Source organism: Marmota monax, unplaced genomic scaffold, assembly GCF_021218885.2.
Source record: "Marmota monax isolate L192 unplaced genomic scaffold, Marmota_monax_Labrador192_F-V1.1 WCK01_AAM20220418_F8-fsc00022, whole genome shotgun sequence".
Lineage (NCBI taxonomy): Eukaryota > Metazoa > Chordata > Mammalia > Rodentia > Sciuridae > Marmota > Marmota monax.
In genome coordinates, this window is record NW_026695215.1 from 8,035,920 (window position 1) to 8,108,008 (window position 72,089).

Genomic DNA, 72,089 nt, shown 5'->3' on the forward strand with positions numbered 1-72,089 from the left:
GAAAAGAATGCCATGAATACCTATGAGATTATCCTCAGACTGTGAAAGTTTTTATGCTGGGGAATGTTGAAGACATGTGGTTTTTTCCTACTTGACTTGCTTGCCAGAGTTCTTTTCACTAGCATTTAGATGAGAGTCATAAACATGAGGGCAGATTTGATGTTTGACTCATGATAACTCACTTTAATGTCAAGTTTTGAACACTTTAAGACTTTCCAGGGTATAACAAATGCAGGCAAAAGAGAATTAAATAGATGTTCACTTCATTCCTGAACAGACCTTGGTCAGGCACAGGATGGATCTGACCTTCATGGGGAAGTTGGTCTTTCCATCCAAAGCCTGCTGTGCCCCCACTGTATACAATGAGTAAAACTGCACATCTGTGATTTGAATGTGGCCTTTCTATACATTTTCCTAAGCAACCCTTGGTGTTTGGGGGTGGTCCTTGAAGTATGAACTGTGCAGCTTTGTGTAGAAGTCAGTTCATACTAATTAAAGACCTGTTCTTGAAAGAGCAGGAAAGGAAAAGAAATCCGTCACCTAGTTCAGTGATTTCCCAGCTACAACCTGGCGCACTTTTATGCATATTATATGCTGTCTTCTATGTCAATGTGTCAGTATTTCTGATTATGAAAGTTAATTACCTTCACTAATTAAAAATTTTAAGTAAGGCCTTTCACTTTACAGCTTTATTTCTTACACTATGTGTAAAAAATTAAGGAACAAAAGATAGTAAATACACTCAAGTCATAATGTGTGATCCCTGCCCCCACATCGGCTGCCAAAAACATTTGGTGCTTTTACATCTTTTCTCACTTAAAAAAACTTTGAATTTTATCTATTTTTTTAAAAATATTTATTTTAGTTTTAGGTGGACACAATACCTTTATTTTTATGTGGTGCTGAGGATCGAACCCAGTGCCTCACGCGTGCTAGGCAAGTGCGCTACCACTTGAGCCACAACCCCAGCCACAAATTTTATCTCTTCTAATACTCTTTATTTGGAGTGCACATTGCATGGCCACAAAAACAAGGTGGTATTTAACTGAAGACTTAGGTTTCTGTTCATCTCAATCAGGGACCTAGAAGCCCCAAAGTCAGAAGTTGCTTATGCCTCAGCGCCATCCAGAGAGGTCTTTGTACCCATACCACCTGCCACATGGAGACACTTCAATTTTTGGTAAATGCTTCACATATTTGGAAATGGTAGCAACTCACTCTCCACCAGTCCAAATAACTGTTGACTCTTCAGAAGTCACTTGTCATTCAATACTGTAAAGTTTAGATAAATTCTCAGGTTCTGAAGCTTTTCAGGTAGCCAGCCTCCATGGTGGCCCATAGTCTCCAGGTATCTAAACCTGGTTGTTGACTCATCCACACGGAGTAGGAATGATCTCAGTAGCCAAAATAAACAAAGAAGGGTGACTGAAGATTAGGTCACAGAAGTCACTGCAGCTGAGGCACAGTGTTGCACACCTGTAATCCCAGCAATTTGGGAGGCTTAGGGAGGAGGATCACAAGTTGGAGGCTAGCCTGGGCAATTTATTGAGACTCTCAACAACTTAGTGAAAACATGTCTGAAAATAAAAAGGGCTGGGGATGTGGCTCAGTGGTAAAGCACCCCTGGGTTCAATCCTCAGTAACAACAACAAAAAAGGCACTGCAACTTGTGGTTCATTAAACCTCAAATTTCTTCCTGTCATATTCTTTCCTGAATTATGCTGCTTACTCATTTTATGTTTAAAGGCCATTTTGGATCCTCTCCATTGAGTATGTCCTCTGCATCCCAGAAACATCTGTAAACTTAATAATTGATTTAACACTTCTATTCTGAGTTAAAAAAAAGAAACAACTGGAAGGTACTGGTCCAGCACAGATTCTGACAGCCTGAGCGATTACTGAGTGTGTTCGGAACAGACAGATTTTAAGATTACAGTATTCTCCCTGGACACCCCCTGGGGATGCACTGTGGATGACAAACGAGATAAATTTGATCTCACCTTCCTCCGTCTGTCAGACCCATCACCACCACTGGAGAACATTAGCTTTAAATATCTTCGATAATACTTTTAAATGCATTTACCCATGCCAAGCTTTACACTATTTTTTGAGACTGGCAAATTCTATAAATTATAAAATTCTCAAATTGATTTTTTTTTTTTTATGAGAGTGAGGTAGGGGAAATACTTAAACAACCAAGATATGGCAGTAAGTCTTTATTTTCATACAGGATGCTACCGCAGGTTACCATCAGAGAACACACTGCGATTTTCAGATATACAGAACTGAACAAAAGCTTCAGCATGCTGCCTTCACGGTGCATGGAAAACTGTGAACTATTCAGACAATAGGACTAGGAGATGAGGCGGGCTGATGCCACCTGTCGATGTGTTCATGAGTCACAGGGCAGTGTTATTAAAGGCTGCCTTTACCTGAAAGCACAAGTATCACTCTAGCAGCCTCTGGACAGTTGCAAAATGCACATCTAGTGCAAGGTGTGACAAGCAAGCAAGGGGCAGATGCCACATCCCATTCTGGAGGGAGAGGGGTGTGGAGCCTGGTTCTGCACACTTGAGATGAACAGCCATCTCAATGTCAATAGTGGGCCTCCCCTACCACGTATGTTGGCAGTTGCCATATTGCGAATTTCTGAAATGTTAGCTAAGTAAGTCTAGGGTTACAAAGCAGAACACTGTCCATAACAGAATGACAACTTCACAATTTTTGCCTAGTTCTCACCTGTCGTCCTGCAAGAAGCCCTTGTCTGATGAGTTTTAGTGAAAGCCTTAACAACTATAACAGACTTCTCAGCCCACTCTAGATGCTAAGTGTCAGAAACAGGTGGCTGTGAAGTGGCTGTGTCCACAGGAGGATGGCCACGCTGCTACTGGAGGTAAGTGTCCAGCTTCCTCTTGATGTTGTCAAAGGAATCTGCTCCTAGGTAATCAGCCTGGCCCTGTTCCCACCGCTCCTTCCGCTCCTCTGAGGATACAAAGGGCTGAGGTGTAGCTGGGCTCTCTCCGAGGGACATATGTGATACGGCTCCTGAGACATGTTCCTAAAAGAGAGAGCACAGAGAGTCCTTGAGAGCCGAAGTCAGATGATTTTCAAGAATGCAATAAAGTGAAGTATGCGAGAAAAGCCAGGATGAATTATCATGCATTATAGCAAAAACTGAAAAGCATTACGTGAAACAAACAAAAAAGACACAAAGATACAAGGGTCGTATGGTTGTTTTTCCTAACGAAATGAAAACTTCTTGACTCAGTGAAAACATTGGGAGAACAAAGGAATTAGTTTAAGTTCTGCATACCTTTCTACAGAAGCCACAAGAGAAGGCCAGTGTATAGACCAAGTCTGAGAGCTGCAAACAGTTCATTAGAAAGCGTAAGAGGGGTGGACAAAGGAACACGTCTCATGATCAGTCCTCAATCTGTGGGCTCGGAAAGGTTGAGAACTTAAACAAAAATGATACCTAGTGATATGTTTCTGAGGAACCTGCCCAGAGAGCCACATCAGGTACACAGGTTGTCACTTGTAAGCACAGCTGAATGGCTTGGGACTATGTACCACATTTTTCTGCCTGCTCAAGCTTTCATCTGGATTACCAAGTAACATCTATTCCTGTAGTTTCTGTTAGTCTGTCTGGTTTTGAACAACTCTTTCAATTCCTGTCTTCACCTTCCCTTGGTTCATAATTCTCAGTCCTTGGGTTGCAGAAAGAACAGTGTCGAGGCAGCACACGGGGCCAGTCTACTCTATGTGAGGCTTGGCTGATTCACATTCCATATGGGAGACAACGTCTTCAGGTGTGCCCTACAAGATTGCCAATGCCATCCTGCAAAGAGCACTCGAGTGGGGAGGCACTGGAAATCTCAGCAGAGAGAAAAAGAAGGTGAATGAATAAGAATAGTCACAACTATTAACAAAGAAAATGGTGGAACAAATTTTGAACACCTGTTTTGTTGCTCTCTACATACGGAAGCATAAGGGTCGGTGTATGTACTTAAGTACACTAGAGCTTCAAAGGGTTTGGGAAAACACACGTCGGGTAGCTGGGCCAACACAGGGATCACACTTGATCCTGCCTTTGCCTCACTTGGAACAGCAGTGACGAAGAGAGGCTGTTCCGGAGTACTCTGCCCAATTCCAAGGACCTTCCCCAGGAAAAAGGGCCTTGAGGTCTAGTCAAGTGTACTGGATCGAATTTATAGTGCCTTACCATTTAAATTATGCTTTCCCATCCTCTGCCCTAACAATGCTACACTTCATTCTGGGCAATAGAGGTACACCTTAAGAAGGTCCATCTCAAATTTCTGTGAGGATAACTGTCTTTCAGATCTGGATTTGAGTTCCAGTCCTGCTACTATAGTCTGTTAATTAAGACAAGTTAGGTAACTACCTACTTTAAGCCTTAAGTTACTTTAAGAAGGAGATTTTAGCAATAATAGTACTTACTGACAGTCTAGTTCTAAGGGTTAAAGAAATACAGCTAACTTTACTAAGCACTTACTATGAACCAGACACTGTTCCAACTACAGTACAAGTGTTATTCTATGATCCATACAGAATACTCAGAGAAAGTGTTAGTTATTTCTCCCTTTCTCATTTCTACATTTTGGCACAAATAATAGCGACATGAGTAAAAGCTAAGCTACTGTAGAAAAGAATCTCTCATAATATTATAATCTCTTTAGTCAGGTAATTAACAGATTACCTGATTGTAATTTACCCATTGGTTCTAATTTTTATGACTTTATATGTAACATCTTAATTTCTCATCTTTTTTGGGGGGGGAGGTGAAGGGTAACAAGGATTAAACTCAGGAGCACTCGACCACTGAGCCACATCCCAGCCCTATTTTGTATTTTATTTAGAGACAGGGTCTCACTCAGTTGCTTAGTGCCTTGCCATTGCTGAAGCTGGCTTTGAACTCTTGATTCTCTGTCTCAGCCTCCTAAACTGCTGCGATTATAGGTGTGCACCACCACACTCGGCCTCTAATTTCTCATCTTATTTCAATTCGTCCAAAGGACAAATCTTAAAGGAAGACCTTTAAAATCAGAAAACACGCTAAAGAAGGCTGCTATTGTAGATGGGAACGTGTTCTCTCCTTCCTACAAAGGGATTCTTTTTCAGGGGCTTATATACTAGGAGTACAAACAGGAAATCAAAACAGCCTGAGAAAAGTATTTATTGTATGTTCATACTATTGTGATTTTTCACTGAAATCTGAGCAGATGGCAAATATAAAATATAATAATATCTGAAGTTTTTAAACCACTAGATGAGGCATTCTCTTCTTTCACAGTTCTGGGGATCAAATCGGGGCCCCACACATGCCAGACAAGCCTCTACCACCCCCAGGGCCTGGTGTTCTCTATAAATTTACTCCATTAGGCATGATCTTCGAGTCTTTTTATGAATAATGGGTTAATAATTTTATAGTTACAACATATACATGTGTGTTTATTTAAAAAAAAAAAAAAAAAAAGAAAACTAAAAACCTTTCTAATGAAATTTTCCACAATCTACCATCATCATGTTGCATGATGATGGTCATTGCTTTCTTTCCAAAAAACCTTATCTCTGTGTTTAAAATGCAACTAAATATTCCCAAACTCTACTGTTGGGCCTCATTTTTATGAGTGCAGCACTAAAGTACATGAAAGGAAAAAAAGAGAACCTACCACATGTAGGTATGAGCAGGTGTCTTTGACAAGGCCATATTGCTGAAGCAGAGGTAAGACGTTGGTGGTGAAGATGTCCCACCAAAGGTGGAGAAACTCTGGATGAGTCATGGTGGGATCGTGGGACTCACTTTTAACACTTTTTGTTTGGGCGTCGTAAGTGTAATTCCACGGCTTGACTTGTCCCAGGAAATGCACCACCTTGGCACTTGCACCAAACCTGCCAGTAAACACAGTGGTCAGTGGATTCTGAGTACTAACAAGAAGACAATCGGCATGTTGTGCTGCAGCTGTGTCAGGGCCCCTTCCATCCTATAGGAGCGGCTGGAAAAGAACTGACCTCGCTGCAAAACTTCAAGGCAGATGCTGTTAAGAGCATTCAATCGTGTGTTAAAGATAACACACAAAAATGGCACAGCAGCAGAGAGTCAGTGCCACAACGGAAGCACAGGTTCATGGCACACAGGGAAAGCACAGCGATGCAGAACAGGTTTGGTATCACCCAGTGAAGCTGGGAATACCCCACTACTAGGCGCTAAGCTCCTAGGTGTATACCCTCCAGTTGCCGGTACGTGTGCAACAGGAGACATAATCGAGTGGGCCACAGCCACAGCAGCAGCACCATTTGAAACAGTCAAACCGGAAAAGGCCTTGTCCATGGGTCAGATTAGGCTGTTGCTCAACCAACCCATGCTCTTCCCAGCCTGCACAGCCAGGGCCACCTGACTCTAGATGGACATGGTCCTCTGGCGTGAACCCACCAGTGGAATGTGAGCAGAAGGCAGCATGGCCTAGGGGAGCCTGGCTGGGGTCTGCACCCCCTCTCTGGGAAATGACAGCTTCTCCCTGTGGAACGCTCCGTGCAGCCTGCATCGAACAGGCCAGTTTTAAGAATGTGTTGAAAAAATCAAGTCAAACAATTAAATACATTTGCTTCCAGTTATTGCTTCCAGTTACATAAAGGCAAAATAAAAAATGTACTGTTTAAGATTAGAAAACACTAATCCATATATATTTGATGATATTGGTTACCTGCGGAAGGGAGGGGAAGCTATAATTAGGAAGGGCTGAAAAGGGGTTTGCAAGGTGTTGGTTGTGTTCTGTTTCTTTTTTCTTTTTCTTTGTTTTAGAGAGAGAGAGAGAGAATTTTTTAATATTTATTTTTCAGTTTTTGGTGGACACAACATCTTTATTTTATTTTTATGTGGTGCTGGGGATCGAACCCAGTGCCCCGCGCATGCCAGGCAAGCGCGCTACCGCTTGAGTCACATCCCCAGCCCTGTTTCTTTTTTAAAATTAAAAATTATTTTAACTGATACATAAAACATTAAAAATATACATATTAATGAGGTAACTGATTTTCTGATACATTTATACACCATGTAATAGTTACATCAAGTTGTGTATCTCCCCAAACATTTTTTCAGTTCTTTATGGTACAAAATTTGAAATTCCTTCCAGCTTTCTGAAATATATACTATATTATTGTTACCTATGATCACCCTATTGTGTTATTCCATTTCTTAACTTGGGTGGTGGGTATTTTAAAACACTACACCTTTTTTTTTTTTGATGTACATTCTTTTGTATACATACCATATTTTCACAATAAATTATATCCTGAAAAGAGTAGGAGTTAAGAGCTGTCTGGTATTAGCTAGGAGGAAACCGATGCATATAAAAACAAAACAACAATAAAGATGACTGCAACACTATGGAAATCAGTATGGTGGTTCCACAAGAAAAGTAGGAATGGACCAGCATATGACCCGGCATATCCCTCCTTGGTGTTTATCCATAAGAACTAAAGTCAGCATACTACAGTGATATATGCATACCCATGTTTATAGCAGCACAATTCACAGAGGCCAAGTTACTGATCCAGCCTGGGGGCCTATCAAAAGATGTGTGGGTAAGTAAAATGTGGTATATATACACAGTGGAATTTTATTCATCCTTAAAGAATGAAATTGTGTCATTTGCAGAAAAATGAATGAACATCATCATGTTAAGCAAAATAGGCCAGACTCAGAAGTTGAGGGCCACACAAGGAAGCTAGAGAGAAGAAAGGGATCTCAGAAAAATAGAAAGAACAGGAGAGGAGGGAGGTCAGGTGCGGGGAGGAGGGAAGAGGAAGTAAAGGGGAAGCACTGGGGGAAGAAATTGGCCAAGCTCTGTTATGTCATGTATGAATGTCACGGTGAATCCCACCTACCAGGCACAATTGTTATGCAATAATGACTTCTAAAAATTAGAAAAAAAGAAAAAAATGATTAAAATTTTTAAAAAGATGACTATGTGCCAAAGGGGAAGCAGGAGCAGCGAGTGCTGAGAACTCAAGAGGGTGGGAGGGCACCCAGCCAGCCTGCAGGGGTGCTGACAGCAGGGGCGACTCAGTTCCAAGGCTGGGACAGCTAATGACAGTAAGGGAATTCAAGGCATGAAGGTGGCCAGCATCAGGTACAACACTGCTGTGAGCATGACCGAGAGGAAGCTCCAGGTAGGAAAGAAAGGCAATGCAGGGCAGATGCCTGGGCAGCGGGCATCCAAGTTAGAGTCCCGCAGATCCACCCCAGAGGGAGCCAATGGGTCTGACCATGAGATCAAGCCAGAGCAGACTCTGCTCAGGGGATGGTCCTCACTCTTAAAGCTTTTTTTTTTTTTTTCCCTCAAATATTGGGGACCTGCTAAATGGCTACCATCTAAGAGTTTGCTATGTTTGGGCCCCAACTTCTTTAATGACGTCATTAGGAATGATAATATCCCTACAAGATAGACCTTATTAACGTGGTAGTTGAAGCTCAGAGAGACTAAGTCTCTCAGGGCCATTCAGCTATTAAGTTTGCCAGAGGTGGGATCTATCTAGTGGTTTTGCTTCTAAGGCCTGAGCGCTACCATGCGGCCACTCCAGAGATCCGTGAGAAAAAGAAAGTCTACCTGTAAAGATCCTCCTTTTTTTATGTGGTTTCTTCTGAAAGTGAAAGGAACACTTGATAGAGACCTCTAACCCCCTACATGCTGAGTTGTATCCTTAAAGGGTCAGGAATCATCATACCCACTTTTGAGCACAGAGCAACTGTCAGTAAACAGGCGACTGTCACACCTAAGTCACTATGCTCCACATGTGTCCAGGATGCTTTTGTCCACACAGGGAAAAATAAGTAACAGCAGCACAAGTGAGGAAGCCGGCCAGGACTCCAAGGGCCCTGTTGACGCCTGGGACTGGGAATTCCCAGGCAAGGACTGCAGGTGGGATTTTCAGAGGACTCTTTGTGCAGGAAGGAGGGACCAGACGATGCCAGGGAAAGACGGGCAGGATTCAGATAACCCCTTCAACACACGTTCAATGAAGCAAGGGAACCCACCCAGAGGTCTGCACCTTGTGTGCTGGGGGTTGGAGGTGGACAGGCACTGCCCCATCTTAGCAGCACAAACCCTTCCACTTGAACAGTGCACAGGGACAGACAGGTCTCTGGCCCTTCCTTTGCTCCCCTCTCCTGACTCAACTTCCCTGCCCAGGGCCATGTACTTACTTTCTCCTCCTGTTAATCAACTCTCAGCCTCAACCTGTCCTGATGTTGACACTCACATTAGCCTGTACCTAACATAAACGTCATGCACTTTGTACCATGGAAGCAGTGCTAGCTAAAATAAAGGAAAACTTGAACATCTTGTGGACTCTTCCTCTCAAAGGGCTCTCCTGACAGTTCACGAACGTCCAGCAGTAGTGAGAGCAACGGCTCACATATGTGAACACTCGTAAGTGGCAGGCGCTGGTTAGCACGTGCATGGGTTACCTCATTTAATGTCCAAAACAACTATGTGAGGAAACCAAGGCACGAGGTTGAATAAGGGTCTAGGAGCTCATGGCTGGTGAGTGACAGGGCTTGGATTCCACTGAGGCTCTGGGCTGCTGTGAGATCGATCCTCCCAGGATTGTAAGGGTACTGACAGTGACGTCTGTTAGTCTATCGTAGTCACTCCCCACTCACAGTCGGTGAGTTTTAAAGTGGAAAAGGGATATTCCAAGCACAGGTGAGGGCCCAGCAACAAAAGTCACCAACAAGAAAGAGTTTCAAAGCACACAACTGACCACCGACAGTCTGGAGAAGGCCTGTTCTTGGGACGCGGTCTGCACAGTCTAGGGGGAAAAGGGAGGGCGGCTCCTAAGGGGCCAGTGTGGGCAGTGTCTGAGTCCTCCCGAGCTGCTCTCCAGCACTGCGGTCCATAAAGTGGTGGTTCAGAGCTCACGAAGAAAAAGGGCATGAAGGTCCACTGCACCTGCCCACTGAGAAGGCCAGGTCCTCTGTGGTGGGAAGGAGCACACCCTCAGCCTCTGCTCTGTCTGTGCCCCACTCCATCCTGTGGCTCAGCACCTCCGGGTGACTGGCTTAGGAGCCTCCCAACCTCCCTGGATTCAAGCTGATTAGATAGATACCTCCCGTGTGGCCCAAGGCCTTCCTCTTGAATGCCAACAGGAATGCCTTTTGGGGACAGACCACATCCTACATCTCTCTGTGCTTGGAACTTGGGCTCCACCTTCATGAATCCAGGCTTTCCAGGGTCTCTTTAATGCTAAGTCCCTGTTTCCTTCTATGGCCAGGAGAAGGACCCTTGTTCCTCAAGATGTATTCTTTACCTCTTGTACCCTAACAGGAATAACTGCATCTGCTGGAAGACCTGTCACCGACAGAGCAGCCTTCATGTTAAGGAATTCCTTGAAGAGCCTTTTGGAGGTAGAAACAGATTTTGGGGGCTCCAAGTGTGGATGAACTGCCCATTCTGCCCTAAGGCAAGACATTCCTTGGGTGCAATAAAGGTGGGGCCAAGAATAAAGGGACAGAGAGGGGAGTAGGACTCTAAAGTGTGAAGATGCCCCCAGCAGTGACCTTGATTCTGCAACAAATCAAAACAAATATCTTATGCGAGTAGCATACAAGAGAAGCAGCTCACAGGGATGCAGGGGTGGGAGGCACAGAGAGCAGGAGCAGGAGGATGTGGAGGGAAAGAGAAATCATGCAGAGGTTTCGGATGACACCGGACAAGCTGTGGTCAGCCCTATTTCTGTCCAGGAAGGAAAGGGAATGGTTTTGGATGCTTTAGGTATTTAGATCACTGCAGCTGCCACTCACCTAACATCTGTGGGAAGGGACAGCAGCAGGAGCCCTAGGAGGAGGCGAGGACTGTGGGAGAAGCACTGGTCTTGGGGAGCCACGGTGCTCGTGTATGGTCTGGGCCAGCCAGGGCCCCTTGAGGTGGCAGGAAGGCCAAGAGAGAGTGGACTCAGGTGGCTGCTCAGTGGGGAACAGTTTGAGGCTCACACAGGATGACAGGGGGAGGCCAAGGCAGGCTGGGCATTTTGAAGCAAGGAGGTCCTCCAGCGCATCCATGGAAACCAACAGGGTGTCCTGGGCTTGGGCTGGGCCCACTCCCACCCCCTTGCATGAGGGTTTTGGAGGGATGGCTGCAACCAGGCTCTAACCCAAGGCAACGCAGCATCAATCACACAGCAGAGGAGCCCCGAGGGCTTGTGCGACAGGCTCTCAGGACCACACACCATACACACAAAAAAAACGAATCAAAGTCTCAAATGCTGGGGCTTTTTTTTTTTTTTTTTTTTTAAACCTAGAGTTTCAATTAATCTAGATGTGAGTCTCGAGTCACTCTTTTTCAGTCTGAATTATGTTCCCTGAGGAATGTTTTCATCATTTTCTGTCACCTCCATCAGTTCACCCCTGGGTCACTGATGAAAATCTGAAATAATCAAACCAAAATGATATCTGTGGGAGCAAGGTCGTAGGGTAAAGGGGAAATTATTTCTTGCTTAAAATAATAATAAAAAAAATTATAGGGGGCTGGGGATGTGGCTCAAGCGGTAGCGCACTCGCCTGGCATGTGTGCGGCCCGGGTTCAATCCTCAGCACCACATACAAAGATGTTGTGTCCACCAAAAACTAAAATAAATAAATAAATATTAAAAAATCCTCTCCCTCGCTCTCCCTCTCTAAAAAAAAAAAATGTAGGGACTAGGGATGTGCAGCTCCTTGGAAGAGCGACTTCCCAGCACTACTAATACCCATATTTGAACCAGCTCCATAAAAATATATATATATTATAATTATTTAATTAATATATAATTAATATATATTTAATATATATTATTGTCCAGTGTCATCCGAAACCTCTGCATGATTAATATATATTAATTAGCATAGATGCAAATTTTGGGGTACATCTCACAAAAGAGTAACCTGAGATGTTTTTCTAGAGTTGCATCTTCCCCACCAAAGGCAACATAGTCAGGTTATCAGAATTTAAAGGGCTCAGCTAAAAGCACAACAGCAGATGAATAGGAAAGGGAAATGTTGATATCAGAAGACGAAGCTTAACTGACCTCCACCCGGAACAAGGGTAACCAGAAGACTCACTGACTCACTCCCTGATTTATCCACCACTTTATCAGCCAGCCAAATGAAAAAAAAAAAAAAAGTTGGGTACACATCACAATGGTCTCTAAGCTACTGAGAGCCATTCATTCTGACCCAGCGAGGGGGATTCGTCTCAGCTTGTGTCCATCTCTTAAAATAAATGTTCTAATTTTAACTTGATAAAATCTCTCCAGAGTCATCCAGATCACAAGACCGAGTTTGAACCCAAGCCAGCAATAATACTGCTTATGTTAGCCGTTAAAGTAATCCCTGTGACCTGGTGTTACCAAAAGACCAGATAGAATTTTCATGACTACTTTAGTCACGGAGAAATGGAGCTGGTGACATGTGGCAGTGGCTACAGAGCTGTTGAGAAGGAAACAGGAATCAATCCACAAGAGACCCCACGCAGCAGCAACTCGCGTTTTCCCTAAGCCTTTTTGTATGCGATGATGAATTAGAGACAAGACAGGGAAGGAGCACGGTCTGTGCAACATGTCTCTGGAAAACATGGTGACCCTGCCAAGTATCCTCTCACCCACAATGATGACTCATGTCCTCTTTCTTGTGCACCTTCTCAGACTCACCCACACACTGGGGGACAGCCCTTCCCCCTCAGCCCACTAGCCACCTCTGCCCTCTCACCAAAGCATTCCTTCTTACCCCAAGGTTACACCAGGAGCCACAAACTCACATGTGCAAGGGTGGATCATGCTGGGGAGGGTGGTGGGTGAGTTGGGGCTGCAGAGAGCCCAGGGGCCACCCCAGAATACAGCTGCCTCCCAGCTGTAAACAACAGTGGCCATCAGGGACACATCCAACCCGTCCTTGCCCTGCAAGCCAATCCTCTATATGGGGCCCCAAAAATCAGAACAATGTCAGCACTCAAACTTGGACTTCAATAACCTTAGATCAGGATCTGGTCCACGACACTGACTACCAGGTTGGGCTCCCTTTACCAACTAGGCGAGGGAAAGATGCACACAGCCAGGACCTGGGGGACTCCTGGGTGGGCATGTCCTTCCACTGCTGGCTGACTGCTCTTTCATTCACTGAACCAAAACTTGCAACACCTAGCAGCATCTGCACACACCACACTCTGCTTTCCTTCCTTCCTGTTTCCCAGGCCAAATGTCCTGGCCCCTGACCTCCCCTTACCTACTCAAGAACATCACTCTAGTGTCCCCCGCTGCATGCACGATCCCATCCACATAAAAACAGGCAGCAATGCTGCTGTCTGCAAAATGACCACTACCACCCTCTGGACCCCGTGTTCCCACCCAGTGGCTGGCCATCACCTTCTCCTGATCCCCACTCATACAGGTGCCTCAGAAGACCTGTTGGCATTCACTGTCTCCATCCCCTTGGGTGGGCTAAATCAGGCTTCCTCCTCTGCCACTGCACCAGAAGTACCGCCAGAGTCACCACTGATCTCCACATTCCATGTCCAGTGCCATTTCTCTATTGTCCCCTTATCTGAGAAGGGGTGCCTTCTCCTTGAAACATTTTCTTTGTGTGGCTTCTGTGCCCCCACACTTCCCAGGGTCTCCCTTCACCTTGTCCCTTCTCCCCCTACTGTCCTGCCTTGGGGCTCCATCTTAGGACTCTTCTCCATGGGTGATTATTGCCTTGGTTGCACTATCATCTCTCCACTTCCTCTCTCCCAGCTGGCTTTTATCTACTCACCTGTTCCACCCTCCACAGCACCCAGCTTCCTGCATCCAAAGCCCCTACACTCTGCACATCTCTCCCTAATCCCTGCCCCCCTGCCTCCCTCACCTCCCTCCCATTTCAGGAGACGAAACTCCTTTCCATTGTTCGGGCACAGACCCCCCCCAACAGCCACATGTGACACAGCCCACCGCATGCTTGATTTTTTTTCAAAAGAAGTTAGAAACCTGGGTTTCGTGAAATTTTAAGCATTGATCATTGAATTAAAAATAAAAAAGAAAATTTTGCATAGTAGAAACATGTCTGTCTGTGGCACAAATACAGCATGCAGCCCACAGGCCTGCGGCCTCTGAGGACGGTCTGCCTCCTGCTCCCTCCTGCCAGTCACTGAAGTGGTACTGCTAAGCTAACTGCACTTCTTCTGCCCAGGAGCTCGGGAGCTCCTGGAGCTCTTTTTTACCTGACGTCAGAGCAGCATCTAAAGGCTGGGGTGGGGCTTGGGGTGTACTCGGGGACTGAGTGAAGCTGGCCTAGAAGGCTCAAGGCCCTGGGATTCAATCCACAGGACAGATAAAAAGGAGAAAAAAAAAAAAAACAAGTAATGGCTGTTGATGAAATTTAGGTCAGCAGAACAGGTAGCAGAGGACAGATCTTCTGAAAAACGAAACATTTGGAGATGAAGTTAGCAGCGACCAGAGGGCCCATTCAGAAGTGGGCACACAGGCACCTCTAACACCCAGACAAGAGGAACGGGCACCCATACAGCGGCTGGCCCCCTCCTCCAGAATCGACCCGAGGCAGGCCGAGCCCTATGGGCCAGGGAACACTGCTCGCCTGAGCAGGTGTGTCTTGTTCATCTCAGGGCCTGCGGTGAGCCATGCTCCAGGTCTGCCCGATGGCAAAATGGCCAGCAGGTCAACAAAAGGCTGGAAAAGAAGAGTGGCCCACACTATAGGAGCCTCAGGCCTGGGGGCCAGGAGGTAGGAATATAAAAAGAAATGAACGTACAAAGGTTACAGGTTCACAGAAAATGGTCCTGGGGAGAGCAGGAGTCCAGGGCCAGGGGACAGGAGGAACCATCGCCTGGTGGGGGGCTCCCAGGAGCCGTAAAACCTGAGGTTTGATTTCTATCAGGGAAGTACTGATTTAAAATATGTGTGATGAGGTCTTTGTTAATAAGACTCATTCTTGAAAAAGGAATGTATGTGAATAGCTTCAAAAAAGTTAAAAAAAAATAATTGTAAGAATTTAAAGATTTTTCAGTAGACCAGGTTTGGGGTCATATTTAAACTCAAGCCATAGCGTAAAGTGTCCACATGAAATGTATTTTGTAAATCTGGCTGTTAGTCAATCCATTTGACCATTTGTTTCTGTACCGGTTTGAAGCAACACCAGAAAATTCTGCATTTTTTCTTGAGGCATATTTTATGGAGCATGATATAACCTAAAAATCTGTTAGAGGATATAACAGAAAGCTAAACGGCACCAAATTTTAAAAAGACAAATGAGATTTTAAAAAGACAAATGAGATTTTTTTTTTTTAAGCACTATTCACAAACTAAATTCTATGGTACGTCAATAAAGCAGACCCTCCAGTTGGAGAAATGTAACAAAACAAAAAAACCACTAATATTCATTAAAAGTCAACTATATCCCAAACACCATCCATGGCACTTTTAATAATAGTATTTCATTAAGAAACATATATATAACTTGTTTTCCAATGCATACACTACAAATTAACTTAATAATGACTAAACCAAACATTTTAGCTCTCAAATTAGTCTATGTTAAAGATGATCTTCTATTACACAGAAAAATTACTTGCTAAATTTGTTTTTCAGAAGCTATATTCAAAGTGTAAAACTATCAAGTCTGTTTCCTTTGTGCTTTCTTCTGTGCATATGATATGTAGAGAAAGACATTAGATATGAACCACTTCAAGGCTCAAATTCATGTCCAGTTTGATTCAATCAGGCTGTTCTTTAGCTGAAACTTCACATAATAGCACACTGTTCAAGGGCTGCACTGTTCTAAGATAGCTAAGACCCAACATTCTGGGATGTCTAGATATGCCTTGGTGACCTAATGGTGCATAGCCATTTGGAGACCTGAGACAGATTCTCCAGCTATTCTGCCACCAAGCCCAAGTTACTCCAAACCACTCCCTGGTCTCCATTCCACCTGCACCACCGTGGCAACCTAGGGAAGTCCGCTTATGACAGAGTGACCTCATCCTGGAGTCTGCTGTGGCAGTCATTCTGGACCCAGTAGTGGGGCCTTGCAGCCACAGGTTCTTTGAGGACCAGCTATGGAAGCTGTCACTCAGCATGGGCTACTTCAGCAAAAGGACTTAGATGACCGAACCTAAAACATAAAAGCTACTTCCTACATCTCTTCATTCCTTCCTCAAGGGTAAGGAAATACAAGGAAAAAAGCCCCTGAAGATAGTTCTCTGCAAGAAAAGCAAAAATGTGTTGTGGCAGAGAGAAGGGAAAAGGAGTTCTCTGGTCTGCGTTCAATACTCCTTAACAGGTGGCAGTGGGCCAGGGAGGCATCATTTGGAGCAGTCTTGTCACAGGTGTGTAGAGTGAATGTCCCCAGGGCCCTGCGCAGAAGCCGCACTGCTCCTGTCCGCCAGCTGACGTCTGGCCAACGCACATTGACGCTCCCCATTTCCACAGCGTCACACTCCGTGCTAATGGCAATAAACCAAGATTTCCAAAATTAGAGCTCATTCATTGAGCCAGACACAAGAAACCATCCAGCCATTCTGGTAATTTAGACCTGAAACTTTTCCTGGAAAATTAATTTACAGGATATAAAACAACTGGGTTCTTAAGAGAAGGGAGTCAACATCATAGCAGACGTCAATCTCCCTGCCCCAAAGTAAACTCCTTTCCACCTGCTCTGATTCTCCCATGTTAATGGTTTAGTCAAACTAAACCACAGGGAAACAGTTACCCATTAAACACTCGGCTCTCTCTGACTGGGCACTCAGGCCAACTGGGAGATGTCAGACTTGCCTCCCCAATGTCTCATCCCAAGACACTTGCTCACCGGGCAATGGTCCCACTATCAAACACTCTCACCTCTTTGCTTGCTAAGCTAAATTTAGTCAATTAAGCTATAAGCAACTGCCCTGCTATTGACAAATTCTACTCTGGAGGGCTAGGCTGACATGGTTTGTACAGAAACGTTATTCAAAATGGCAGCATTAGGTATGAGGCAATAAGGATTAAAATAATTCAGGCCCACCATCCCAGGCAAGGCAGATTTGTATTTTCCGAGGTCAAGGACTCAGAAGTGAAAATATCAGGGAGCCCTGTTTGGTCTGCTGTACTCGGGTGCAGATGGTAGGTTCTGGAGCTTGCCTGCATCCCTGCAGATGGGAGGGGGACTGGGAGGCTATAATAAGTCAGAAGCAGATGCCAAGGAGCAGGGAGGACAGAACACAAGGTGGTATGATCCTTGTCACCCTTATCTGGGGGACGCTGACAGAGTGTGCCCTGAAAAAGAACAGAAAAGGAAACACTCCCACAAATAGCCAGACTCTCTCATTACTGCAGCACAAGGAGGATGGAAGGCTCTGGGTCTGCAACCTGGAGAGTGAAAGGCCCTTTGTTTTCCGGCTCACTAAAGGAATGTCCCTGCGCCACAGGGATGGCAGAGACCAGCCCAACTCCAACTGAGGGCTTCAGTGCTCAGGATCAGCCTGACAGCTAGGCCCCTGTTCAAGAAATCTGAATCTTCAAGTTCTACACCAATGAGTCAGAGGCTAGAGGGCAGGAGAGAGTGAGGTAGTCAGGACTGCACCAGGGACCGTGCCACACGAGGACGTTACCAAAACAGCAGATGTCCAGTGAGCACTCGATGTGCACTGATGCACTGTTCCTCTTTTTTTTTTTAATATTTATTTTTTTGTAGTTGTACACAATAATTTTATTTATTTTTATGTGGTGCTGAGGATCGAACCAAGGGCTTTGCATGTGCGAGGCAAACGCTCTACTGCTGAGCCATAACCCCAGCCCCACACACTGTTCCTCTTGACAGCCAAAGAGGCAGACACCATTTTCCTCCTAGTTCAGCATGTGGGGGACTGAGACATGGCGGGTAAATGGCAGAGCAGGACACAGCCCCCGCCCTGGCTTTAGGAATGGGTCTGAACTCTGTGCTGGCTCTCAACCAACATGACAAGAAGCTCCCACTTCCTGAGCTCCAGGGGCAGGCCAGGTGCTCCCCTGGCTGAGTGGCATGCTTACCTCTCAGGAAGACCCTGAGGCGGAGGCTGCTGCCCATCCAGCCCTGGTCACCATCTACCAAGTGGCTGTACCAGGCTCCAATCCCTCACTCCAAATTACGGCCCATGGAGCTCCTGTTTCCAGGCTCCCCACACCCATCTGGAGGCACAATTCACACTCTCAGGGAGAAGGAGACCCACACTTGGCAGTGCCTGCAGGCAGGAGGCTTGTGCCTGGGCTGTGGACCTCACATTCTGCATTCCAGACCAGCATGAGGCGTCACCTAAGGTTGGGCACCCAGTGTCCATAGGAACCCTGTCCCCCAGGCAGCTCAGGAACCCCAGTTTACTCCAATCACAGTGCAATCGATGACATCAAACCTCTCCCATCCGTTTCTCACAAGAGAAAAACTTCCCCCAGGTCCCCAACAGGGATTTCCCTCAAAAAGATAATGAAGCGCCCAAAGAACCTTCACCCCAGTCCCCCACCCTCCCTGTCCCACAGCAGTGAAGCAACCCGCACTTACGCTTTAAATGCTGGGAGGTAGGAGTATACAGAAGTGCTACTTAGGTTATAAATAAATGGCAGATGTTTTCTGATATCTGTTGTTGCCCAGCTGCTAAAAAATGTGTTCAGTAAGCCCTGGTCCCCGCCTGAAAGAAAAAAAAACAAAAAGGAAAGAATTATGGTTCTCAGGCTTCTAAGACACTTCAATAATTTTATAGCCATATATAACTGGCCCTTAAAAACATGCACTAAGTCCATTTTACAATAATAAACTCCATGTCACAATATTTTCTTGATTTGAGTCTTTAATTCGGGAAATACTTAAGGAGTAGCAGCTACTGCGTGCCAAGTGCTACACCAGGCACTACAGAGTCAACAGTGAACAGAAACAGGGTCATCATCCTCAGGACAGTCTGGGGTGGTGGATGCTGATGGCAGCTAGTTGAGAGTCAGGGCCACCATCACAGGTGAGGACGGCATGAAGGAATGCATGTATGCCACAGCACCAGGTTGGGGGGTGGGGGGTGGAAGCTCGGGAAGGCTTCCAAGAGCAAGCTGGGTCTCACTGAGGGCTGCAGTCCACATGACTGCTGCAGGTGTTGGTGTTACAGGCACAATAATCAGTGCACGCCACAGACCTGGGGGCGCTGTGGGAAGTTGGGGAAGGTGGCCCAAGTGTGGACCGCAGAGTGAGGAATGTGTTCACAGCATGGAGGAATCTGAGACAAGCACATCAGAATCAGACTTCAGACCTTACTATTCCCAGGTGAAGATTTTAGACTTTCTCAAGAGCAGTGGGACAGAAAAAGAAGTAAAAAGCAAACGAGAGCCACCCAGGGTACTGCCATCATCTTCGAGGGATGCCCCCCTTCCCCGCCAGCTCACTGACAAGGCACCAAGGTCACATCATCCCTGCACTGACCAAGTCTCTGGGCACATGCTGCTGGCCAGTCGTCATGTGGCCAAGGCCAGCTTCACTTGTGCAAGAGAGCGACTCCCCAGCCTCTGGGGCTCCTGGACTTTCCACCTTCTCGGAAAGCAAGGACCGCACCCAACCACTCAAAAGGAAAACAATAAAAATCTCAGCAGCTGAGCGTCTGACCTACATCATAAACACTTAGTAACCAAACAGGTCACCAAACCACCTTTTGGCACCACCCCCCATGTGGCCCACGCGCTTTCTACTCTATAGACTCGTGAGATTCCAGAAGACACACTGGAACCAGAGTCTCCCTGCAGCAGAACAGTGGTGCCTGTGCTCCCTCCCTCCTGCTCTGCTGTGCACCCAGCTCCAGGGCTCCATCGACATACAGCAAACCCAACATGCTGCAATACTGTTCCATTGCTTCTGGTTTTGAAGGAGGCTTCAAAACTCTGGAGGTTTATTTTTCAGAGGTCAGAAGTAAGATCAGAGCTTTAGGCTTAAAATCCAGATGTGCCTTATCCGCCCTCTGAGTCTCCCAACCCTTTCAAATACCTCCCATCAACTCCAAGGATCAAGGCATTCACTGAGCAAGTGTCTATGGAGAAACCTCTCTGTCTAGAAAGGCTCCTGCAGGTCCCCATTCCTCAGGGACAAGCAATCCAAGAGAAAACCAGGGTTCACCCTCATAAGTTCTAAAGAACAATGAAGATGGGAAGAGGATACGCTTCACTGCTACGAAGATGCACTTCATGTCCCCCGAAGTGAGTCTGTTGAGATAATATCCCCAAAGTGAATGACGTGGGATTCTTAAAGGAGAGGTCCCCCACCCATTCTGCCATATCAGGTTATAACCAAAAGACAGCTGTCTATGGACCAGGAAGTAAGCCGTTTCCAGACACCAAATCTTCAGATACCTCAACCTTGGACTTCCAGCCTCCACAACTGCAGAGATGATTTCCTATTATTTACAAGTTCCCCTTCCCCAAGTCAACAGTATTTTCTTATAGCAGTCTGAACAGACTAAGACAATAACTAAATAAATATAAGAACAAAAGATGAGTTTAGCCACACAGACTGATGTATTTTGTTGGGGGCGGTTACTGGGGATTGAACTCGGGGCACTCGACTACTCAGCCACATCCTCAGCCCTATTTTATATTTTTTAACTTGGAGACAGGGTATCACCGAGTTGCTTAGTGCCTTGCTGTTGCTGAGGCTGCCTTTGAACTTGAGATCCTCCTGTCTCAGCCTCCTGAGCTGCTGGGATTAAAGGCGTGTACCACTGCACCTGGTAAAACTGATGTATTTTAAGGTACAAAATATTAAAGTCAAAACACTACGCTCTTCATCAGAGGCTGATTTTGGGTTCAATAAAGATTCTCCAAATACGGGAATAGACACAAGTAAGTGGCTGGGGTACAGAGGCCAAAAGTCTTACTAATATCCTCTTCCACATAATCATCATAATAAAGACTAAGGAGGTGTCTACAACAGCTTTATTCATGGCAGAACAAAACTAGAAACAGCCCAAATGTCTTTCAACAGGCATATGAATACATGCATACAGTGAAATACTATTCAGTCTTGAAAGGAGCAAGCTACTGATGCACAGAGCCAGGACGATCTCAAGGAAATTTCACTTAGTGAAAAACTCCAATACTACAAGGTTGTACAATGTGTGATTCACAGATACAGACAACAGAGTCATGATTGCTAGGGAGAAGAGAAGAAATAGTTATAGCTGTAAATGGGTATCATGCAGTATCCTGGCGATAGAACTGTTCTGAGTCTTGATGGTAGTGGTGGCTGCAGCCGCCTACCATGTAATAAAATGGCACAGAAGACTCGTACAGACACACAGACAAACATACAAATGAACAAACGTGAAACTGGTGCCATCAGACTGGTGGACTGTTTCAACGTCCATGTCCTATTTGTGGTATTATATCATAGTTTTGCAAAATATTGACACTGGGGGAAACTGGGTGGAGGGCATAATGGAATCTCTGTTTCATTTCTTGCAATAACATGTGAATCCAAAATTCACTAAAATAAAAAGTTAAAGTCTAAGGACAGATGTGGGTCAAAATGCAAAAAAAAAATATCAGGAACTGTTCTTCATTAGATTCTAAGTTCCACAAGCATATGGAGATTAAAGCTCTTTGGGCTTATCATTATAATTCTAGTATGTAGCAGAATGACTTCAGTGTAGGGAATTAGTTGTGGAATAAATGTAAGAATCCTGACGATGCTCTGGAACAGTGGAGAAGTTGAAACAGTTTATTCCACCAAGGGAATTCTACTCATGGGAATACCACTAAGCCATGAAAACCACCCTATAGAAAGACCATCAGTCCACTGTGTAAGATGAACAGCTACGTGCACTGCAATTATAACTAAGAACATAAACAGCCATAGCTATTTGTACAGGGAGCATAAAATGAAACAGTAGCTGTGTCATGGGTGCAGGGTTGTAGAAGTTCCCTCCCTCTTCGGTTCCTTTTATTATTTTTGTAATTTTAAAATATTAATACAAAGGGGCCAAAAATGAGAACTATGCTAAGACATTGCTTTCTAAGCATTCTTATTATGACAAAGGATGATACTATTAGAAGAGAAATATACATGTAGGTTATAAAGCAGATGAACACTAAAATTCTATATATCCACCAACTTAAGAAGTTGAGCACCACCAAATCTGTTGCCTGTGAGCAATGCCTGTTCCATCTCACGGCCCCTCCTCCCTAGAGATGACAGTTAGACATGACTTCTGTAATTGCTTTGCTTTCCTTTATTTTACTACATATGGTGTATATCTCCAGAAAACACATGCAGTTTCTCTTGAACTTTGTAAAATTGCGCATCATACTGTACATTTTTCTATAGCTTGCTCTTTTTAAATAGCACATTATAAAGCCTTTTTAAATGAAACAATTCCACTTAAAAGGACTATGGGCTTCCTGTAATGCAGAGAAGAAATCTAATTGTGGTATTAAATCATAGTTTTGCAAGATATTGACACTGGGGGAAACTGGGTGGAGGGTAACAGTTTAACTTTGAGATCCAAAGTGCTGATCCCTCATGGCCCCTGGCCACAAAGGCCTTTTCCCCGTACCCTCAGGTTCCCTGGAAGCATCACTAGCCTACAGACTGTGCCACAGGAAGGCTGAGCTGAACTGTGGAACCAGAAACAAGCAAGAAGAGAAAGGCAGCAAAGCAGACGGGGGAAACCAGTGGTGCCTGTGTAGCTGGCAAATCTGAAACACGGAGAAGCTCACCTCCCAGGAAACAACCGTGGCCACTCATCACATGACTACAAGGGGTCACCTCTTAATCAACAGTTCCCAAACTGTTGATTAAAAGTAGAATTAGATGCCACCTAGCAGTTTGTGATTTCTTGCATTTTATATATATGTATTTGTGTGTATATATATACATATATATATATATATATATATATATATATTTTTTTTTTTTTTTTAAATTCAGCAGTCTACAGAGCCTAGCCATCTTCTTCCAAATGCACAAGTCCTATGTTTCAAGGTCACATAAATATTTCAACTTCCTCAGGAAGATCTATGTGGTGTTAGCAATGTCTTTTCTCTTTTTAGAAGTCTCTAGACTTCAAAGCAGAATGCAAATCTAAGCACATCCATGTTGCAAAGCACACAAGGATTCCATGAAGATGACTGAATTCCCACTACAAAAAAATCCGAGGACTCTGCCCAGCACATTCAGTTCAGACTTCCAGAGGCAGGCGTATTTAATCTGACAAGTTAAGACACTTTTAATCTCAATCATCTGAGGACCAACAAACATGACCAACAGCCCTCACCAGCAGCTGGGACAGGCAGGTGGGGGCCTGGCGACTCAGGAGAGGGGGAGAAAGGAAATGGAACAAAGGGCACATGCCACCTGTTCTACAAACAAAAGCAGATGTCTGATGCTGTGCCACGGTTCCACCAGGCTACCCAAATGCTGGTAGTTACCTTCCAACTACTTGGGTGTTTTTTTCCGTCTTTTGGGCAGGGTCATGAACCTGGTAACCATGGACACACCAGGGTCAGAAACTGGTTCTATCAGTTTTACAAGACAAATGGAGTTGAGTGTTGTCTTTTAAAATTGGACCTCTGTTTAATGCTGCATGGTTCCCGGGCTCTCCCAGTCTGCTAGCAGGGGGCTCGGAGGTGCGGGAAGTCAATTCTTATTTAAACATGTAGCAAGCTATCTGCCCCAGGAATGCGTACCCCCAACAGTGCTACTCAAAGTGTGGCCCAGGTTCTAGCAGCACAGGTGTCAGCTGGGAGCTGGGCAGAAATGCAGAATGCTCAGCCCCACCCCAGACCTGCAGAATCAGAATCCATTTTCATTCCCTGGTGATTTGTTTGCATATGAAAATTTGAGAAGCACTGGTTGAGACAGCTTTGGACAATGACCTCTTTTTTTAAAGGTTATAATATCAGAGGATGTGTGTCTTTAAAATGTCTTTTTGATGGGCTGGGGCTGGGGCTCAGTGGTGGAGTGCTTGCCTAGCACGTGTGAGGGACTGGGTTTGATCCTCAGCACCACATAAAAATAAATAAAATAAAGTTACAAAAAATGTCTTTTTGATAGAAAATGTCAAAAATTTTTACAAGTTTGGTACAGGCATAATACACCACCTGAAGATGAATAAAATATGTGTCAGCTCTCAAATCATTCTCTATCCAGTAGGAGGTTGAAGGGAAAGATGCCAAGAAAGTAAAGTCAAATACTCTTTATGCTATAATCAAGGGATAGGAGCTGAAATGTAATTGATCAAGGAGAGATTTGATCTTTAAAACTGACTTCTTAGCACACCCCTGGCAGACAACATTGCTCCTATAGGGAGTTTGTGGAGGATTACCAAGTCACCATGAATGGCCAGCTCTGGGGATTCTCCTAGGAGGTTTACCAAGGATCAGCGGATCAGCCCCAGGTTAATCCAGGCACTTGGCCCCCAGCACTGCATCTCCCTGGCCTCCACCATGTTTAAACCAGGAACAATTGATTTAGCCTATCACTTCATGTTGTAGCTTTTTTAAATATATATATAGTTTTTTTAAAAGAGATTTTTAATAACAAGTTTATGAAGTTATTATCCAAATGCAAGGAACCATTAATTCTTGGCTTGAATTTCATTTTCTCAGAGGCATGTCTAAATTCTCCTGGCACTCTGAACATATCAGAATCATGTTACATAACTGTATAATTACTTATTAAATATCTGCAAGCTTTCAAAGAACATAAGCTTTAGAGAAGCATGGATTAAAAAAATCTTATTATCTACACCTATCTCTGGCTCTTAACTTAGCGTCTTGCCCAGATTAAAAGCTAAGAAGATTTAAAAAAGAAAAAAACACTGAGTGATATAATCCCAGTGACTCAACAGGCTGAGACAGGAAGATGAGAAGTTCAAGGCCAGCCTGGGTAATTTAGTGAGGTCCTAAGCAGCTAAGACAGACCTTGTCTCAAAATAAAAAAATAAAGAGGGCTGAGGGTGTTGCTCAGTGGTAAAGCACCTCTGGGTTCAATCCGTAGTACAAAAAAAAAAAAAAAAAAAATTCTGAGTGAATGGGCTTACTATAGAAATAAAGATGAGAGTGAAACTTCTGAGAATACTCCCAGAGTCCATATGCTGAAAGACTATACCACTGCTGATTTAAAAGGACGAAGTACTTGTAGGTATGTGGATCAGAGGAGGGAAAACAGCTGCAGATGCAATATTTGAGGCTATTTCTCCACCTATGAAATGAGGACTGTATCAGCTACTCTGCCAACTCAGAAAAGGGAATTTTAAGTAGTTAGACCAGGGATCTTCCTCCATTCTATTCCGTCCCTGGGATATAATATAAAGATGCTGCAGTGTGGGATGGACAGACCACACACACACACACATACACACACTCATAACAGAGCCCAGAGCTGAGAAAGAGTGGCTGTGCACAGCCCAGGGAATCTACTGACCTAAACTTCAATGATGCTGGGTCCCCAGTGCTGGCTAGAAGGCAGGTCCTTAATTTGTTAGATGAATGAATGCATGAATGTGGACCTCACAGGTCTGTCAAGAAATAAACGAAAATGTAAACTGACTAGCCTCAAGATCCTGCCCACACGTGGCCCACAGTCCCTTCCTTCCTCTCTTTCTCACCGGGTTCATGATCTCTGCTGGTTACAAAACTAGAGATGAAAAAAAAAAAAAAACCACATGGGCACAATGAGATAAAAATAGCTCTCGTGAAAAAACTTAATGTGTGCTCATTTATTTTGCCATTATACATTATGACTTTTGCTTTTCATCTTTACTTAAGATACTTACTATTTAAACTATCGATTAAATGATACAAAAGCAGAAGCCCAGTTATTTTCAAAGCAACTGATAAAATACTCTAAGGGCAAGAGGCAGGCGAACACTTGGGCAGCAGGACAGACCCACCGTGGAAGAGAACTTGAGACAGAGCCTGTTGTGTCAGGAAACTGAGGGAAGCCGGCCTGAGCCTCTGAGCTCTGTGGTTTGGACAGACAAGTGCTATCTTGAAAGACCTCAGTCCTTCATTCCTTTTTTGGGCAGGTCCTACAAGTAACTTCATTAACTACAAAGATTAGATAAGGTAGCTCTGGGGTCAAATTTAATCTTTAATAGAATTTAGGACCAAATCCTTTCTGTTAAAACCTCATGTCAAAACATTTTTTACTCTATTTAAGGGTATCAATGACTACTTAGAATATGGAACATGCAGATCACAGATCTTAGATTTTACTGAAAGCAAACCCAAATTTAATATTTGCCACCAATTGATTTGCTATTTTTTTCTTCTTTCTGAAAATTTAACTACAGAACAAAATTCCAACACATGATTAAAAAGTTGAGGGTATTTAGGTTATGGTAATTAAAGCAAGTGCCAAGATTTTTTTTTAAAAGGCCCTCCAAATTGGAAAATATGCATTCCTCTCACTTAGGTTTCTAAAAGTAACACTACAGATGCAATTTAATAGATGGCAAATTTCAAGCACTAAACTCTTGTCTTCAACTGCACAAGTACCCTTAATTTAGGATACTTTAAAGTCATAGGGAGAAAGAAAATAAACCTCAATGCACATTCAGATTGATTTCTTCAAATTAAGAGTCAAGTGCTTTGGCTTCGTTTCACAGGAGTATGTGGAAGAAACAAAATTGCTGATTAGTACCTACCAGATCATGACCTCTTCTTCCTCTCACTGATAACAAGCCTGAACCTTATCTTGTCACACACTATCAAATGCTAGCATGTCTATTTCACAACAGCTATTGTTCAACACTTCAGGAAATTAACTTCAGTGATGAAGAAAGTGTCGAGAAAATTTGAAAATACAAAGCAACCGTACAGGAACTTGGACTCTGCCCCAATGGAGAGTCAGATACCAGGCATGAATTACGTATGTGGTTGCTAGCTCTGAACTCTAATGCTTGAGATGTCAGGTACCACGCATGCTTTGCCATATTAGGGTTATTCTTCTGGCCAGAGGCATGGGTAGGGGATGCAGTCAGAGGGCTGGTGATTAGAAGAGAGACAGCCACATTCCTTCCCATTAGAAGGACCCTGAAAGCAGCTGCAAAAGCTCAGTCATCAGCGGCCTGTGTGGCTTGTCAGTGGGCACCAAGCCCCATCAGGTTTTCTGAACATGGGAAAGAGATTAAGGACTTTCAAGATATCCAGCCTGGGGTGGGGGTGGGGATGGGGGCTGGGGTTGTGGCTCAGTGGTGGAGCACTTGTCTAGCACGTGTGAGGCATTGAGTTTGAGTCTCAGAACTGCCTATGAATAAATAAAATAAAGGCCCATCAACAACAACAAAAAGAAATTCAGATTCAGTTCTGAAAAATTGGTCTTCTGCAATACAATCTAAATAGGCTGGGACTTAAGGCCCTGGTGAGCAGCTGGGGAAAAACTGATGAACTTTAGAAAATATAACAATGAAAAAATAAATTTTGGAACTGTTTGTCTTGGTGTCTAAGGGGTGACACCTAAGCAAAATTATTTCTATATAATTCTTAAATAATTTTAAAATAAAAATATATTTATATTGATGATTTTTTACAAAATACAATGTACTGAAAACTCAGTTTTCAGGCAGAGCACAGTTCTCTCATTAGACAAGGACCTTGTTCATAAATACACGTTCACTGCTATCAAGCATTAGCCCCACAGGTCTTCATGTCATGCAGGTACTAATCTGGTGATGGTAAACCCCCTCAGCCCAGGGCAGGCTTCTGCGGCCTGGAGGGAGCTTGTTTGCTAAGGAAAATCCCCAACACACACTTCAAGTGTAAACAAGCTTTTATTTAAGAGCTACTAGTTTATTCTGCTGTTGAATTTAAACACCTGAGAACTAACTGCAGATTCTCATCTGCATAGTTGACTGTTTAATTCTTTCAATTAAAGCATTGCTATGAACAGAGAAAATTCAGCCCTTTGCCACAACCAGGCAGTAAATGCAGTGCCTCAGAGGAAGGCCAGCGGCTGGAAACCCTGCTGAATAATGAAATGGGCAGGGAGGTTTCAGGTTCTGGAGAAAAAGCGGGAAGTACTTTCACTGTTGAGCACTCTGCACGCTGGGCCTGCTCCACGCCTGCCCCCAGGCCCTCCAGGGCCTCCTACCTCCAGAACACAGTCCACGATCCAGTGGGCACCAAGCCCCATCAGGTTTTCTGAGCTTGGGGATTGTCCCTACCAGATAATCAGCCTCATGTTCTCAAAGTGTACCCTGGAGAATTCACTGAGGCACACAACGGCTGGATCTCTGAACTCTTATCTCCCAATAGCACGTAACACTCTTCTAGAGAAGAAGCTGATTCTCTGTACATGGTTAAAATCATGTGGATTTCAGGCAGTTGGCTGGCCACAGATCTATTTCAGAATGTGACTGACTTTCTGGATATCTGGCAGGATTCCACTTCCTTCCTTCAATTAGAGCACAGGAGGTGAGGAAAGCCACACTCTGAAGAGAAGGCTAAGCCCAACAGTGGACTTCTGCTAAAAGGCTCTGCTCTTCCTCTTATGCAAAAGTAACTCTTTGAGTATCACCAGTAGAAATAAGGAATACATGTTCTACACCTAAAAACAAATACAGTTTTCATCCCTTATAGGAAAGGTCAAGAGTAGGATCTAATAATATAGTCTATGAAGTTCAAGGCAGTTTCATTTGCTGGCCATGATGAACGTTTGACCAATTATCTCCTTTCTTAAGGTTGCTTGGAAGAAGACTGCACATCTAGTTAGGTGCTGCCAATCATTATGGTCTGTGTATGCCTGTTCTACGTGTGTGCCATGTCTTAGGCACAGCAGTTTCTTTTTGGTAGGTTGTAGGGATTGATCCCTAGAAGAGCTTTACCACTAAGCTACACTACCGCCCTTTTAATTTTTTTTTTTTTTTTTTTTTTTTGGAGAGAGGGTCTTGCTAAGTTGCTGAGGCTGGCCTTAAACTTTCAATCCTTCTGCCTTAGCCTCCTGAGTAACTGATATTACAGGTGTGTGCCACAGAGCAGTTTCTTAACCTCAGCATTACTGATATGTGGGCTGAATGTTTCTTTGTGTGGGAGGCTGTCCCTGATACTGTAGGATGTTTAGCAGCATCTGTAGCTCCTACTTACCAGATGCCAGAAGCACCCCAACCCTTTCCTCCAACTGAGACAATCAAAAAATGTCTCCAGACACTGCAAAATGTTCCTCAGGGGGTACAATTGCCCCTCTTTGGAGACAGCTGGCTTAGGTTGTAAACTAGCTAAATAGTAAAACAAGACTGAAACTTAAACGTCCTTCTTCTTCTCAATGAGATTAAAAATAACAGCAAATCCCAAATCCTCAGTGAAATGACTAAACAGAATTCAATTTCTACAAATGGCAAGGGCAAAGACCCAATCTCAGTTTTACGTATAATTTGAAATGTTTTTAAGTTTCAAAATCTTCATTTCAGCAATCTAGCAAACCATTAGATTTAATCTTCTAAATTAAAAAAAAAATTAAGATTGATTTTTAATTTTATTAACTAGTTAATTGAAGTGAATCTGACATCCTGAGAAAGGCTGCTTCTGCGTGTTCCAAAAGGTCTACTCAGGGCACGCCTTAGACCTGCTTTGAAGGGGAAGGGCTGCAGGGATCTCTTGCAGTGCTCAGGCCTCTGGCCCTTCCCTGCTTTCCTCCCCTGTGGTCTGCCACAGTGTCATGTATCAGTGAACCTCTGCTGGGAGGGCTTCTTGGAACATGTCCTTCCCTTCTGTCTATACAGGGCATTTTCTTTTTTTCAAAAGAATCACCAGGAATAATTTTAAAAAGAACTGCCTTTGCATGTTAACTACTGGCTTTGTCTTTTTTGTTCTTGTCTTTAAAAACTGGCTTATTATTTTAGAGATGGCCCCGAAGCATGCCTACTAATTCATTTGATTCAGATTCTCCAGTAAGAGAGCACTTGCCTAGAATGTTCAAGGCCTTGAGTTCAGTCCCCAGAACCACAAAAGAAAAAGTAAGTTCTTCAAAGAAGGTGTAGCCCTGTATCACAAAGAGTCAGCCCTTTGCTTACATGCAGGTTACCCATACAAGAAAGTGCGAGCCAACTTTGCCAATGCCGTACCCTTCTGCCTTGCAGGTACCACTTGATCCGATACGCAGCCTGAGAGAAAATGACAGTGTAGAAACAGACTGTTCCCATGAACTTTCTGTCTTGGTTTTTAATGCCTCCCAAGAGAATGACAGCCAAATTATCAGGTTTATTCCTCAAGTTTCCATGGAAACAATACTTGGTTCTCATGTTAGCAATGGCTGTCAAACCCTCTTGAGCTAAAAGTTCACTCAGGTTTAAAGACAGTAGTTGTTTTTTTTGTTTTTGTTTTTGTTTCTGCAGTGCTGGGGATCAAACCCAGGGCCCTAAGCATGCTAGGCAAGCACTCTATCTTTGAGGTACATCTCCAGCCCTAAAGGCAGACGTTTTTATTCATAAGCCTTTTCTTATTTTTGAATTATCATTATACATTCATCATAGGCTCAGTTAAAGCCAGGAAAGTCATTTAAAGGTAAGCCTGTAAAACTGTCTTAATTTTAGTTAATCTTAAGCATCTATAGAATAATAAAAAAAGGAATGTACACAGACACATGACAGTGAAATTTAAAAAATAATAATAATAACACAACTTTTAATGCTTGCCACATCTCATGCGTCTCCCAGGCACAAGAACCAGTGGCAATTATACCTCTGAGAAGACCAGCCCCAAGAAGACACTAATACTTATCAGACAAGACACAGATACATACCATCAAAACTACCTTGCTCAGAAGCAAGGCGCAACAGCTGGTTGTACGTTTCAACTGAGGGCTGGTAGACAAAGACTCCGGAGTTGAAGCAGTCAGGCCACCCGGGGTCTGGGGCTGCGGATAATTCTTCTCTCTCGAAAAGGTCATCGATATTTGTTAGGACCTGATTCAAGGGGAAAAAGGCATTACAGAAATGTTTCCCCGCAGCGTGCCCTTCTGAAGCTCTCCCCATGTTATCCAAGACAAAAGATGACGACAGCTGTCGGGCAGCTGGGACCACTCGCCCTCCTCCTCCTTGTGCGACACTTTCCATGATAGTGGTTTTATCTGAACTTTACTGTCAAGTCCTCACAGCATTCCTCAAATGCCTAACAGGTCTCCATCCTTTCAGCTTCCAAAGCCACACTCACCAGAGTATCTGCATCCATAAACACGCATTTGGAGTACTGTGTGAGAGACCAGCAGTGAAGCTTCGTCAGCGTGACTCCCAACTCAGGCCTCTTCATTAAGGTCAGATGAGCAGAGTCGCCGCTGTCCAAGACATCCACCATGATGACTTCATCAAAGATTGTCTCTAAAGCTCTTCTGTCAAAACAAATTCCGGAAAACAGCACTTGGAGTCTTTTCACAACAAGTGACCATTCTAATATAAGACGGTTGCCTCACTGCCCTGTCCATCACCAGAACAATCTGGTGCTCTGCTAGAGTACACCCCCTTACAGCTGTCCTGATGTTACTTCAGAACTGTGTTCAGTTGCATGAAAACTTAACTTTATACAGTCATAAGAACTCTTTGTGGGGTGGATGAAGTACTTGTCTTAAGACATTATTATTATGCATTCAATTTTTTATTATTCATTTTAGTATTCGCACGCAGCAGGTTGTAGAAATAGTTTCTAAAAACGTGATTGACATTTGGTAAGACGGTTTATCTTTGTAACAGCCTGTGTTTGACAATATCGTATTAGATTTGATTCTTTCTGACTACTGCATATTTTTACAAACGATGCTGAGTAATGTATAATGAAGCCTGTAAGTAGTTGCTTTTGGTAAAGCAATTGGCTCAGAACTGCCTGAAGTCCTGTGTTTGGAAAAGAAGTTACAGGGCTTAGCTATTAGGTTGCCATCTTTGAGAATACAATATAACCTACATGTATCATGTGCTTAGCACTCTATTTAGCCATAGTGGGACACTTACTTTGGTTTGTGAGGTACAACCCTTCCCCACAGCCAGAATTAACTCAATCTTTATTTTAGAAAGCTCCTGAGGTAGGTTAGTGCAGGGAACTTAGGTAAGACACTAAACTCAGCACTAGAGAAAAAAAGGCATAACACAAACACACCATTGCTGAAAGTTTTTAACGAAGTGAGATATAAAGAAAAGAACTGGCAGTGTATTCTGTCTCCATGGCTGTACAAAAATATGTTCTGGTTTATGCAGTAAACTTGATATTTTAATAAGAAATGCTCAGGGCACCACTGAGCCACTGTGGATCAGAGGAGCCACTGTGGATCAGAGGTGGTGGGGATCCGAGACCTGGCTTCATGAACACACCTCATGAATGGACTGCACTTTGGGAAGCAGCCCTTTGGTCTCTTTCTAAATAACCCTTCAGGAGCAAAGCCATTCATGGGGAAGATAAATATGTGTACACACAATGCCTACTTCTCAGAGGCCTTTGGCCTATGCTCACATTAAAGGGAAGTGGGGGATTCCATTTCTAGGAGGTCCAGAAGACTGCAAAAATGAGCACGTCATGAAGTTGTTAGTGTGCCCAGATATTTTTAAAGTTTGTATCAAGAACCAGGTAATTCATTCAGATGCTCTCAAATTCAATTCCAACAAATCAAAGTGAACTAACCCATCAATGAGCAGCCTGTGCCCCTCAGGGTGCTGTCCCCAGCAAAATCCTTAGTTCAGACAGCTCTCTGACAAAGATGCGGATGTATTATATTACAAACAAACATCTTTGGGTTACAAATGTCAACTAGCAATGAGAAAATTGCTACTTTTTGTTTAAAGTCACCTGAGAGTTTCCCTGGTTTGAAGCAGGACACAACGTAACTCCTGCTGTTCTATGGGACAGGAATACAGATGAACTGTGACCTCTTGAGGGTGTGTTTAAGCAGAGAACAACTGGATGGAGGCACTCAGATCACTTGGTGCAGGGAGTCCTCTCCCAACTCCTATTTGGAATCAGGAAGAAAGAGGTCAGAATACCACTTCCCAGAAGGGAGCCTGTTGAAATATCTCCCCAAAGCTAGCAAGAGGTTCTGGACCCAGGTGTCCTTCACTCACGGACTCTTTCCATTCTCTACCTAGTACTCCACCTTGAAAAGGGTATGGTCTCAATGTCCACTGATGCCAGAAATAGCAGAGAAGGATGTCAGTGCTCCAAGGATGGACAGAGGGCCAGGCAGTGAGTCCTTACCTCATGGGGTCTGAGACCTGTGGAGTGGCAAGCACGACCAGCCTCCTGGTGGTCCTGTGCTGTTTCAGAGATGAGCCCAGGACCAGGGCGCCTTTGGCATAGGCATCGTTTGTGGTCAGTGTCACAAAGGCCTGATCTTAATACAAAGAAAAGAAGACACACTGGTTAGAATATCTTACCTGCAAAAGGTCTTGCCCCAGCAATAATTCAGCAAAATCAGCTCCTTAGAGGTCAGCTTGCTCTATCAGTAAAGGAGTAGGATTTCTGAGGGGGAAACCCAGGTAGTCACTTCAAGAAATTGTTCAAGCAGGGCATGGTGGTGCTCCCATGTAAGCCCAGCTACTCAGGAAGCTGATGCAGGAGGATTGCAAGTTCGAGGCCAGCCTGGGCAATTTAGCAATGCCCTGTCTCAAAATAAAAGGTGCAGGGGATATGGCTCAGTGGTAGAGCATCCTGGGTTCAAACCCTAGCATTGCAGAAAGAGAAAAGGGAATGGTTCAAGACTACAGTTCAGCAGGAATGTCTGACAACCTTCACGAGGATGACTGAGCTGTACAAATTAAATCCAGACATACTAAACTCTCAGACTAGACAATAGAAAAATAGCTTAATACCAGGGGATGCACTTGAGGCAAGTGGTAATGAGGAGACTGGCAAGAGCATCTGCCCTTTTCTCTTCCAAGGTGAGGTGCACAGTATTTTCAATAAACACCAATGAAACTGTCAACCTCAACTGAGACAGTCTGAAAGCAGTGGTCACATTCTTTTTTTTTTTTTTTTAGTTTTCAGTGGACACAACATCTTTTATTTTATTTTTATGTGGTGCTGAGGATTGAACCCAGCGCCCTGTGCATGCCAGGCAAGCGCGCTACTGCTTGAGCCACATCCCCAGCCCCACATTCTTGATTCTGGTGTGTGTTAAAGCCATTTCTCAGGCTTTTTATACTTACTCCTTCCTCTACCTGAAACAATAGCTCCCCTGTCCTACCACCCCTGTAGGGTCACTTTGAGTCTCTGCTCAAATAGCACCTTCCTTCTTGATGCTGCTACCTAGTCACCAATCACTGTTAAATGATTTATTTATTTATTTATTTTTTATTTTATTTTTTTAATTTTTATTGTTGGTTGTTCAAAACATTACATAGTTCTTGATATATCATATTTCACACTTTGATTCAAGTGGGTTTTGAACTCCCATTTTTACCCCGTATACAGACTGCAGAATCACATCAGTTACACATCCATTGATTTACATATTGCCATACTAGTGTCTGTTGTATTCTGCTGCCTTTCCTATCCTCTACTATCCCCCCCTCCCACTGTTAAATGATTTAGAGACCACCTCACAAGCTCTAGGAAACCTGCCTCCTCTTCTATGGAGAAGCAACGGTACCCCCCTACCACGTCCCCTACATCCATCCCCCAAACAAACAGACAGACATACTCATCTCCAATAATCACTTGTGAGAACAGAAGGCAAACACATGGGTTATTTTTCCTCACCCTCCAGCCTTCAAGATCACTCCAGGCTTTCCCTGGGACAATTCTGGGCATCATCACCAATGGGATCTGAACACCAGCAGGTTGGTGGGCATCCAAATGCATAGGGCACTTAGGATCAAACTCTGGCTGGGGTCACTTGGGGGCACTGTTGCCCAACCAGGGAGATGGGACATTTTGTCATGAAGTCACTCTCTGTCTTGGGTTTCCTCATTGTCCCTTGCCCATTTTACCATGTGGAGGCTGGAAGTAGTGGAAATTCCATTGAGAAGAGAGAAGAAGCTGTGGTTTGCACAGTGGGCCAGCGCATCCCCTAGGTATGGACCTGACTGCCACTTCACACATACACTGTTGGCCCTCTTGCAGGGCAGGCCACTCCTAAATTGTGAAATGACTAACTGCTGTTCCCCAACCCCAGGCAGTCATATTCTAAGAAAGCTCAAAACAGTGACACCTGGCACTTGACATGCGGGATCAACCTCTGTCTGTACCTGCTTCTATTATCGTCAGTCCATCAGGAGACTAACTTTTCCAAGTTACTCTGTACCAAAGAGTATACTAGATTATGTTTTAATGCAAATTCCAGGAGAGCCTGGAAAAAAAAAATTACTCTGAGTAGGACTCAAGGATTTCAGGAAGCAAGGACATGGATGATGTCCAAGATTAATAAGGGAGAGGCCAAATCCTTAGGAATACAGGCTAATCGACAGACCTAGCAAACAGTGTAAATGAACAGGAAAGAGCAGGGACATCTGGGTAGGTGTTTAACCTTCCTAAAGACAGCTAACTCCGTGTGACACCTGCAGTCTTTCCGCAATGCAATTGCTGCAATAACCCCAGCTACTGGCCTCAACGACACGGAAGGACCAGCCAGCCTGGAGCTTCCCGGTTCTGGGGGCATATTCTTCCAGACACCAGGCGCCTCGCAACAAGTGGGGCCGAGGCCCGCCCCCGGGGACGCTAGCCCGGCTCCCAGCTCCCCGCAACCCGGCCCCAAAGGCCTAAAAATAGGCTCAGCGTGGCGGCCAGGGCCTCGCTGGGCGGCCCAAGAGCCGACCAAGGCCGTGGGTGTCCCCGCCGCGCCGCCGCCCCTGCCTGGGGTTCCTACCAGCGCGAGGCCGGGGCGGCACTCCGCGATCCCGCAGGGCGCCCCTGGGGGAGCCCGGCTGCCCCCCGCCCCCGCGCTCGGCCCCGCCGCCCGGCACCGCGGGAGCAGGCGCAGGAGCCGGAGCAGGGCGAGCACACGGAAGCGGGCGGGGGCTCCGCCGAGGCCCGCTCTGCCCGCCGCCCCCCACTCCGCGCCCCGGGGCGGCGGGCAGCCGTGACGCAGGCAGCAGCACGCTCCGCGCGGCCAGCAACAACTTTGCAGCGGTCCCGGTCCCGCGGGGAACTCCCCGGGCCGGGGGCGGGAGCCAGGGGTCGGCGCCCGCGTCCGCAGGGCGGCGCGTACCTGTCATGGTGCAGTCCGGGGCTGCGGCAGCTGCAGCCGCAGGGTTGGGGGTCGGAGCTGCCGGCGCCGGGAGAGGAGCGCGGCCAGCGAGGAGGCGCGGCGGGAGCCGAGCGTCCGCCCCGAGCGCTCTTATAGCGGCCGTCACGTGGCCGCGCACGCTCCCGGCTGCCGGCCGCATCCTCCAGCTGCGCGGCCTCGGGGGGCAGCGGCTTGCGGGCTGCGGGACCCGAGTCCCTCGGGCCCCTCTCCTCCCGGCTGGACTTCCGACCCAGATCCCTGGCGCCCCTGGCCCTTCTCCCGCGGGGCACCCGCCTAGGACTGACCGCCTTTTTGTCCTCCCCAAGCTGGGAGTTGAAACGGGACAGCGTGGAGCAGAGGGTGGCGTTGACTCCCAAAGAAGCTAAATGTTGGGAAAATCTTCAAAAACAAGCAAACCTCAGATCACTCTAATTATAATCATTCATTCGAACTGCTTAAATTAAACATGAAGTTGAATTCCAGGTGTTTTTTTTTTTTTTTAAGGATTCCAAATAAACATCTGGAATCACTTTTTAGTGTACTCAAGTTATTTTGTGGGCTTCACCTAACAATTTATAATGGATATATGAAAATTAGGGGTTTTTTTTTAGAGAGGTCTGTATTAATTAGGTATTTAAGAGCTTCATTTAATCCCTATCCCAGCTCAATGGGATAGGTGTTATATGTTCATTTTACAGATGAAGAAAGGAACGCAGGGGAAAGCCCAATTAGTTTTCCATGGTCTTAGACTGTAGTGGAGAAAGTAGGATTTGAACCTGTCGGTTCGCAGACTCAACCTTCTCACTCTCAACGCCTCGGTGCCTCTGGTAGGCTGGTGCTTCCTGGCAGTAAATGATGGTGACTCTGGTTAGGTAATGCAGCTATTTTGGTTAATCGGTTTCACAAATCTTGAAATGATGGTCATTTGTCGCTTTTTCTAGGAAGTTAAGAAATAGCTTTCTCAAGTGGTCACGCCCTTCCTAGGTTCCCATCCAGTTCCCCCAGCACAGCACAACACAGTAGGAAAGCCTCAGATAAGATGGGTGGCCACACCCAGCAGGTTCTCAGAAATGCAGAGTGAATAGACGAAAGTTGACAGCATCATTCAGAAAATGACAGGATGCGTAAAGAAGAAGTGATTTATTTACAACGGCAGTACTGCTGTCCTCAGACCAATCACAGTGGGCTCTCAACTTTCAATGCTTATTGAATTTAAGATTTTTCAACTTTGGAGCAGAAGTGATATGCATCCATTAGAAACTGTACTTCGAATTTTGAGTTTGGGTCAGTTGCTGGGCTAGCCATATGTGGTACTCTTTCCTGATGCCAGTCAGCAGCAATGAGTCCTAGCTCCCAATGAGCCACAGATCATGAAGGTAAACAACTAAATTTTACTGTGTTGCTAAGCTATGGTGCTATGGTGTTTGGCAGTTTAGGTGTATTAAGTACATAGGTGTTTGGTAGGTTAGGTGTAGTAAAAGCATCTCCAACTTACAGTGTTTTCAGCTAACGCAATGAGTTTATGGGGATATAACCCCATACCTGTAGTAATCCCAGGAGCATCTGTATCTCATATGTAGGCCTGGACCTTTTACATCAGAATCTTTGGGAATACTTGTTAAAAGGCAAACTTCTGGGCCTATATTTAGACCCTGAATCAGAATCTTTTAAAAAATATATATTTCAATTGACTTATAGTAATTATGCATACTTATGGGGTATAGTGTAACATTTCAGTGCATATCAATAACATGTAATGATCAGATCTGTGTAATAGACTATCTAACTCCTGAATCAGAAATGTAAGGATAGAGCCTGAGAATCAGCATTTAAAACACCACCCTCCAGGAGCCTTTCTGGACCCCTTCCCAGTTCCTCCACCCCCACCATGGCTTGGAGAGCACTGATCTCTGTGGGAGGACCTCCCAGTTACTTGGCTTTGTGCACTTCCTTTGCAGGAAAACGGAAACATGGGGGTGAAGGGGCAATGGATGAGTTTCCACGTATCCAAATCCCGTAGGCTTAGAAGAGCTGGAGCTCTTTAAGGAACATAAAGGCTAAACGTGAACTGTACTTAAGTGGAGAGACAGAAAGAGGTACTTCCCAGTCTGATCGTTCTTTTCCAGATGGATAGGTCTTTCACCCTGGAATCCTCCTGTCACCAGTGATATTTCACCACCTGTTTCTCTCAGCCTAAGTGTCTCAGGCTGGATCTCCCCAGGGATGTGGTGCCAGGACTAAAAGGGCAAAGCCAGGAGGAAAAACTAGGGGCAAATGGAAAAATGGGAAAGCTTCCCAGAGTTAACTAAAAGGGATCACTGCAACTTTCTTTCCTGGGTTTAATATATACTTACTTGAATTTGTAGACTTCACTTTTTTCAATCAAACAGAGATGTTTTGAGGTTGCTACAATCTGCTCCTAAACAAGATTATATAGGTAATGAACCACTGCCTAATTTTCCTAATCCTATCTATCTATCCACTAAACTTCACTTGAATGGAAGAGCAAGGCCTCTTAACTTTCGTGTGCACACAGATTGCCTGGGGATCTTATTAATATGCAGATGCAGGCTCTGTGGTAGGAAGTGGATCTCTCAGGTGATCCCCAGGCTGTGGACCAATTTTGAATAGTGAGGCATTTACACCTTTTGGATTGTGAGGCATTGGAGGGAGTGAATGGACATGTTATTGTGAGGCAAGTGTTTGAGACTTGTCAACTTTTTCTTGTGAAACCTGAATTAGCAGAATTACTGAATCCTAAAAGAAAGATTGAAGCTAAAAAAGAAAAAAGTGGTACTCTATATGAGTACTATTCAGATGCTAAATGCGTATATTCAGCAGGATTGGCCCAAAATTAATTTTTAATTGGCTTTGGAATGCATTATGTAATTTTTTGGCAAGAACACATACCTTCCTAATTATGTTTTGTTTAAGATAATGTTGAAATCAGCTTGCACCCCCTTGAGCGCACACACTAATTGACGGTAGGGCAACTGACCTGGAAATGTATTCCAGAGCCGAGGGCAACCTACTGGCCTGAGATTCTAACTGTTCCCACGGACGGGCCATGAAATAAATACTCCACATCTGGTCAGATGTAGGAGTTAATTGTTAATTATTTAAAATTTTGCCCTTCATCGATATTATAAACTCTCTGTACCCAGAGTTGTTGAGAGTGTTCATAATGCTCATTTCAAACAAAAGTTTAATTTCAAGTAATAACATTCTTGGAGGCCCAAAGCAGCCCTTCTTCACTCAATAGATAAAACCCCAAATTCTACAAAGTACAGGGACCTGGTGACTAGTTACATTTTTAAAAAAATCCTGATTGAGATATAGTTCATTCCATAAAAAACAACCACTTTTTTGGAATTCAATTTGAAGTGTACAACTAAATTATTTTTAGATATTCAGAGTTATACAACTATTACCACAATCGAAGCTTAGAACATTTTCATTACCCCATGAAGAAACCTGTACCCAGTAGCAGTTACTCTTCATTCTTTCCTAATCTGAGTCCTAAGGCAATTCTATTCTACATTCTCTTTCTCCACACTGTCTATTGAGATTTACCAATATGTGGTATTTTGTGACTTGTTTATTTCACTTTGCATAATATTTTCAAAGCTCTTCCATGCTGGGCACATATCAGTGTTTTATTCCTTTTAAATTGTCAATAATATTTCATGATGGATGTTCCATGCTTTAGGAATAATGCTGCTATAAATGTTTGTACATAATATTTGTGTGGACAGGATATTTTTTTTTTTCTCCTGGGTAAGTGCTAATTGTAGAGTTGCTAGGTCAGATGATAACTTTCACATTCCAGGAAATGTCAGGCTGAAATGTCTGCATCATTCTTCATTCTGACCTGTGATGTTTGAATATTCTAATTATTTTTTAAAACATTTGTTTTTTTTAGTATTACATGACAGTAGAATGAATGCATTTTGACATATTATACATACATGGAGTCTAACTTCCCATTCTCGTGCTTGTACATGATGTGGAGTTATGCTGGTCGTGTGTTCATATGCAAACATAGAAAAGTTATGTCTGATTCATTTTACTGTCTTTTGTATTCCTATCCTCCTTCCCTTCCCACCATCCCCCTTTGTCTAATCCAATGCGAATTTCTTAACTACCATTTGCTATTGTTTGAGTACAACAATTCTAATGGGCTTAAAGTGATAAGGAGTTGTGATTTCCATTGGCATTTCTCCAGTGACTTCTGATATGGAGTATCTTTCTACCTGCTTATCCACTGGTGTATCTTTTATGGAGAAATGCCTATTCAAGCTCTGATTTTTTTAAAATTTATTAATTGTGGTGCTGGGGTTTGAACCCAGGGCCTTGTGCATGTGAGACAAGCACTCTACCAACTGAGCTATATCCCAGCCCCCCTGCATTCATTTTTAAATTGGGTTGTCTTTTTATTACTGAGTCAAAATAGTACTTTCTGTATCCTAAATATTGATTCTTCATTAGATACATGAGTTGCAAATATATATTCCCATTCTGTGGGTTAACTTTTCACTTTCTTGATACTGAATCCAACACAAAGTTTTAAATTTTGATAGAGTTCAGTTTATTTTTCTTTGGTTGCTTGAGATTTTGGTGTCCTACCTAGGAAACCGTTGCCTAACTGAAGTTATGAGGATTTACCCCAGGGTTTTCTTGTAAAAATTTTATAGTTTTAGCTTTTCAGTTTAGGTTTATAGTCTTTTCTTAGATAATTTTTGGTAAGTTTTGTATGGTAAGAAGTAGGGGTCTACCTAAAGCTCTGGAAATAATGTCAAGAGTTACTAAATTGAATGGTCAAATTAAAAATCTCTGCAAAGCAAAGGAAACAAGAATGTGAAGACAGAACCTACAAAATAGGAGAAAAATCTTTGCTAGATACTCTTCTGATGGAGGATCAATATCTAGAATATATAAAGAACTCAAAAATTTTAACACCATAAATACAAATGACCCAATTCATAAATGGACAAATGAATTAAACAGACACTTCTCAAAAGAAGAAATACAAATGACTAAAATACACGAAAAAATGTTCAACATCATTAGCAACTAGGGAAATGCAAATCAAAACAACACTGGGATTTCATCTCACACCTGTCAGAATGGCAGCCATCAAGAATACAAACAATAGTAAATGCTGGAGAGGATGTGGAGAAAAAGGAACAATTTTACACTGTTGGTGGGGTTTTAAACTAGTATAGCCACTATGGAAATAAATGTGGTGTTTCCTCAAAAGTCTGACCCAGCTATACTCCTCCTTGGTATTTATGCTAAGGAATTAAAGTCATCATACTATAGAAAGTCATCGAACTATACCCATGTTTATAGAAGCACAATTCATAATAGCTGAACTATGGAACCAGCCTAGGTGTCTGTCAATGGATGAATAATAAAGAAAATGTGTTCTGTGTACACAATGGAGTTTTTCCAGCCATAAAGAAAAATAAAATTATGTCATTTGCAGGAAAAAGGATAGAACTAGAGGCCATTATGTTAAGTAAAACAAGTCAAACTCAGAAGATCAAGGTAATATGTGTTTTTCTCATATGCAGAAGCTAGAGAGGAAAAATAAAAAGAAAGGTGAGGGGAAATCTCATAAAAATCAAAAGAAGATTTGTAGAATAAAGGAAAGGAAATGGGGAAGGAAAAGGGAAAGTACTGGGGAGTGATATTGACCAAATTATATTTCTATATTGTGCATATATAATGCCAAATCCCACCCTATGTACAACTATAATGCACCAATAAAAATGTAGAAAAAAGAAGTAGGGGTCTAGTTTTTACTTTTTTGCATTTGCATATTGACTTGTCCTAATATCATTTGTTGAAGGCTATTCTGTACCCATTGAATGGTCTATGTACCATTATTGAAAATCAGTTGATAAATGTCAATGAATTTTATTTCCTGAAATTTTATTCCATCGTAGATGTGTGTATCCTCATAATAATTCCACAATGTCTCATTTTCTGTAGCTTTGTGCAGGTTGAATGTTCCTTATCAGAAATGCTTCAGATCAGAGTGTTTTGAATTTGGGATTTTTTAAAATTATGAAATATTAGCATAAACAGACTGAAATATCTTGGGGATAGGACCCAAGTCTAAATGTAAAATGCATGTTTCATATATACTTTAGATGCAAAGTTTGAAGTTAGTTTTAGATAATCTCTTTTATAATTTTGTTCATGAAACAAAATCTCTATACACCAAACCATTAGAAAGTTAAGCTGTCACCGTGTCAGCCGTCCATGCATGACTGTGGTCATCCGGCCTCACCCTCATTCCTGACTCTGGATTCACATGTTGCCAGTAAACAATCATTTTTAACACTAATTCACACATAAGTGCTTAATAGTAAAAATACAACATGCCCTTAACTGTGTTCAGCATGAGCAGCACATAGCATCCCTGGAATACCTGAACCTACCACAACAGCAACAAGCAGCAGGGTTCATTCTCCACCTGCAATGCTGTGTTCTGACCAAAAGGTTGCTCTACACTGTATTTTATTTTTTAGGTTAGTAACAGAAACAGGGGAGGTAGCAGGAAGTGAGTCCTCTAGAGAAGAGAAGAAGTTCTGCTAGATGGCAATTTGAAATGTGTTTTCCAGAATCATCTGATTTTAACAATGGTATTTGTTTTAGAAGTCATACACACACACACATACACAGATACATACACACACAGATATATATATATATATATATATATATATATATATATATATATATATATATATTTGTTTTAAACAGGGTCTCTCTGTGGTGCTTAGGCTAGTCTCCAATTCATGGGCTCCAGTGATCCTCCCATCTCAGCCTTCTGAGTAGCTGGGGCTTCTAGACACATACCACCATGCCCAACTTCCCTTGATTTTATAAACTGAAAAAATGTCCTGTTTGTTTATGAATGCATGTTGCTGTAGTCCTTAAATATGTCCATCACACACTTTCACCACGTTGAGTATAGGTACTTTTTCTGTAGTGTTAACAATGTCATCTTCATTATCACTGGCATCATGATTGGCTCCATTCAGAACCAATAAAATATATATGTATATATATATATATATATAAATTTAAAAAAAGGATTGTGGATGTGGCTCAGTGGTTAAGTGCCCCTGGGTTCAATCCTAATACAAAGAAAAGAAAACCTTCCACACCTACATCTCTGTTCATTGTTGCTAGTATGCCATTCAAGAAAGCATTCTCTTTGTTGATCCAAGGATACCCTGGTCACACTGCTAAATTAATAAAGTCACATTGGTGTGGAGGTATATGGCCTCAACATTATTTCTGATAAGGGTTTCTGCTGGAAAATGAGCAGAATGGTCACCAGGGGATAACACAATATCATATTCATTATCCATATCCTGCAGTAAGAACTGATCAACTGGTACAAAATGTGAAACCAGTTGGAAAAGATGTCCCTGGTGATCTGTATCTCTGTTAAATATCAGGCTGATTAGATATTCTTTTAAGATAGGGGGAAGACAAGATTTTATCTGTCACAGCAAGTTTATCTTTATATACCTGTCACATTAGCATATCTCAGAAGAGGTATTCTGTCTTGGACACCCTTTATTCTTATAGGGACTGTCCTATCTTTCTGTATCTTTCTGGGGCAATAATGCCAAAATAGTGATGTTTCTTCAGAATTATGGACTTGTTTTGGCATTAGGTTCTTCCCAGCAATGGCCTTGGCCAATTCATCAAAGAATTTCTCTGCTGGTTCATGACCAGTAGATGCTTTGTCATTACAAATATTTAAAAATGCAATGCTGCATCTTTTCTTAAGTTTCTGCAAGAGTCTGTTGAATATTCACAGTTCCCTTCAACTTACAGTTCATTGGGGTAGATTGTTGCTTGCTTCTTTAGCAGCATACCCTTAAGTAGCATGCTTTACTTTGATGCTGGCAGAATTTTCCTTTCACTACAAGTCTGATATCTTTGTTTTTAGATTTATGCAAAGTGTTTCTATTTTTTATTAACTTCTGTGGACATCATGGGATTTTGACTGTGTTTCTCCAGGTAACACATGATGGTCATTCCAACAGTATCCTCTTCTGTAAGGTATTTCACACACCACTGTCTAGTGTCATTGGTACATCCATCCTGCACATTTGCCATTTGATAATATTTTGTGGGTGGGCTTGCATGGAATCTGGGTTTGCACAGAAAATATCTATGGCAATTGTGCAAGGTCTAGGAGGGTCTTTCCCCCCCCAGGAATGCTGAATAAAGTATATGTTGAGCAATTGCATTTTGACTGCAGTTTTTTCACATGGGGTCAGGTATGGAGTTTTCCATTTGTGGGTTCACGGTGGAAAGTTTCAAAATTTGGAGCATTTCAGATTTTAAAGTTAGAGATGATCAACCTGTAGTGATTTTGAAATTATAAAATGTGAGTCCTCCCATGTACTTCTTCAAGATTGTTTAGGCTATTCTGGGTCTCTCATTTATATATCACTTTTAGGATCAGTTCATTCATTTCTGCAACAAAAACAAGTTGGGCTTTTGATAGAGATGGGGTTCAACTTGAATATCAGTTTGGGGAGTATTGTCAGTCGAATAACTTAAGACTTCTGATCCATGAACATGGGATATCTTTTTCACTTACTGAGATATTTCTGAATATCTTTCAACAATATGTTGTAGTACATTGCCTTTTAAAACACACCATAAGACTCAAGTTAATTGGGTCTATTAGGTGCAAAGACTCCACAGGCATGGCAGCTAATTTTCACATCTAAATTATATTCTTGACTAAAATCTGATCACCATTGAGCTTTTTACATGAAGCAACACTATTTTGGCCTTTCACAAGACAACCTCTACAAAATTACTTTTTGACATTTTCATTTGTAACAATTAACACTTAGCTGATATCAAGCATTGTATACATATGAACTCATTTAACCTTCCCAGAAACCTAATGTGGAAGATATTCTCTAATCCCTACTGTAGAGGTGAGACACAGAGCTTGCCCAACATTCTATAACTAGTTATTTGTACACTGGGACCTGAGCCAGGCAGCCTCCCTCTCCAGTATGTATACTGAACCACTGTTTAGCAGTGTGTGTAAGTTGTGCACTTATCAAAAGCTAAAAAGGTTATACATGAAAAGAAACAGTTACAGTGACAAATAACTCTCCCTTTGTCCCTTAGCCACCATGTTGGCCTCCTTGGTGTTTTTTTTTTTTTTTTTCTTATTTTTTTCTGTGGCTTTAAGGATGCCACAGAGAACTCGGTGTGTGGCTTTCCCAGTGTGACATTAAAGCCTTTTACTATTCCATACAAGTTTCTTTTTTTGGAGGATCTATGGAAGTTTTTCATACTAATTTTTGGTACCAGAAAGAATGTTGTATTTCTTTAACATTTCATTTTTTTTTCTTTACTTTATAGACATCTTGGATCTTGTATCAATACGTGTTTCCCCCTTTTGTGGGCCACTTAAAATCTTAGAGCAAATTTTGCAACCACTTCCCATAGTTATTTAGCCTTTAACCCTGCGTTTATCAGTGTTTTACCTTTACCCCATTTTTACCCTTGCCTGACTTATTTATGAAATTGCTTGAGATGCTTTGGAAGTGGGAGAGGAACAGGGAATTAATTACTAAATAATTAAATGGTAAGAGAGTTTCAAGTGGGAGTAGAACAAGGAAGATGAAATTTCAGCTCAATTTGGGTGACTCTGGAGGCTTTCATAGTGATTTGTCAGTAAAAGGAAGAGTTCATAAATTAGAGCAGTGCGATATCAATCCAGTCGTGGGAACAGCCTTCTGTAATTAGTTAAAACTCTTCAAAAGACAAAACGATTATTTGATCTTTCAATTTTACTTCATGATGTATTCTACCAGTAACATAACAACTTGAGAGTGTGTGGGGTCTCTATCTCTAAACACTTCATATAATTTCACCTTATAGACTTCAGTTACCATCTTTGTGATTTTTAGTTGGTGGGTTAGCTCATTTAAGTATGCTAAAGTTAAAATAATATCTTTGGCTATTACCTTCTGTTTAAAATAAGCTTCATGAAGTAAAATTTTCATGCAATAAAATTCAGTTTTTAGAAGTATAAATGTCAGTGAGCTTTGATAGATGTTTATACAATCATAAAACTACCTCTGAAATCATCCCTCCAAAATTTCCCTCTGTGCCTTTATGGTCAGTCCCATCCCCTTACCTTGACCCTGGCAAGCAGAGCTATGATTTATGTCCTACAGATTGGCCTTTTCTGGAACTTCATACAAATGTAATCATAGAGCACACAGTCTTTTGTGTCTAACTTCTTTAACTTAGCATAATGCTTTTGAGATTTATTCATATTGCTGATTATATCAGCGGTTCACTCTTTTTTATTGCTGAGGAGAATTATTCTGCATGCATATGTCACAGTGTATTTATCCATTCACCAGCAGACGGACATTTGAGTTGCTTCTACTTTGAGATTTTGTGAACAAAGTTACCACGAATATTCAAGTAGAGGAATGAGATCGTTGGGTTAAAAAGACACTATATTAAACTCCACAGGAATGGCAGGTAATGTTCAAAGTTCATTGCCAAATTTGGATGCGATCATTAAGAATAGAAGCTATTATTTTTATACACAATTGATTATAGCCTAAGATGATCTGATATCCATTCACACTACACTGAGGAAAAAGGGACACACTGCCCTGAGTGTGTTACTGGAGACTTTCTTTCCTTTAATGCCATCTGTTTCTGTTTGCATCCAGTATATGGACTCCCAGGGACTCATTTGAGAAGGATTAGAAGAGATGACCCCAAGGTCCATTGCAATCCAGTCTTAGCCATTCTGTCGACTACTGGAGTTTAGCCTGAAGAGCAGAAAGCATGGAGGGAGGGAACATCAGTGTCACTTCTAGGTTACATTGTATAATATGAAAGTTCTCTTCTGAGGATTGTCCCATTTGATCCTCAAAGCAATTTATCAAGTGATCTGGCAGAATGCATGGCATGTTCACAGAGCCATTGGGCCACCAGCAACGACTTTATTTGAGATGAATTATTCAGCTCTGAGTTTAAACCTGTAGCCATCTGGAGCCTGTGTTGTGGCAGTCCTCACCCTAGCCAAGCCCTCTTGGCATCACAAAGCTGAGTGTCACCCTCAGGCTCAGTGCATCTCCACGTCAATCTCAGACCTGAACCTCCACAGTGAGGATGAGGTTGAGAGGTGTCTGTGGTACACAATGTTTGGAAACAAAAGATGGGTTTTGTTTTTGTTTTCCTCTGGGTGAAAACGACTCTCTTCAGTGCTTGTAGAATTATTGACCCTGTATTACAGATGATGTAACCAATACTCAAAGAAGTTAGAAAGTGGCTCAAGGTCATTTTATAAGAAAATGGAATGTCTTGGGTTACTTAAACTCTCCTTTATGAAATTTGAGTGGAATGCAAAAAAAATAAAAACCCACAAAATTTAGGACCTGTGTGACCTCTCCTTTTGATACAAAGGAAATGGGGGAATGTGTGGGGTATTCGTATTTGAAGAAGGGTCCTTAGGTAGAGAAAAAAGGGTCAGAAAGTAGATGGATGAATGAAAGAAGGAGCTGGAGAAGGCTCCAGGCCAGGGACAGGCAGAGAAGTGAGGCTGAAAGGGCTAACAGCAAGGGGTCCAAGGTCCTGGAAAAGCTGGTCTCCAAGAAAATGTGTGGCTTCATCCTCACAGCGCCCACACAGCTCCTGGACTAGACCCAACCCTTCCTCCAGGCACCAGAGATGGGTCATCTCCACAAAGCTAAGCGATCTATCAGAAGGTGCCAAACCCCTGCAATTTCTTTTACAGAGGGCAAAAACATTTCACCTACAATTAGAAATATAAATCCTGATTGAAGGAGAAGAGACACTTACTTTGATAGCTAATTAGAACCAGGCCCAGCAAGGTAGGTACTACATTTATGCTCTCCATCGTCCTGAGCAGGAGATTTACTTAGCTCTATTTTGTACATGAAAAAAAAATAATAATGAAACTGAGACATTAAGAAATCATGTACTTTCAATGTGAATATGCCTTTTATGGACTGTAAATAAACTCTGTATCCAGAGGTATTTTTGTCATACATAATTATATATACTTTTTCTTGAAATGATTATTTAAAAATTTTATAAACAGGTTTCTTAATAAAGCAACATGTTTTCAGAAGATCCATTGATTGAAGCTTCACTAGTTTATACCTAAGTCAATTATAGTAACATAATTCTTGGAATCATGAATACCTAGCATTGCTGCGGTCATTCTTAAATTGAAGAGATATTTATGTAGAAGTACAAATTTACTCAGTGCTGGAACTCAAACTTTTAAAGGAGTATTTACGTGTTTCTCTTTCATATATGTGTCCTGAGCATTTTTTTTTTTAAAGAAAGGTGAAGACAAGTGTCTCTTTGTTATCCCACACAGGTCCATACGGTTCTTGAGCTATCAAATGCTGCCTCACTTCTTTTTTGAACTACAAGTTTTCAAAATATATGCTTCTGGTTGTTTTCAATTCTACTTCTGATGGACTTTCATGTTCTTTATTTTCAGAGTTTCTTGTGATAAGATAAATATTCAGTTCTCCAAATATTTCAGGTTTTGTTCTGAGGAACAATTGAGAATTTGTGTTTTAGATTTAAGCAGCTTAAATGTGCTGAAGTTTTCACCACATTCACCTCCACTGGCAATTATTTAGGAACCACAGTCTGCTAAAGTCCATATTCTGGAAACAGGCTTGCAATCAATAATTTAAGGTCTCACGGGTATACTGACTCCATAGAGCACAGATTGACCTTGAGATAAAGATTTTTCTTTGCCAGTTTGCATCAGGAAAGCCCCTCCTACAGCCTGGGATCTTCCTTGAATACTACAGAGCTGAAATCTGTCACCAGAATTGGAAACCTCACAGTCCTATTGCCAAACTGGGTGCCTCTGCCAGAAGGTTTGGCCACAGTTCATCGTTAGCAGGCACCTAGCTTCTGGTGTAGCCAAAAGCTTAGGAGGAGTGATAAGTATCTAACCTTGTTGGGCCTATCCAAAAAGCAGCATGTGAACTTTCTGGCGAGTTCTATTGGTGTCAGCTGAGGGCAGACCTTTTGGGAAGCAAATGAGTTCTACCCACAGTCTGTGAGGTAGAGCTGCCCAGCCACGGGCCCTGAGTGGTGCTCACTTAAAATTCTGGAGTTTTATTAGGTTAGAATCAGATTCTCCAGCAAAAGGGTGAGACTGCAAGATGTGGAAACCACAATGGGATGTCTGTGAGAAAGGTAGGAAACATCCCAGGGATACGGGGAAGCTGGGATTTTATCAAAGGTATCAATTCTGGTGATTTGTCCAACAGACTCCCAGGACAGATTGGTTTTGAAAGTAATAGCATTTGTATAGAAAAGGTGTTCAGTGGCTTTTTGAGGTCAAGAGACAAATGCTTCGAAGGGCAGCATTTCCCAAGGACCATGCTCAGCTGGTAGGGATAGCTGGGTCTGGTTTCCGGCTACCTCTATTACACCAGGACCCAGGCTGCATGGTGCATTCTCTGCCTGCAGAGTCCTCCAGATCAGAGATTTTGAATAAGGCCGTAAAAGGTGGATAGATAACCAACACTGATGACTGGTGTTTAAGATGAAGTTTTAGATAAAGAAAAAATATGGAAGGCAGAGGTTAAAATGGGAATCCATATTCTGTACGTCACCCTATATGTATTAGAATTTGATTTTTCTTCTTTGGAGATTTTACAATGCTGAAAATATTTTTAATGGCTAGACTCAATAAATGATAAAGTGGTTGTCTTAGCTTAAAAAAAGGCTTATGAAGAGAGGTAATTATTTGGGGCTTGATTTCAATTTAGAAATAGGCATTTTAATTTATTTAACTATTTATTTATTTATTGGTTGCTCAAAACATTACAATGATCTTGACATATCGCATTTCATACATTTGGTTCAAGTGGGTTATGAATTCTTATTTTTACCACGTGTACAGATTGCAGGATCACAATGGTTATACATCCACGTTTATACATACTTCCATACTAGTGTCTGTTGTATTCTGCTGCCTTTCCTATTCTCTTCCTATCCCCCTCCCCTCCCCTCCCCTCCCATCTTCTCTCTCTACCCCCTCTACTGTAATTCAAGAAATAGGCATTTTAATTGACAGTAAGTTAGCTGTTTTGTGTTGCTCTAACAAAATGCCTGGGTAAAGAAGTTTACTTGGCTCATGAAGCTGGTGGCTTAAAGGGTCCAAACAGAATGGCTCTGGCCTCCTTGATGAGGCCAGAAAGAGAATTGGCTATGTGCACAGGGATCAAAGCTTGGGGTGGCCCTGCTGTATACGGATTGGCTTTCAGTTGAACTCTTCTAGTTACCAAGACCTGACCCACTCCAGGGGACAGATTGATCAACTCACGAGGGTGGCGCCCTGATGACCTAATTACTTCTTACTTCCAACTAGGACCTTCCTCTTTACCACCTCAATGCTGACCCTCTGGGGAGCAAGCTTCCAGAACATGAACTTTTTTTGTCATTGCTGTTTTGCTTTTATTTTTTAAATTAGGGATTTGTAGTTATACATTATAGTTAGGGGCATCCCAACAAAATCATATGGTCATAAACTTTGATTTCAGTTCACCATCTCGCCTTTCCCTCCTGTCCTCCCTCTCCTGCTCATCGATTCATTTATTTCAGAGGCTCTTTTTACATATACATAAAGGTGAACTTCCCTATAGTATATTAATATGTGCACATGAACATGATTTTTTAGGAATTTTCATGTTGCTTCCCCTTTCCCACCCCTCCACTCTGCCTCTCGATCCCCTTCTTTTACTCTCCCTAGATCTTTGTGATCTCCTATCCATCCCCTCTCCTTCCCTTTATTTTGCTCTAGCTTCCACATGTGAGAGAAAACATTCAGCCTTTTAAGTGTCTGAGTCTGGCTTGTTTCATTAGCACGATGTTCTCCAGTTCATTTACCAACAAATGCCATTATTGCATTCATCTTTACAGCACAAGAACTTTTGAAGGACAAACTGTATTCAAACCACAGCATACAGGAAAAAACAGGCCCCTTTTCACATGCTTTTTATTCCTTAATTTTTTTAGGAGGTAGTATTTTATAAACACTTCATTAGATGCATCTTTCATAAATATTTCATTGTCTGTGGTTTGTCTTTTCTTTCTCTTTGACAATGACTTTTGCAGAGCAGAAATTTTAAATTTTAAAGAGATGATCAATTCTTTCTTTCATGGGTTGTGTCTTTTGTCATCTCTTTAAAGTTGTCACCAAACTTGACATCATCTAGATTTTCTTGTTATGTTCTGGAAGTTTTATAGTTTTGCACTTTGTGTGTATTTACTTAATCCATCCTGAGTTAATTTTTGTGATTGGCACAGTTTCATTGTGTGTGTGTGTGTGTGTGTGTGTGTCCAGTTGTTCTAGCACCATTTGTTGAAAAGACTATTTTCCTCTACTGTATTGCTTTCCACTGTCAATGAGCAGTTGACTGTATTTTTGTGTGTGTACTTCTGCACTATCCTCTGTAGCACTGTGTATTTGTTGTTTTTTTTTTTTCTTCTTTTCTTTTTTCACCAATATCTCACTGACATGATTATAAGAGCTTTATAGTAAGTCTTGAAGTAGCTAGCATCAGTCCTCCAAGTTTGTTCTCCTTTAACATTGAGTTGGCTATTCTGGGCCCTTTTGTCCCCCCAATCCCCCCCCCCAAATCTTTAAAGTAGGGTTTTTACTCACAAAGTAACAATGAAATTTGATTTGGATCTCCTTGAACTTATAGATCAAGTTGGGGAAAATTAACATCTTGACAATATTGAGACTTTCTACCCGCTATGTTTGCATATTTAATCTCCAGTGCTGAAGTATTAACCCCCAATGTGACAGTATTAGGAGGTGAGGCTTTTGGGAAGTGATTAGGTCCTGAGGGTGGAGCCCTTGTAAATGGGATTGGTGCCCTTGTAAAGCAGGATCCAGGAACTCATTCATTCATTCTACCATGTGAGGACTTAGCAAGAAGCACCATCTGCAGACCAGGAAATGAGCTCTCATCAAGCACTGTGTGATGCCCTAACTTTGGACTTCCCAGTCTCCAAAACTGTGTGAAATAAATTTCTGTTGTTTATACGCCACCCAGTTCATGGCATTGTGTTATAGAAATCTGAAGAGACTGAGACCTTGTTGAGGGCCACAGCCGAGTCGGAATGACGCATGGCATTTTTGCCAGAAGTAGTGGTTGAGAGGTGACGCTAGCGAGCCATTAAGAAGATGACTTTTGGGCTGGGGTGGTGGCTCAGTGGCAGAGTGCTTGCCTAGCATGTGTGAGGCACCCGGTTCGATCCTCAGCACCACGTATCAATAAATAAAATAAAGGTCCATTGGCAACTAAAAAAAAAAAAAAAAAGAAGTTGACTTTTGAGTTCTGGCGGAGTTCCCGTTGAGTTCCGCTTGAGCTCTCGCGGGGATTCCCGGAGAGTTCCCATTGGTTGGGGAAGTGCGGAGGAGGGATTTCTAGTTGTTGGTTCCTGGAGGAGCCACGTGGTATTCAGGAGAGTTCCCTGGGGAGCGTGTGTGGAGTGTGCTGGTGGAGTTCAGAAATAAAGTTTGTTCCTGCTTCAGTGGCTTGTGATTTGTGCCCAGCCAGACTGCGGCAAGACCTCTCCATGAACATGGAATAAGTCTCCGTAGATTTAATTATTTTTGATATCCTCCTTCAGAGTTTTGTAGTTTTCTTATTTGTATCTATTTTTATTTAATTTTGTGGGATTTTAATGTAAATTATCTTGTGTTTTGAATTTCAATTCCATTTATTCATTGCTGATATGTAGCAACATGATTAACTTTTATACATTAGCCTTGAATCATGCAACCTTGCCATAATTGCTCATTAGTTCCAGGATTTTCTTTTCAATTTTCTATATAGATGATCATGTCGTCTTCATGCAAAGACAGTTTCATTTCTTCCTTCCCAATCTGTATACCTTTTTCCTTATCTTATTGCTCTCGCTAGGAATTCCAGTGCAATGTTGGAAAACAGTGGGGAGAAGGGACATCCTTACTGATCACACAATTCAACAGAGTTCCCTTCTAGTTCATTTGCTGGGGACGCCTCTTGCCCCCTGAACAATATCATTTGGAGAACTGTCTATCATGAACATTAAGAACAACCTTATTATTGTTGTTGTTGCTGCAATTGTTCTTCTTTAGAGATACATAGCATTCTATTGCATGGATAAACTATTGTTTATTTAACTGGATCCATATTTAGGTTATTTCCACATACTTTGTTAGCACAAACAATGCTACAGCAAATGATAGTATATATAGGGCATTTTGCATATGTGTAAATTCCTAAAAGTTGAAATGGCAAACAAAAGCATATACACACATACCCACGCACACACACCCACATGCATTTGTTACTTTATTAATTTACTTCCATGGAGGTTATATCAATTTATACTCATTTCAGTGAGATATAAGATATTTTAAAAGTGATATATCAGAGTAATTTTGATTTTGCATTTCTCTTACTATGAGTGAGGTTGAGCCATATCTTCTTTTTTTTTTTAAATATTTGAGTTATTTTGCTTTATTTCTCTCTCCATATCCTTTGTTGATTTTCTGTGGGACTTTACAGTGAGGTTGAGTAGCTCTTTACATATTTGGGAGGCTATCCTTTTGTTTGATGTCGTGACCCCCTCGCCAGCAAGGAAGACACGACACAGGATTCTTCTTTCAGCGGTTTATTCAGGCCTTAACTCTAGGTTTCTCTTAAGCGCTCTCTCTCTTCACGCCCCCACACACAGCCTAATAAAGCTTACTCAAGTCCAATCCAAAGCTGCCACGTGGGGTTTTCTCATAGGGTATTGAGGGACAGCGCGCCAATACTTCCTAATAAGGAGTTGTTTACCAAGATCCACAACGGAAACCGGCGCCATCTTCTAATGGCGGCAACGGTCTAGAAACACGGCTCACCACAGTTTGATATGAATTACAGTAGTCTAATTGTACATAAGGAGACTCTTGTCTACAATTGTATGTATGTAGACTCTTTTGACACAGAGTATATTCTTTGTCTCAGAGGTGTTCAAAACATATGATTGCTTGGTAGGGACATTATCAGGGAATTTATGGATCAGATCTCTGGACCATATGATTTTTAAAGTAACTTTTCATATTCAATTTTATAATTTGTCAGTGGAATATTGCTTTATTTAGACCACAAAACCAATGCCTGCCGTAAAGTGCAGACTGCTCTGACCATCTACCCAGCATCTCCTTGGGAGGCAGAGCCTGAACACTTGGCCATCACATGTGTGCTGAGTATCCAGTGACCTGCATCTTTTCTCCCAGAAAGAAGGAAGCAGCTGTACTCTATCATCTTTGAGTACTTTGGCCAACAGCCTGGCATCTTGGGAATTTACCCAGCATACTCTTTAGAAGTATTCAGAGCCTTCTAGAAGGTGGCAAAGCATGAAAGGGAACCGATACTATTAAAGATTTATGCCTCTTGTGTAATTTGCCTACAAGAAACCAAGTCAGCTTCTGCTCAGCACTTAATGTAAGATAAACGGAAAACTGCAAAGAAACACATTAAAAGATAATTAATAAGTATGTGCAATAGTTCAGTCAAATTGCTCACATCCCACTTTTTACAGGCAGCTGGAAAACATTTTGCACACTAGAAAGATGAAAGTACTTGCTATCTGTTTCCCGGAGATGGGAGGACAAGGAGAGCCCTGCTTCTTTAAGTCCCCAGAAGATGGTCCTGCATATATTGCACACAGTTATCAGCTGCTTGAAATCAGCAAGGCCTCATTTGGGACTCTGGACATGTCAAGAAACAGTATGTGGCTGATTGAAGCGAATGGCTTAGAAACACTGGGCAAAAAGATGTTGGCAATTGATGGGGACTTTTGTTCAGTCTTTTTTTTTTTTTTTTTAAACATTTCAATTCTAAGAGCAAGACTCACTAACTGTGAGTACTCAAAGGCAGACATTTTCTAAAAGGGAAGAAGCTGGTCTAGGTCATGTCAAATAATTTGTGTTAATTTTCCTTTTTAAAAAGTTTTCCTTCTCTTAATGCTTCCTGACTAGCTTTCTGAGACCTCTTACCCTGTCCTTCTCCTCCTCCTTCTTATTTTTAATATTTTTCCTTTAAATTCTGTTATTTCCTATCTTCAACAGGTCCAATAAAGGCACTTATTCTTCATTTTTTCTTTTTTCTTTGAGGGCACACATCTTATGCTTATGGCCCATCAGATATGGTCCAAGGAAGAAGAGTTCTGGACCTAAAAAGGGTGCCAGATACAGCAGAGTGCACAGTTTTGACCATGACCCCTGATTTGGAAGTGGGGTCCTGAAGCTAGAAAGGAACTCGCTCATGCTGGGGGTTTTCACGTGATTGGCCTGGAGCCTGACAAGGTTTATAGACGGAAGCTGATGTGTGGGATGCTGTGAACGCGCCTGGTCTTGGCCAGATTCATGCAAGTCAAATAATTGTTGGGCCCACTATATTTGGTCAGCCATGGAGAACATTCTCAGACCTGTTAAGCATGAGGCAGAAACAGTCAATTTTCTCTGTCAGTTAAAAAAAAAATGAGGGAATGGGGGTGAGAGAGAGGGAGAGAGAGAGGGATTTAAAATAGTCCTTAAAAAGAAATGTTCGTTTCTTCCCAAAGTTACAAGACCTCCAGGTTGAATTCCACAATGATGGGGAGAGAAAGTGCAAAGGGTTCTGTCTCATGCACGGCATTAAGAATGAACTTGGGCATATGCAGACCTGTGGGCTGCAGCTCCGAGGGGGCGAGCTCCCGCTCTGGGGTGAGAGATGAGCGTGTGCACAGAGGCCATCTGGGAAAACTCTTCCCCTAATTTGAACTGAACCAAGCTGAGACCCTCAGCACTTCTTTCCATTGAGATCCAAGCTGAACAATGACACAATCTGAAGGCTGATGTTCAGTTGTGAGATACCCATGTGTCCTCGCCTAACAGCTGTCACAGTGAGTCCACGCTGCTCCTGAAAGCTAGATAATTAACTGCCTTGTGCTTTGAAGTCCAGGGAAAGCTGCTTCCAACTGTGGTACATTTACAACTCCTACAACTGCCACGTCAAATGTTCAGGGCCTCAACCACGTCGGTCCCACGAACGCCTTTAGATGTTCAGGTTTCTCAAAGGTATTCAATTCTCTGATGCTGCCATTTGAGGTCTTTCAAGACAGGTGTTTTCAAAAAAAGACTTCTTTTTAATCATTAGATTATTCAATAAGCTTGCAAAAAAAAAAACATGGCTATAAGTAATAGAGTATGGCTTTTTTTTTTTTTTAATTGAGGCTGTTTTTGAAGTGATCAAATTTGGGAGAAGTGGGTATAGAACTATTAAAACTATAGAAATGTCCAGATAGTGACATCATACTAAGAAAATAGATAAAAATTTCTAGTTTATTTAAAAAAAAAGCTTAGCAAAGGGGCCAATTGAGCTCTCTCTGCTTTAGGAGTTTCAAAATAAGCCTTGGGAAAAAATATATTTCTAAAAAGGTTCAGACTTATAGTTCAGGCAAATATGAACAAGTGTTCATGTGTGTTGAAGAGAACATTGAACAGCTGAATAAATGCACCAATTATAATTTTGATTTTTTTGTGTGTTCTATATATTTCTCTCTGTGAAGATGGACAGTTGGATCTCTGTAAAGCACTCAAGTTTCTACATCTTAATTATTCAAGAAAAAGTGAGTATAATTTCCCTTTGAGACTGCTGTAAAGGAAAAGAATTAAGATGATATTTTTAAAGATAATGTTTTGCAGCATAATTTTGAAATGGATTACTAAGACTTTGTGAAATTATGTCAGTTAATTCTATATACATTACCCTGCACTAAGAAGAATTCTGGTGTTTTCATGCTGAGATTATTTGGTAGGGTTAGTAAAGGGTAATTGCCAGTTTGGGTTTATCTTTGTAGTAAAAATCAAATGTGGACTTTGTTGAGACAGAAATTCAGGACTTAACCTGTGCTATGGAAATCATTTGCACTTAGCAAGTCTTCCTAGTTATTTTTCTTTTAAATTTATGTTGTTTTGCCTTTAGGGAGTTGATGGAAAGGAATTGTGAGTGTTTTGTGGATAAAGTTAAAATTGTTTCATTAAGTGTTAATGGACTTAATAGTCCAGTTAAAAAGAGCCACTGTATTAGCCTGTATTAGGCACTTGGTGCTGATGTGGCATATGTTTAGGAATTGCATTTGGCCCATAGAGCTGAACATCATATGTGAGCATAGGTTAGGAATGTGTTTTGTTCTTTTGCTATAAGGAAATAACCATTCGGTTTATATATTACTCCAATTTTTAACAAAGCGGCCATTCCAGATGCAACCAATTGGTTTATTTTGGCCTAAAGAAAGATTCGGACATCTATTAGAACATTAAGAGCACAGCATGGCTCACTGAACTCAACAACGGAATAGAAGTTGAGTTATATAAAATTCCAAAATATGCCTCTTTCTCTAGCACCTTTGCTATAAAATGGGTTAACAATGCGATTGGGAAGAATTAGTGAGATTACAGTATTTTCTAAATGTGCCCAGGATTTTTGCTGATTGGAGTTTTTGGAAAGGGAACCGTTATGCTATAGTAAATATGTGCCTTGAAAAATGCATTTGTTCTTGGCTGATAGAAGAGATTTAAAGTTATGCCATTTCCTCCTGATGAGATGAGAATCAGTATTTCTTGCAGTTGTGGGAAGCCTTAGCTTAGCCAGCAATTCCATAGGGCGTTGCTTATTCTTCACGAATCACCAAATCAAATCATGTGGGTTTGGATACATCTTCATCAGGTCTTTTGAAATCAAACAGCACTCATTTTAATATAATCTTTTGAACATTTGGAAATGAGAATGCTTCCTGCCTTTATAATACACAAACCATATGTAGTTATGAACCATATGGACTCTACGGAGCCCGAGATCCTAAAAGACGAGGCACCCATTTCCGCCTGCCACTTTATGAACTGATGAGAAAATCAGTGACTTGCAATACAATATGACATGAAAGCTTCAAAAACTTTCATTCATTCAACAAGTATTTTTGAGTACCAACATTTTCCTTTTTCCACCATTTTCTTTTTTCGTCAAAAGAAATGTAAAATCAGCACGTCTTTAGCTCCAACAATTCTAGCATTAGAGATGTGCATTGGGTCCGACAACAAATTGTGGCTGGAACAGACATAGAGGAAAACAGATTCATGTGACCCTGTGGAGACCCTGAATTCTCCTTCCCTTAGTCTCCCTAGTAAGTGAGAGGGTCCCCAGAAAGCTCCTTCTTACCCTACTCTTCTGTGGATCACAATAGAAGTCACAGTTGATAATTACTTCAGTACAAAAAGAAAGACTGGCACTTGGGGCCCTCCCCTGGGCACAGAATTTTCTAAAATTCTTGTGTGCGGCTGCTTTGAGTGTGTTGCCCCCCTGTATCATGCTTTGAGTGTGTGAAAGCTGCCCAGGACTTTGTGGAATAGATGCAGGGCCTGCTGAAAGACCACATCTCTTTAGAATCTGTGGGTAAATTCTAAGCTCAATTGTTCATTTTGTATTTTTTTTAGACAAATGAGGGCAAATCAGGAAGCTGACTAATGGAACATGGTATAAGAACTAGCCTAGGCAAGGCTGCATAGATAGTCATCTGTCTTTTGGATCTTACACAGTTAAGTCACCTTTAGAAAATCATGATACATTTATTACCTTCATGAACTTAGAGTGGTTTTTTTTTTTTTTTTTGGTGCTGGGGATTCCCAGGGCCTTGTGCATGTGAGGCAAGCACTCTACCAACTGAGATATATCCCTAGTCCAAGTGTTGGGTTCTTTAAGAGTACTGACATGCAAACCTAACAATTTTATTAATATCTAGATCCATAGTCAGTTAGGGGACACTAACATTTATTTCTTGCTATTGCAGGTACTGTGCTCCTTTTTACATGTATTAACTCATTTAATCCTCAGGACACTTCTCCTTGGTATCTCCCTGAGTCCTACCCCTACTTTCCTGTTCTTTTCTCTCTCTCTCTTTTTTTTTTTGAAAGGGATTGAACTCAGGGATACTTAACCACTGAGTCACATCCTCAATCTTTTTAAATTAAATTTTTTTTTTTTTTTTTTTTTTTGAGACAGGGTCTTGATAAGTTGCTTACTTAGTTGCTGAGGCTGGCCTTGAATTCACCATCCTCCTGCCTCAGCCTCCTGAGCTGTTGGGATTATAGGTGTCTCCACTGTGCCCAGCTGTCTTCCTGCCTTTGCCATCAGGCAGGGGCTGGCTTTCCCATCTTTTGTAGGCACCATCCTAAGAAAGGTTGCAGATATGTTTTACTGACGGTCTGAAGGTGAGTTTGGCTTCTTCTGCAGAGTCTCAACAAATCAGAGTTAATTGTCTTTATTTTTTAAAAATTGAGACGTTTCACATAAAAATCTAGATTTCTGGATTTTTATAATGAGAGGACTTGGCACCATCGGGCCCTCATTTCAGGACTCTGACTGGAGCTGAGTTGGGCTGTCTGCTTCTGCCCTCTCCTAATCCAGCCAGGCCCTGTGTACACTGAAGCATCAACATTTGCATGAAGATAGCACATCTTAAAGTATTATCTTGCCCACCCCCCTATCCCCCACCGATTTTTGCAGGTTCATGGAGGAGTTAGGGGGCTGTTGAGGTTGCATGGTAGGAATGAAATTCCAGGCTTTGGCCGTGGGAGGACCTCGGGGACAGCAGGATGTCTATGTATCGTGTCAGGAAAGGCCTGTGCCTGTTTTCACTGCAGGCGAGACCCAGCCTGAGTCCTCACATCTGTGGCCACAGGGCAGCCCGACTTCCATCAATGGTCCGTGGAAAGTGAGACAGGAGAGCCAGCTGGGGGCTGGTGATCTGTCCTCCACCCCACTCAGCCCTTTCCCCTCGAGTGCACTATCCTGCTGAAAACAGGTGAAACTTGAATTGGATACAGAATTCCTGCACCCATTATTTTTAACTTTATTATGATTAGTAGTTTGAAAGATAGGACTTCAAAGATGTTAGCAGGTGCTAACTTCAAAGAACCATATAAAACACTGTCCACACAGTTCAGCTCTAATGGGCAACTCTGTACAAGGCCATCAAGCATCCAGAGCTGCAAATAATTTTTACGTTAGCCTCTCATCGGAGACCTTTCTATTCAAGAATGAGATTTTATGCTTTCTCTGTAACAATGCAGGCCTTATGAGTCTTGCCCATGTTTTCCTTGGCGTCCATGTGAACTTCCTGTGTGGGCAAAACATTGCTATTGCCAGACTTTTGACAGTGGTTTGGAAGGTTGAAGAAATGAATCTTCTTGCTCTCATTTCTGTATGGCTCATGAGATTTTTTAGTACCGCCTATCGGAAGCCCACGCAGTGTCCACGTTTTCCATGTTTGGTTGTAGTGTGTTAGGGCGCTTCCCTTGAGAGTTGCAGTTCCATACACTCAGTGCTTAACATAAGTATGTTAGACATCTGACCACCTTGCTGGCTAGTTGCTGAGTAAGGGGTGAACGAGATAAGATTGTAGTGGCCACGCTGCTGGCCTTGGCATTGCTTATTAAGACGAAGATGCTGCTGTTCTAAATAGCTTCTTTGACAGCAGAAAAGGGAGGACTTCAAAGACACAGTGTGGTCATTTTTTATTTTTTATTTCATAGCCAATTCAATGAAGATAGAGAGCACATCTAAAAGTCTTTCTTTGCTAATTTATGTCATTCACATGTGATGTGAAGTATGGCATGTGCATAGATGGCACTCAAATGCTGTACAGGGTCTACATGACATGGTCCCTGCTCTCAGCGCATTTAGTCTAATTGGTGAGGCAGGACTACCAAAGGAAGCCAGGGGCCTCACACCCTGCTGGATATTAAGCATGAAACTGAACACACACAAACACACACACACACAGACACACACAAATTTATAACAGTGCTCTAGCTGTTCAGGGCTGGGTCACTCAGAATAGGCCGGGCTTCCTGGTCTGGACTGGGAGTTTCTGGCAGAGTCTGGCACGATATGTGGAGGACCCTGGAGCTGGAGGGACAGGAATAGAGTTGGAGGGCCATACCTTTTGGGCCAGATGGAGGTGGAGGCAGGTTAAAGAGCTCCTGCTTTACCCTAGAGCTGACGCTAAGCCACTTGTGTGCAAGGGAGGGGCAGCTCTGAGGCTGCCTGAGGAAGATTAATCTGGAAGCTTCAGGGGATTAGAGCAATGGAAGATGCAAGAGGCTGGAAAGTCGGTTAGGAGGCTTTTGAATAATCCAGGTTAAAGTAAGTGGGGGCCTGAATTAAGGGCAGCCAAGAAGAGGTGATTTTAGAGATAATATAGAGATTGCAAAATGTGTCCTCCCTAGAGAGGACTTCCCTGACCACCCCATCTCTCCCTCACCCTGCTGGAGATTTCTCCATAGCACACATCCTCAACCGACAATGGATTATACATTTGGGCATCTGTTTGGTTGCTTTCCATTCTTTCTTACTAGGATGTAAGGTCCTAAGGTAAGAGACTATCTCTTTCTTTTATAATCATGCCCTCAGCACTGAATACAGTGCCAGGCATAGAATTGATGCACGGGCAAGCTCAAAAAAGAGACTAATTTGGGGAGAAGAGGAGGAGGACGAAGATGATGAGTTAACTTTAATCATGAATCATTCTAGAAGAAACTGTTTTACATGGTGATTGCAAGAGGTTAAGGCATGCAGTGAATGCTCTCCAGGGGTCCTCTCCATAGGCATCAGAATAGCCCCAGTGGACAGTCCTCTCCCCTGGGTTTTTCTCAGGGTTTTCTTCCTTCCTGTAGGGGTCCATTTCCTTCCCGGTGAGACTTACCTTTTCCTCAGGAGAGCAGCCTTGGAATAAGAAGATGCATCAGGGAGCTGTTGGCCTCTGAGAGAATGATGTAGAAATCTCGTTTTCTCATGAGCTGTCCATTATCTCATTATTCAATGCTTTCTAGAAATTTCACATGTAATTATTGGGATAATCTGCTACCAACTTTTGAAATACATTTGCCATTCCCCATAATAATCTAAATGAGTCCAAAAATAAAAAGCCAACACAGTGCACACCTGTAGCTCATTTGTTTCCATTTCTTGAATTTCCCCTTTTTCCAGGAGCGTATTAGCATCACCTGCCAAACTGACCTATGAGTTAATGAAGTAGCTCAAGTGCATTCATTTGGTCTTCCAAAATAATCTCTTAAAGAAAACACAGTTCTGCTTTTCAAATATGGTTCAGCCATTTCTTGATACAAACACGTTCTAACATCACTATTGACTGTATTGAAATGAATGAATACATTATAAAACACTTTATCTTTATTGCTGCCTGAAGTGATCTGTTGAGAATATAATTGCCAGCTGTGTATCTTAGCACATAATTCCATTACCGGGTTCTTAAGGAGCCATCAGACCCATGGCAAGTGCCATCCCCAGGTCAGATCACCACAGCCTGAATCTGCAAATGCTGCCAGAAGCCAGGGGTCCCAGACTGCTCTTAGAGTCTGCTCAAAAAGTGTGCCATGCTTCTATAAACCCGAGATCTCTGCTTCTGGTGAAAGGGTCCCTGGGTATAAAACAGACCTGTGTTTCCTGGGGCTGTCCACCCATATCCATGATGGGTATGGACTCTAGATTTAATTCTCCAGCGGTGTTGGTGTGGGGGCAGCAGCCAGCCACCATTCACAAGTGGGGTGATGAGGCGCTCAATGCTGTCTGGCCTTTGTGCGTAGATGGGAGGGTGACCCAGTTTCCCCAGATACTATTAAATATCACATAGTCTACAAATAGAGATTATGGGGTGGGGCAGGGGAGAGGGCTTTAAGACTTAAAGTCCATTCTGCCAGCACACAATAAGTATATATCCTGGGCTCCTATTTTGCTAAGAATCTCCATAGAATCCCAGGATTTTGGAGATAACACTGTCCAGATCTCTCACTTTATAAAGGAGGGATAAGAACTCACATTTATTGAGGCCTCCTGAGTACATGAAAAGTTCAGAGATTTTCACTTACCTCTCAGTTGGCTGACGAGGAAAGTGCTGGTACTTTGGTCCTTGCATATGAAAAATATTACAATACTGAAGGAAAAAGAGTTGGGACATTTGAACAGTTTGATTATGGAAGAGAGGATGATGGGAGGAAGAACTGTAGGGAGGGCAGGGGGCCGTCTGCAGGAATGGGTCTGCATGAAGGAGGAGGACTCAGGCCATTAGGCGGAAGGAGGGGATGAGAAGAGAGAGGTTGCCCGGGTTACACCCAGCACTTTTGCCCCTGAGGGGCAGACACTGGAAGCCCATTTCTGGGTGGCCTCTTCCGGAATATTACAAGCTGCCAATGTCTGCTCTCAAAGCAAGTTTGATTGAAATCTAGAAAGGTGTGCTTGCCAAGGCTGTGTGTGACAGAATCCCAAATAAATAATTGAATCTCTGCTCGTGAGCATGGGTTACGTGCCCCTCACCCCATTCATATGCCAATCTAGCCCATCCAGGTGTAACAGCATGAAGAATGGACAACAGAGTGAGGTCAACTGCCCCTCCAGCTGTTTCCAAGCTCGCGGACTTAATGAACTTGGAGAATCAGCCTTTCTAATTCCTGAGGTGCTGATCTCTGATTCCAGATGTCAAGTTACAGTTTATGGCCTATAATTAAAAGAGGTGCCGGGCACATGCCTGTAATCCCAGTGGCTTGGGAGGCTGTGGCAGGAGCTTCGCAAGTTCAAAGCCAGCCTCAGCAAAAGTGAGGTGCTAAGCAACTCAGTGAGACCCTGTCTCTAAATAAAATTCAAAATAGGGCTGGGGATGTGGCTCAGTGGTTGAGTGCCCCCAAGTTCGATCCCCAGTGCCCCCTCACAAAAAAAAAGAGGTGCCTTCCCCTTCTCATCCTGTTTCAATAGAGCCCCATTGTCGGAATCAAAGCAAAACCAAATACTTCTCTCTGGTTTGATGTCCACGATCATTTTTGTCCTTATTGATTAATAACTAGTAATATTAAAATATGATACTGAGGCTCTTCAAAAGAGCAATGACAAGAAAAATATAATTAGACCCATCAGGGTACATAAGCAAATCTTGGAAAGTGGTGGAAAGGGGGGGAGCTCAGAGCTCAAGGTCAAGCAAACACTAAGAATGAGGTGAGTGGTGCTTACCTGCAAAAATAGGGGCTGCCGGGTGTGTGTTTACCTGAAACCCACCTGCCCAGTGGAAACCCTCCAAATTCATTCCTGAAAGTTGTGTGATGGCGGGTATTCTTTATAAAAAAAAAAGGGGGGGGGTATTCCTATCTCAATTTGGTTGGAAATCCTAGAAAAGATTGAAACTGCAGGGAGAAGGGAAACAGGGTGACTTGGGTGAGTTTCTGGGTCTGATCAGGCTTCTCTGTGGGGATTCCTGGCACAAAGGGATCCACACTGTACATGGTGGGGTGGCCCTGCCCAGGAGGGCTCGAGAAAGGGACAGGCAGGAAATCTCGTAGCCTTGGCTTCCCTGGGCTTCCTCGCAGCCCAGCTGACTGGCTCTGGCTGGATGGAGTTCCAGACACAAAAGCTCAGCCCTGCTTTCTTCACCTAGAACACAGGGAAATGCAAGTCACCCCAGAGGCCCCTGGGACGCACCCAGCTGCCTGGAGAGGTCAGGGCTCTGCTTCCCCAGAGCACCGTGACTCCGCACTTCTGAAGGAACAGGTGGTGTGTCTCTGTGCATGGATGGATTTTTTTCCTGTCTTCCTCATCACTGACTGGAGTAACTCAGCTTACTTGGTACAGAACTGGAAAGAGCTCCCTGGGGGAAACATGGCTGTTTATGGCTCTCTGACCTTGGACTTGTCACCAAAGTGATCTGGGCTTCCCTTGCTCCCTGGATGAAGGGGGTGGCATGGCAAAGCCAGGAGCAAACGTTTCTCTTTGAGAAACAGCACATCACCATCTTGCAGAGATCAAAGTCTCGGACCACGCAGCTCATTCTTTCAATGTCAACAATTCTTTCTATCAGGATGGAGATAATGAAGGAAAAAAGGAACTTTTTTTCCACTGTGAAGGTCTGTTCAAATACAAAAGTCTTCACCAATACCCGTGTTAGGGAAAGAAACATCCAATCCCCAGGCTGCGTCTGGAGTCTGTTTGCTGTTTGTTCTGTTCTCAGTAGGGCGAACAGCTCATTACTGTCCGAAGCACGGGCCTTTTATGTACTTGAAAACCATTGCCAGCTCACCCTGTAACCTTCTGTCCTCCAAATGGAATTACCTGGCTTCCTTTAACCTCTGCTGATCTTTATTTTTTAGACCTCTAATCACTTTCCAGACTGGCTTGTGAACCCACTGTACTTCCTCTCTCCCCCGTTAATTGCAGGCCTCAGAACTAGACCCTGCGCTCGGGGAGGGTCTGCCCAGCTCTGTGTGTCTGGGCAGGGGAGATGCTGATGGACAGTGACAGCAGTCACTTGTTAGCAGTAGACTGAGGTGGGGAGGGGAGGAGCTGGCGGTCTTTGTAGAACAGTTAGAAGTCGGGCTTTTTCCCACCTCGTCATTTTCATTTCAGAGTTTCACCGGAGCCACTTCCTCGGGGAGCATCCAACAGGGCCTGGCTACAGATGGCCAAATGCTTTTAGGAGAATTAAAAAAACAAAAACAAAAAACTGGCAACTCCCAGGCCCCAGAGGGAATCCTGTCTGTGGGCAGGGATGGCTTTATTCACAGAGACCCAAATATATTTCAGTTACTGACACTGGACACTGGGAGCCTTTACCTAAGAATCATCCAGATGGTCAGCTTCTGTCAAATGTTAGGATTTGGGTGGGGGGCCTGGAAGAATGTGCAGGAGTTGAGGAGCCACTCCCCTTGCAGATGGGGAACTGCCAGATGTTAGGGACCCCCATGTGTCCACACCCTATTCACAGGATGAAGTCCTAGCCTCCAAAGTGATAAGGCCTCTAGGGAGTTGGTGGAGGTTAAATGAGGTCATGAGGGTGGACACCTAGTGTCCTTATAAGAGGGGGAGACCCCAGGTTCTTCTCCCTCCGAGCACACAGAGGAAGGAAAGGCTCGGTAGGGAAGGGGCCTTCTGTAACCCAGGAAGGGGAGGCTGCGCCAGAAACCAACTAGATGTCTCCTTGAACTTGAACTTCCAGCCTCCAGACTGTGAGAAGATAATTGTTCATTGTCTGTGGCATCTTATTAAGGCACCTGAGCAGACTGACACCTGGGTACCTTCCCAAGTGCTGAGCATCTGGGGCTGGTTGCAACCCCTGCTCTATGAGCTGGGGAGAAGAGAGTGAGAACCCGGTTCCTGTGCTTAGTCTAGTCTACTAGTGGCAAAAGTTAGAGAAGTAATCTGTAGCATGGGACATGCTGTAAGAGATGTGCAGCTGACACTGAAGGTCAGAAGAATTGCCATGCTGTGATGGGGACCAGGATGTCCTCGCTGTGAGGTGAGAGCCCATCAGATGGGCTTTGAAAGACTTGGAGGACTTCAGCCCCTGGCGACATATTGGGAGGCTAGAGAAGGCACTCTGTGTAGAGCTGGATGGTGCCGCTAGGCTGGATGAGCTCAGGGTACACTGAGGGGGGATGTGTGACAGGAGATAAGGCCAGAAAAGGAGGGGACATCAGACTTCCAGCCTGGATGTTGCCGCGCTGCTGGGTTCGGTGTAATTTTGGACAGAATGAGGAATCCCTGAGGGGCTGGAAGAGAGAAAAATAGCAGATGAAAGATAAGTTTTATTAACTTAACAAATATTTATTGAGAACATCCAATGTGCTGGGTGCTGCAGATACAATTGTGGACAAGAGAGAAGTAACTCTCCGCTCTTACAGAGTTGACAGAAATAGATGCTCAGATATGTAACAGTGTTGGGCAGTGAAGAGCATCAGGAAGAAAAATAAATGATGTTTGCCATAACCTGGGTGAAAGTGAGAGTGAGCCTTGAGAGTGTCTAGGGAGGTATAATTCTAGTCAGAGGGTGGAGCACAGCTGTGTTCCAGGAGCCGCTCGAAGGCCACACTGGCTAGACTAAGCAAGGAGAAGAGAGGTGGACACTGAGGTCAAAGCATTCAGGGGTCAGATCTTTTCAGGAAGGGATTCCTGTGTCCTGTGAAGGACTGATGGAGTGCCAGGACTGGAGCAGAGATACTAGTGGGAGCCTAGGGAATGACAAGGGTCTAAGCCAGGCAGGAGAAAGGGAGTGGCAGTTAGAGAGTCATACCCAGGGGAGGAGAGGGGTGCATTTTGCACCAGCACACAAACGAAGTCCCCAAACACAGCTGGCCTTGGAGGAGAAGACAGGGCTTGGAGATGGGATGAGATGGGGCTCCTACTGCCCAGTCTCTGGAACCATGGGTTTGATGGCAGTCCTGAGAGGAAGAAGATCAAAGAGTGTCAAAGGCAGGGACAGGGTTCATTTGCTCAGCAGCCCAGGAGGTCCCCAGGGGCATCCGGGAGAACTCAAGTGCTCTTCACCTAAACTGCACACCACTGTCACCTGATGGTACAGACCTCCGGAAATGTGCCCACACCTTCTGGTCCAGCCCTAGAATGAAACGACTTGTTCCTGCGAGTGGAAACAAAGGCAATGTGGGGAGAGGCCCTGCCGGCAGAACGAGGCCAGGCCCGGTGTCCTTTGGCACTTTCTCTCTGGAGCCTGTTGGGGAGGTGGCGAGCAGCCTTTGAGAACCATATAAAGCTCTGCCTGCAAGGGCGGCGGCCGGGGAGCACGGTCATCGCCTTTGGCATCCTTCTCTAAGATTTCCCCGTCGGTGTTTTTCCTTTTTCTTCTTGCTTGGCCGGGAGAGCTATGAGCTCCTTAGGAAAGAATGCTGGGCTTTCTCGGCGGCCTGCGGAGGCCCCTCCAGAGGAGGGATCCTGTAATTCCCTGCGGCCAGAGCGCCCTCTGCTGGCGCACCTTGCCGCTCTCAGCCGTCGCCCCGACAGGCTGGAGATGGGGGGGGGGGGGTCTCAATTATGTCTTTGTATAAATGGACAAAGCAAAAACTGTAGTCGAGGATAAATTAACTTTCTCTAGGTTTCTAGAACCTTCTTCCCCAGTTCTCATCTTTGCACGGCCAGGCTTTCTTCGGGATTTGCCCTTGGCCTTTTAGCAATCCAGGAAAATGATGAAACCTGCCGCAGGTCACTGTTGGGAAGGGGTGTTGCCATAGTTCATGCCCTCAGGTGCCCGTCTCTGTTTCTGTGCTACTCATTTAAGGGCCTGCTGTCACCAGCAGTTACTCTAGACTCATTCTGAGGCCCAGTTAGATTCAACCAAATCTATTTTATTGATGCTCATCACACTTCAGACACACATCCTAATTCTAAGTCCTGAGTCTACACCCAAGGATCCCAGACACTCACCTGTGATGTGTCTTAAGTCCTGGTTGCTGGAACTTGATCTGGGCCACAGGAGTCTGGTGCAGGGGGGACAAAAGCAATGGAGACCTCAGCCTCTCTGTCTAGGTCCTGTTAGTCCCGTCACCCCCCCGAAGTCTGGGTTTTTAAGTCCTAGTCCAGTTGTGCTTGCAGCTGATAACTGGGTGAGGCCTGGGGTGTTCGCCCCAGGTGTAGATGCTTACATCACTAACAAGTCTATCTGAGTTCTGCATTCACATTACATCATGGGCACTTTGCTTATAGTTATTTATTTCATTTATTTCTTCACTCAACACACACACTGATCAATATAATCAGCAGTCAATAATCCTATAATATTTCTGGTGCTCACATCACCTGCCCAACTTACTAAGTGCTCGAGGTCCCAGTGTTCTCCTGGGCCCTTCTCGATCCTACATGAGTAAGATCCTGTCTTTAGGAAAGAATGTCCTTAGGAAAGAGCTTGGAGTGTGGTAGGAAAGACGGATGGACAAACAGAAGATTATATCGCCAGATGCCACATAACTGAGATAAGGACAGTGAGGCGGGCAGTTATGGGAACATGAGTGAATTTCTTTGGTTATTCAGGCTGGGAGGTGAACAAAATGAATGCTCCCCCCCCCCCCCAGTTCCTCCTGCGGTCTCACTGCACAAAGGAACTCAAGATCCATGATGAACAAATCATGATGAGTGGAATCTATTTCTGCTACTAATCCCACAAAGTGATTTTATATCTGAAAGACACATGAAAATGTGTCTGTCAGATTTCTCCTAATTTTTTTTCTTCTATGTAAAGGGAACATTTTTATTTTATGATTTGAACATTTTGAGAGACTTATCTCCAGCTTCACCTAATTAAAATTGCTTTTAATTGCAGAATAGAAATTGTAGAAATTTAATTGTAGAAAGAAAAAGGTTATGTATGGGTTTTGCCAGAAATCAGAACCTGGATAGACACATTTTCCCTCCTTTCCAAGGGAGGGTTGTATTTCATGAGACCCTTCAAAAATCATTCTTCCTAAGCAGGAGGCTCCCTCCCTCCCTGCCGCTTGGGACATTTATCTTGTGGTTCTGTCTTGTGCATTTGGAACTCTGATTGTTACTCAGTCTACCATTGAGTTTTAGCCTTTTACTTTGTTTTATTTTAAAAAATTTCTTAATGTAGTTTCCTAGGTTTTCCCCCTCCTGTGGCCTGTATCTTTTGCAAAGGTAAAAAACTTTAATTAAAATTGGGAGAAAGCTATGTGTGTCAAAAAAGAAAGAGAGAACATATTGTGAGCTACATCCGTCTTCTTGTCCAGATTTTGGCAATAAATTCAAGTAAAACATGTCAATGATATTTTGGGGGATACGTCTCATCAGACATAGATGGTATTACTTATTATTTTGTTTAGCTATTTTTTTTCAGTTTAATCACCTAGGATTCCATTAGCATCTGCATAAATTAGGTCATCATTTCATGTCTTTCCCCAATATTGGCTTAAAAGCTCAATCATACATATGAAAGAAAACATTTTTCTCCTTTAAAGTGGAACACATAGCTTTTCTTTCTCACAGGGCATCTATTTCTTGATTTTTAGGTTTGGCTCAGTTTACCTCTGTTGTTCATACCTCACCTTGTCCAAAAATATCTTCTAAACTCAGAATTCCTAAGAGGACCTTGAAGAAGTGCCAAAGTCTTTCAACTGCCTCCTGGGAAACATTGACTTAGGCGCTGTCTGGCTGACTTGCAGTTCAAGTTGAGGCTCCATCTTGCTTTGGACTGCTTGGTTCTGAGCCCATGGCAGCAGCCAGCCATAGCTGAAGAGACCATGGCTGTGTTTGTACTCAGAAATGGGCAACTGAGCCCTTCAGTTCTGTTTTTTTTTTTTTGCATTTTGGTAGGACAGAGTTGATACAAGAATATAAGTTAACCCCAGTACTCAGAAAGGTAGCAAGGTGCAAACAGGCTGGGAAGCAGCAGGGTTGAGGCTCCCCAGTGATGGCTCCCCAGTTCCACTGGGTTTGTCACTCATGGGCCATGTGCGTGTGAGAGCCATGCATTTGCTCTGGGCCTCAGTTTTCCTATGTCTAGACTGATCAAGCCAGGTGTGGCGGTGTATGCCTGTCTGTCAGCACTTGGGAGGCTGAGGCTGGAGGATCACTTTTGAGCCCAGGAGTTTGAAGCCATCCTGAGCAATCTAGTGAGATCCTGCCTCAAAAAAATAGATTAAAAATAAATGAATAAATACCTGGGCATGATGGTGCACACTTGCAATCCCAAAGACTTGGAAGGCTGGGGAAGGAGGATCACAAGTTTGAGGCCAACCTCAATAACTAAGCAAGACCCTAAGCAACTTATTAAGACCCTGACTCAAAATAAAAAATAAAAAGACTGGGGATGTGGCTCAGTAGTAAAGTGCCTCTGTGTTCAATCCCCAGTATAAAATAAATAAAGAAAGAAAAGAAAAGAAAAGAAAGAAAGAAAGACAGTGATCAATAGTGTGCTTCTTGGAGGTGCCTCAGGGAAGAGGGGGTACGGACTCGGGATGCCTACCTCTGTTTCAGCTTGAGCTGTTCACTTTTAGTTCTATTTTATGAATTTGACTCATTATAAGAACTTGTTTGAAGAAAAGGTTACCAGCAAAACAAAACACCATGAAAAGCTTTTGCAAATCATTAGACGAGGTGCTTTTGAAACTTCCTACTGGTTCTAGAACTCTGTGAGGGCCAGGATAATGGCGTTTGCCGCTTTCCTCTGCAGGGTTGTTCACGGCTTCCTCCTTTGGCTGCTGCAGCGTCTTCTGACTGTTGTGACGGAGCCTGACGCTGGCCAGCGGCCACCACGGAGCTTAAGCATGGAGTCAAAGGGGGCCCTGAAGGCAGCCTTTCATCTTGGGATGCAACCTCACCTATGCCTAACCTGTCACCCTGGGATTTTGGTACCATGAATTCATAAATTCCTCTCCTTATTTATTTATTGATTTGCAACAAAACATGTAGAGTTGGATTTTCTGTGACTTACAACCAAAAGATATCAAATCAGATGGTGTTTAAAGAGAATCTTCAAATACTTATTGAAATGTGATAAAGAACAAAATGGAGATTAAAGGCTTGAGATAAAAACCAAGGAACCATTCCCATGAATAAAATCATACCTTCATACTGCCCTTTGTGGGTGGATATGCTAGTCCTGGTTGACCTTGGACAGATGTTTACTTAACTCCTTATGGAAACTCTCACCTCCAGAAACCATTAAACTTGGAGTCTTGGTCTCACTAACATCTTTGGAACATCTGAACTCGTGCAGAGATGGGCAGATCTGCCAGAGACGAAATAAAAAAACAAGAGAAAATCGTAACGTGACAAAGCACAATGAAGGAAGCTAGACCAAAGTCACTATCCTCTCCTGTTGGTGAGAAAGTACATTGGAACCACTTTCAAGGGCAATTTAACAGTACAGTCATCCCTTGGTATCCATGGGCGATTGGTTCCAGGACCCCGCTGTGGGTACCGAAATCTGCAGATGCTCAAGGTTCTTA

The 72,089-nt window shown here is 43.1% G+C and overlaps 1 protein-coding gene across 2 annotated transcripts; it reads right to left on the reverse strand.

Moving 5' to 3' along the window:
• Positions 1-2,201: 2,201 nt before the first annotated feature.
• Gyg1 (glycogenin 1) lies at positions 2,202-36,338 on the reverse strand. 2 transcript variants are annotated; one of them, XM_058574950.1, is made up of 8 exons: positions 36,146-36,338; positions 33,196-33,331; positions 31,174-31,348; positions 30,764-30,926; positions 18,557-18,683; positions 5,691-5,910; positions 3,314-3,364; positions 2,202-3,058 (listed from the first exon to the last, which is right to left on the reverse strand). In XM_058574950.1, the coding sequence occupies exons 1-8, from the start codon at positions 36,321-36,323 to the stop codon at positions 2,885-2,887; spliced, it is 1,224 nt and encodes a 407-aa protein (XP_058430933.1). In that variant the 5' UTR covers positions 36,324-36,338; the 3' UTR covers positions 2,202-2,884. The 2 variants fall into 2 exon arrangements, with proteins under 2 accessions (XP_058430933.1, XP_046287209.1); XM_046431253.1 differs by lacking the exon at positions 3,314-3,364.
• Between the last annotated feature and the right edge of the window lie 35,751 nt (positions 36,339-72,089).

Coding starts and splice junctions, on each gene's coding strand:
- Gyg1 (XM_058574950.1), bottom strand. CDS start 36,323: ATGCGGCCGGCAGCCGGGAGCGTGCGCGGCCACGTGACGGCCGCTATA. Junction 31,349..33,195: donor CAGGTCTCAGACCCCATGAG/GTAAGGACTCAC, acceptor TTGTTTTGACAG/AAGAGCTTTAGAGACAATCT. Junction 3,059..3,313: donor CTTGTGGCTTCTGTAGAAAG/GTATGCAGAACT, acceptor TCTCTCTTTTAG/GAACATGTCTCAGGAGCCGT.